The sequence below is a fragment of the Phyllostomus discolor genome, chromosome 5, assembly GCF_004126475.2.
Source record: "Phyllostomus discolor isolate MPI-MPIP mPhyDis1 chromosome 5, mPhyDis1.pri.v3, whole genome shotgun sequence".
Taxonomy (NCBI): Eukaryota; Metazoa; Chordata; class Mammalia; order Chiroptera; family Phyllostomidae; genus Phyllostomus; species Phyllostomus discolor.
Window position 1 is genome coordinate 16,612,680 of NC_040907.2, and position 70,305 is coordinate 16,682,984.

General features: G+C 49.4%; 2 protein-coding genes and 1 long non-coding RNA gene across 4 annotated transcripts; 1 reads left to right on the plus strand and 2 right to left on the minus strand.

The window, feature by feature from the left end:
• The first annotated feature begins 8,420 nt into the window (after positions 1–8,420).
• On the plus strand, positions 8,421–8,913 carry LOC118500542. The gene is made up of 2 exons (XR_004903108.1): positions 8,421–8,463; positions 8,569–8,913. It is a non-coding gene; the product is annotated as an uncharacterized LOC118500542 (long non-coding RNA).
• A 531-nt stretch (positions 8,914–9,444) lies between these two features.
• Positions 9,445–34,213, minus strand: CRYBG2 (crystallin beta-gamma domain containing 2). 2 transcript variants are annotated; one of them, XM_036025562.1, is made up of 20 exons: positions 33,728–34,213; positions 26,118–28,647; positions 25,641–25,688; positions 25,438–25,550; positions 25,131–25,260; positions 23,150–23,289; positions 22,195–22,321; positions 21,919–21,954; positions 21,445–21,581; positions 21,157–21,283; positions 20,729–20,868; positions 20,510–20,636; positions 20,302–20,334; positions 20,068–20,180; positions 15,709–15,838; positions 14,389–14,528; positions 13,881–14,004; positions 12,055–12,213; positions 9,765–9,903; positions 9,445–9,640 (listed from the first exon to the last, which is right to left on the minus strand). In XM_036025562.1, the coding sequence occupies exons 1-20, from the start codon at positions 34,168–34,170 to the stop codon at positions 9,552–9,554; spliced, it is 5,025 nt and encodes a 1,674-aa protein (XP_035881455.1). In that variant the 5' UTR covers positions 34,171–34,213; the 3' UTR covers positions 9,445–9,551. The 2 variants fall into 2 exon arrangements, with proteins under 2 accessions (XP_035881455.1, XP_028369177.2); XM_028513376.2 differs by having other exon boundaries at positions 9,744–9,903; positions 33,728–34,211.
• Positions 34,214–39,714: 5,501 nt separating this feature from the next.
• On the minus strand, positions 39,715–46,429 carry ZNF683 (zinc finger protein 683). The gene is made up of 6 exons (XM_028512609.2): positions 46,278–46,429; positions 45,215–45,339; positions 44,382–44,586; positions 42,326–43,011; positions 41,124–41,252; positions 39,715–40,103 (listed from the first exon to the last, which is right to left on the minus strand). The coding sequence occupies exons 2-6, from the start codon at positions 45,326–45,328 to the stop codon at positions 39,780–39,782; spliced, it is 1,458 nt and encodes a 485-aa protein (XP_028368410.1). The 5' UTR covers positions 45,329–45,339; positions 46,278–46,429; the 3' UTR covers positions 39,715–39,779.
• Positions 46,430–70,305: the final 23,876 nt, after the last annotated feature.

Below are 70,305 nucleotides of genomic sequence, written 5' to 3' on the forward strand. Positions count from 1 at the left end.
GTGAGGATTAAATGAGATAATGCAAAGTACTTGTCTCAACACCCATGCAGAGCAAGTTTTAAGAAGCATTTCTTACTTTGAACTGTCATTATCTTTATCCCTCAGTCTTCAGCTGTGATGGTCTGGGTTTCTGTGATTTCTGATTTCAGGGACCCACTTCTTTTTTTAAAAATATATTTTATTGGTTATGCTATTACAGTTGTCCCATCCCCCCCTTTTTCCCCTCCGCTCTGCACACCCCCTCCCACCTGCATTCCCCCCCTTTAGTTCATGTCCATGGGTTGTACATTTAAGTTCTTTGGCTTGTACATTTCCTATACTATTATTAACCTCCCCCTGTCTATTTTCTACCTACCATTTATGCTACTTATTCTCTGTACCTCTTCCCCCTCTCTCCTCCTCCCACTCCCCTGCTGTAACCCTCCATGTGATCATTTCTGTGATTCTGAGGAGCCCACTTCTTTATGCCTGAGCTTAACCACCAAAAATCTTTCTCTGCATGTCTCAGACTGCACTTCTTAACATTTTCCACTTGACTTTCTAATCTGCATTCAAGGGAGGGCAGATTTGCCATTTATGCATTTACTGTTTGCTTCATATATGTGCCCTAACCAGGTGAACCACAACCTTGGTGTATCTGGAAGACAAACTGAGCATTCTTTGCACACCATTTGGAGGGTGAAGGGAGCTACCAACTAAAGAGTGCCTTCCAAGTGCCTGCTGCCAACATTAGGAAGTTTACAGATGAGAAAACCAAAGCTCAGAGAAGTGAGGTGACTTGCTTAAGACTATGCAGGTAGAAAGCAGTAGAAGTAGATTAAAACCCAGAACTGTCTGTCCCAAGAGTCTCAGCTCTTTCTAGAAGCTCCCACTTTAGCAAAACAGGCAGAGAAAGATGCGCCAAGCTGCAGGTGATACATGCCCACCGACAAGGAAGGGGTTCAGGTGAGAGTGTGACTGGAAGTTGGAGGTAGGAGAGTTCTCTTACTGCTGAGTTGCTCCCAGAAGTTCTCTGAGGCTTCATGTATGAGATGAGAAAGTCTGAGGTCATGCTGGGGGCCAAGTGTTTTTTGGGGGTTGGAGCTATAGTCAGGGGACTAGCAACCTTATGCTGTCACCTTGCCCATGTTCCTTCAGCAAGGACCAACAGTATGGGAGGCAGTGGGCTCTGGCCTCATGAGACCTGCCATGTTCTGTCCACTGCCTCCTGCTTCAGCAAGGCTGGGAAGCATGAATTGGCATTTCCCCAGGCATCAGGACTTGCCACATACCTTCCTCTCACCCAGAGCCCTGCTGATACTCTGCAGCAGGCACTCAACAGGCATCTAATTCATGTGAGGTCGATGGCAGTCCTCTAACCTGGTGGGCCAGTTCATTATTATTTAAATGGCATTTATTGGGAGAAGTCAGAGCCTTATTATAAACATATATGTTTTCATTGTAGAAACTTGGAAAATAATAATAGCTATCATTTACTGAGACTAGATTATGGGTCAGCATCATTTAACAAGTCCGTGAGGCTGGGTGCTGTCACTTGCTGGCTGTTCCTGCTGAAGCTGCTTCACTTACCTGAGCCTCACTTTCTGTATCTGTAAATAGAGATTCTAATAAAAACCTGCCTCACAGGACTGTTGGGTAAATTAAATTTCTCATAACCTTGCCACATTATTTTTTCTAAAAGGTGTTTCCTGAAAACAAAGTTATAAAAACAAGAGTCTAAGCTCATCTATTATTTATTTTTTCTGATCTATATTTCTCTAACCCCCTTTTTAAAAGGGTTCTGAAAACCTTTTCCTAGGTCTCTGTGCTCACATAAGATTTAAGTTTGGGGAGGACATTGGAGGTCAATCTGTCCAGCTTCCAAGTTCACCCAGGATTCCCTCTACCTCTGGACTCTTTTTTGTTTTTTAAGTGATTCCAGAAAGAGGGGAAGGGAGGGAGAAAGAGAAACATTAATTGGTTGCCTCCTGCACATGTCCCAACTAGGGGACCAAACCCACAACCCAGGCAAATGCTCTGACCAGGAATCGAACCCACAACCTTTTTGTCTGCAGGATGATGTCCAACCAACTGAACCACACGAGCCAGGGCATGGTCTCTTCTTGTTCCTGTCCCATGGTGGATGCCCACTGCCTGACAATGGTGGAAAGGCCCTGGATTGGGAGGAGGAAGGTTCTAAACAAGGATCTTTCTAGGCCTGTTTCTCACTTGTAGGAAGGACATCCCAGCCCTGGAGTAAAATGTCTCTGGGAGTTCCTATTCTTGAGAATAGATGTAGTCTACTTTGCTTTTAGGTCATTTCCTGAAAAATCCTTATCGGTTATGACCCTTTGGGACTAAAGAATTGATTAGGACCTAGCAGCCCAGGAGGGAAAAGTAAATAATAAAGGACAGAGAAGTCCTCCAAGTCCATGCATTTCTTCAGAATAGAAACCCCACTCTCCAGCCTCCCTCCTCTTCCCCACTCACATCCCTGCCCGCTTGCATCAAACCCTCACCTAGCATGACATTTCAGGCCTTGATATTATGAGTTCTGCCCTCCGCCCTTCTCAGTGTTCCAGAAACTGTTATGCTCCTTCCTATCTCAGGCTTCCCCTTCCAATGGGGACATCCTTCTTTGCCTTTTCCCCTTGGGAAGATCCCCCTCAATCCTTCAAGAATTACTTCAACTGTCCCCTCCTCCATGAATACTCCCACTCCCCCCAAGCAGAATTACACTCTACATTCTAATAGCCCTGCTGCCATTATAGCACTTCTTATTTAGTTTTGTCATGATTTCAGTATGTGTCTCCCTCCTGGACTATGAACTCCTCAGGGAAAAGACCCTCACTCATTCATCTTGCCAGTAGGTATCAATAAATGGCCTGAAATGGATGAACAGACAGGTGAATGACGATTTACCTTGGAGAGCTCTACGGTGCATTCGGACCACAGCCTTCGTGTGGTGGGAATGAAAAATGAAGGGCAGGTCATCCTGTAATATATGCTGCAACCCCTTTCCTTTCCCTGCATCCTTGCAGTATTCCATTCCATCGCTGAGTTCAAGTACGTATTAAGCACCTGCCCTGTGTGAGACTGTGATGGGCCCTGGGGACAGTCACCAAAGAACACTGTGAAACTGGGACAGGGAGTGTGCTGAGGTGTTTCGCATGCTTAGGTCCCTCTTGTTCTGCAGGTCTCAACGCAAACATTTCCTCTGAGTGGTCTTCCTCTAGTATGTACCTAGAATCTGTCCTCTTCCCACTTTTCTTTTCTCACATTGCCCTCTTGATTTCTTCATAGCATTTACTGAAATCTGAAATTACCATTTTTTATTTGTTTCCCCCATTTGAATGTCAGCTCTGTAAGCACAGGGACTCGGCCTTTTCGTTCTGTCTAGTCAGGTACTGCCTAGAAAAGTACCTGACACGTGGTAGGCACTTAGGACGTATATTACGCTATAATGTTTTCTTAGGATCTGTCTTCCACTTCAGTAATTCTCTCTTCATTTGTGTCCAAGCTGATGTTAAACAAACCACTGAGTTCTTAATTTCTAATATTGCATTTTTAAGTTCTAGAAATTTCATTTGATTCTTTTCTATAATTTACAGTTCTTAAGCTTATCTTATATGTATATACTAAGCATTGTTATTTGAAAGTTTACTTGATAATTTCATTATCTGGATCTTTTATGCAATTGTTTCTATTATCATTTCTGTGAGGGCTGGGCTGTTGTTTCCTTCTTGCTTACTCCTAGGTGTAACCTTTCATGGTCCCAACCCAAAGCCTAGTGGGGGAGTGAGGGAGTTTACGAGTCCCCCTTTCTTAATGGGTCTTGAACTATATAATTTTTCTCTTCCTAGCCTCATAAATTTGTAGAAAGCTCTGCTCAGTTTCTCAGCTGTCCTTTCTGGAAGTGGCAAATACTTTTAGGGAAAAAACAGTCCCAAATGAAGGGCTCACTTCCTTCTTCCCTTAATTTTACCCTGCATTAGTAACTCTCCAATACTTAGTCTGCTGTTGCCTCATAATGTCCATAATATGTCTAACTGACTGAATACAGGCATGCAAGGCTTGGAGGTGGGAGTGGTCACCTTATATTCACACGTTCAGCTCTCCCTAACACACACTCTGCACGACGTTCTGTGCTATGCTGGGCTAAAGAGGTGGGAAGACCTAGTATCTCCTCGAAGGACAAGACCATATTCTAAGTTGACACAATCTTCACAGTAGAGACCAGCAGAAGGGACTCTTGTAATACTGAGGAACTCCCTCTCTTTGAAGGAATTTCCTGGGGGGGGGGGAGTGGAAAGTTCCCCAGGGAAGGGACTTTTCAGCTAAGTCTTAAAGGACAAATAAGAGTTTGCCAGATATAAAGAAAAGAAAAAACTAGAGAAGGGCCTTGCTTGCAGAGAAAACACATGGAGTATAAAAGCACCAGAAGTCCTGGCTGGTGCGGCTAAGCAGATTGAGTGCTGCCCTGTGAACCAAAAGGTCGCCGGTTCAATTCCCAGTCAGGGCACATGCTTGGGTTGTGGGCCAGGTCCCCAGTAAGGGGCATACAGGAGGCAACCACACATTGATGTTTCTTGCCCTCTCTCTCTCTCCCTTCCCCTCTGTCTAAATTAAAAAAAAAAAAAAAAGCGCCTGGAGAAGCTAAGGAGATGCAAGTTGGATGTGTCTGAAGGCTAAGGTGTGTGGGAAGGATGTTATGTAACCCATAACACCAGACTGGGAAGAAAGAGCAGGAACTTTGAACATCACACTAAAGAGGTTGGTCTTGATCTCTGAGCAGAGTTGCAGGGGTTGTGGGCTGAGCTTTCCCACCTTGCTAGTTAAGGTTCAGAACTCAGGTTTGGAGAACGTGCACAGTAGGACACTGAAGTCAAGAGATGACTAGGTTCTGTCTCCAGGTCTGCCATTAATCTGCCCTTCTTTGGCCCTCAGTTTTCCTTCCAATCTGCAAAATGGGAGTTTCGTGACCAAGTTTCTGTCTCTCCAGATGTGGTCAAGACAGAATAAAACTGCTCAGAGGAGAGGGGAGGAGAGGTAATGGTGTGAAGCGCCACTTCTCTCAGGTACTGATGGACTCCAGGCATCCACGCCCCAAGCTCTGATGACCCTGAAAAACCCTTCCATCACAGACAAGGCCCCACCACCAGCAGCTCAGGTTCACACCACAGACGCGTGGAATGTGAAAATGAAATTTCTGGGATGAGAAAAGTTTTACAAAGTATCCTCGTATGCATCTGCAGCATGGAAAAGGGACAGCATGGCTGGCCCCAGGGTTTAGTCTGTCCAGCTGCCTCCTCATAAGAGGAAAGAAGATTGCCCAGTGAGACGGGGCCAACTTTCAGCAGAGCGATCTTGGACGTCAACACAGGTGTCCTGTCTCCGGGGCCAGTGCCCTTCCAGCACACACTGCCTCCCCAACTCTTATGAGCCCCCACAATCACGCACCCCCATCAGTGTACTAAAAAAAAAAGCTAATACTTGAGTCTGGGTCAGAAAGAGACTTCTGGGGAAGAAGCTGACAGGGGTGGGCAGTTGTCGGTAATTGAGAGCTCTTCCCATTTCCCTCCCAGGGTCCTCAAGACTCCTGGCCCTTCCCTCTGCACTTCTTCACTTCCTCTCACTAGTGGACTCTCAGTTCTTTTTAGCCAGGGCTGTAGGTCCCTAGGGCCCACTCAGGTTTTTCTGAGGCTTGCAACAGGAGGCCCAAAACAATTAAAGGGAAGTGAGAGGGAGTTTTCTTTTACTGTCTGGCATGCAAATGAGACACAAAACAGACTACGAAAGGGAGAGTGGGTGAGGCTGGAGCTGGGCTAAGGAGCCAACACCTGGATCCTCCAGGAAGGACAGGGACAGGAAACCAAGACTTCTAGGGCAGCCCCAGAGGTTACATGCATGGCTGTGGTTACCAACAGACCTAGGTTCAAGTTCAAGTGAGACTACCTCCACCATTTGTTACCTTGGACAAGTCAGTTAATATCTAAGCCTCAGTTTCTTCAGCAGGAAAGTGGGAATAGTTGAAAGACCTACTGCAGGGCCCCACTGAAACAATAACGTGAGAAAATACACACAGAATAAAGAGTGGAATGTGGCCCGGGTAGCTTTATGATTCACCTGATCGCCATCCCTTCTGGGGACAGCGGCCCCTCCCCCCAAATCCCTGCCACTGAGGTTTAGTCTCCTGCTTGTCCCTCCACTAGCCCCGCAACCCATCCATCCTAGATTGGCACAAACAACCCATCTGCCATTTTCTTTACCCAAATCACAAAAATGCTAGGACTTACTTAAGAAACTTCAGAAATAATTCACTTTACTCTTCTCAGTTAAAGTGAGAACTAGGAGGCTCAGAGGCAGTGGGCCTACCTGGAGGCCAGGTTCCCAGCGTGCTAAGGCAGCGCCCCTGTGTTTCCACAGAAACCTGCTGTCCCTCCCCCAAACCCAAGCATTAATGTTCTGGACCTGCACAGCCATATGCAACCTTCCTTTGAAACCTAAGTCTATCCCAACTTTTCTCTTTCAGTTCCAAAAACCCCGCCCTAATCTTCTTTGAAAAATTATATATATATATATATATATATATATACACACACACACACACAATTTACTATGTGTTGGCACACTTAAATGGGTTATATTGTGCTTAATTCTCCAGCTGCTCTTTTGTTAAAGGCTCAGAGAGGTACAGTGTCTGGCCCAGGGGTGCAGAATTGCTAGGTAATGAAACCAAAAGTCAATCCCCAGCAGGCATGACTCCAAGCCCAGGTCCCTCTTCACTGCCCTCCAGCTGCCCACCTACTGTCCCTACTTGTCTTGCCCACCTACTATCCCTTGGGGTTGGGATCTTGCTGGCTCCCAACCCAGAACACACCATCAGCCTGGGCCCTAAAACCTAGGAGCCTAGTATCCTAAACCCTGAGATCTGTAAAAAGGAAGCAACTCCCCACCCTACCCCATAGGCCCTCCTTCCTCTCCCATTCACCCCGCCTCCCTCGTTCAAAAACAGCCAAGCCTTAAGGAGCCTGCAGAAAGCCCCGAGCTTATCTCCAAAAGCTGCTACCAAGATCCTTTCAAGATGAAGGGCCTCTTCCTTCTATTCACCACCAGCTTCCTGGTTATGCTTCAGGTAAGATCAACCCCTCAGAGCCCCTGGCGCCACCGCCCAGGTTCCCCAGACCTGGCCAGTATGCAAGGAAGGGAATACAGGCTCCTAGGCACCCCGCCTTCTCCCATGGGAACAGAGGAGGAGAGGCTCCAGCAGGCAAACCAAGAACAAGGAGGGGTCTGGCCCCCAGCTGCCTCACCCTTCCGGCTGGGTTCAGACTGCTTCAGGGTTGCCCCTGAACAGAAGCCGGCACCTGAGGCTAGGGAGTATTTTCAGAGTGCCAGGCACACGGAGGCACCCAAGGGGTACTGTGCAATAATAGTGAATGTAGAGGCCTGGAAAGACAACCCTGAGTGAGGATGGCATCAACCCACCAGGAACCTGGGGAAATGGTCTTACTAGGAGGGGCCAGGAAATGTTCAAGTGGAACCTGATCCTGTTCTGGAGGTGGCAGGGAACCCCCAGTGAGACAAGCCGAGGTGTTGGGGAATGTAGAGAAGGTGGAAATCGCCCACTCCAGAAATAGCTGAAGTCTCAAAACCAACTGCTATTCCAGGAGGCAGCTTCAGCAGCATCCTATGTGCCTGGAGGGCTCTAGTCAGCATAAGAGAGGGAGCCATCAAGGTCTTGATGAAGAACAGCTCGATCAACCAGCAAGAACAGCTTGAGCACCACCAGAAACGGCTTAATCTCCATCAGGGGCAGCTTTAGTTGCAGCTTGATCATGCATTGAGGACAGTTTGATCACCATCTGGCCATGTCCTCAGGGAGAAGATCGTACCCTCCCCATCTATCCATCTACTCACCTACACTTTGCCAGCTGCCTTCTCACCAGCCTTGTCTCATGTGCTCCCCCCCCTCCCCGCACCACCACTGCCAAGAGTGATGTGCTCCTCTCCCCACTCACAATATGAGGAACCTGGGGCTCAGATAGGCTAAGCCCCTAGCCCAACTGGTAAGGTCAGAGGCTGGGGCCGCTCGCTCCCCTATCTTCCACATGCTGGAGAAGCTGGTGGCCTGGAAGTGGCAGGAAAGTTCGATGGGAGGTGGGCCAGGGACTGCCTGTGACCCTGCCTGTGACCCTGCCTGTGTCAAGGCAGGAAGCAGCCAGTTGTCTCCACAGGAACTGGTGGCAGAAGTCATGCTCAGGGGACAGAGAAGTGAGGACTATTGCGTTGGGGAGGGGATCTCTGTCTCTACACAAGCTTGAGATTCAAAAGCTTGCCCCACTTTTCTTATAGATACAAAGAGGAATGTTGGACACCACCGCCTCCGCCACCGCCACCACCCCCGCGCTAACCACCCCCAGCACCACCGTCTCCGCCGGCGCTGCCCCCGGCACCACTGCCCGCACCACCACCCAAGCCGCGGTCCGCACCCCTGCCCGCACCACCGCCCGCGCCACAACCCGCACCACCGCCCGCACCACGGCCCGCGCCACGGCCCAAACCACGACCCAAACCACCCTCATTGAGAACCCCACTACCGCCTTTGCCACCACCAAGAGACAAACAGGTGCGGCCCCAGCACTCAGCAGCCTGGGCGGTGTCAGCATCCTCATCGTCTTGACCAACACCTTCATCCAGCTCTTCCACCTCAGCTGAGGTCATGCCTCAGGCCTAGCCCTGCGTCCTCCATGTTAGCTGCCACCATTACTACTAAGAGAAGCTCCTTACCCCAATCCTTGGAAGGGGTTCATACCAGATGTCACCCGTTGTGGTGACAGGAAGTGCCTTGGGGGCAAAGGCTGACACAGGGAGGTACTGATGGGAAAGGGGTTAGCATCACCCAGCCCAAGTACAATAAAGTTGTTCTGTACTCAGAATAGGGTCCTATGTGTGGTCACTGGACATCATCAGGCCCCCAAAACCAGGCTTGCAGCAGCACCAAGGAGCCTCCCATGCCCCCCCCCCCATCATGCCCCCATCAGCAGGAGTTTGTGCCAGGGAGCTCCCACCCCAGCTTGCCTCCTCTGAAGTCCAAATGGTGAGGCCCTTCCCCTTCTGATCGCCTTGCAGAGACCTACCGACTTCACTATCAGAATCCTCCGCTGGAACCTGTGAGTTTCCCGAGGGCAGGGACCAGGGGGACTGGTTCCTGTGTGTGCTCTCACAGCCCAGAGCCAGGCTAGCTCAGAGCAGGCTCTCAAAACACATCATTTGGGGTGACTCTCCATGAACGACCACACTCAACAGTTTGTCCGGTCCCAGGGCTCCCTCTGATGGTAAAGGGAGGCCTTGCATCTGAGCCCCAGGACAAGCCGGAAGGGAAGAATCAAGACTGAGTGCAGGGGGAAGAAGGCAGGTGAAGGAATCCTCAATCCCACCCCCAAATATCAAGTGCACAGAGAGGAGGACACCCAGGAGGATATTAGAAAACAACTTATGTTACAACAACAAAAAATACTATAAAAACATTTCATCTCAGAGAAAGCCACCGGGACTGGGAGGGTAGGGTGTCAAAGCACGTGTATGGTCCAGATCTGAGAAGCCCTGTCCTTGGCCAGCTCCCACAGCACCACGTGGTCCCGGTCATAGCCCCGGCCACCTAGGGGAGGAGAAAGAGATGGGGAAATAGTCAGAGCAAGCTGGGGACACCATTGCCCCTCGCCGCCTCAGGTGCCTTCTCCCACACATATCCCCCAACTTACCCTTCACATCTAGAATCCGACCTTCAAACATCTGGCTGCAGATGTGGCCCGATTTGTTGATGCTCCACGTCTGACGGGGCAGGCGGCTCTCAGCCCACAGCACCACCTTTGAGCCTGTGCTGGGGGGCCCAATCACCTGCAGGCTCATGGTGGGGGCCACCTGCGCCCCCAAGAGGTTGTCAGGCACCGTTTGTTCCTCTTCACAGGGATTCCACCAAAGACACCCTTGACATACCCAACTTTGAATCCTTCTGGACTATGACCCTGGGCAAATCTCTTAATCCTCCTGAGCTTTGGTTTCCTTGGAGATGGAAACCCCTTGAGTGCTCACTGTTGTGAGGGTTCAACAGTGAGAAGTCATATGAGGGCTGAAAAAATATTAGTTCCTCCAGGAAATCTTCTATGATTTACTCCCGAAACACAGGTTTCAGCATCAGACAAGCCATGACACACTTATTGGTTGTGTGACTTTTAGTCATGTACTTAACTTCTCTGCGCTCTGCTTTCCTAACCTGTAAAAGGGAGAGCAAAATAGAATCTGCCCTCGTGTTCCCTATGGATTATAGGAGGTATTCGTGTGAAGGGCTTAACACAGCACCCTGAGTACATAGCCAGTGTTTCCTTTTATTCTCATTGAAAGACAACCCCCTTTTAACAGCCTACAAAGACCTACACCCCCATAATCTTTCTGATATCATCTCCTGCTCCTTCCTTTACTCGCTGCAATCCAGCCATGCAGGTGGTCTTGCTAGTCCTGGAAAATGCCAGGCATGTTCCTACCTCAGGGCCTTTGCACCTGCTGTTCCCTCTATCTGGAACACTTTCATCAGACATCTGCTTGGCTGCGTCCTTCAAACGGCACCTTCTCTGAAAGGGGTCCCCTTGTCAGAGCTACTGATACTTCCTGTTTCTTTGATTCATTTATTTTTTTTCTCTGTTGCTGCAATCTTCAATCAGTGTGCCACAGGATTTTTTAAAACTATTTTATTTATTTATTTATTTATTTTTAGAGAGGGAAGGGAGGGAGATAGAGAGAGAGAGAGAGAGAAACATCAATGTGCAGTTGCTGGGGGTCATGGCCTGCAACCCAGGCATGTACCCTGACTGGGAATCGAACCTGCGACACTTTGGTTCACAGCCTGCACTCAATCCACTGAGCTACACGAGCCAGGAATAATTTTTAAAACATGCAATACTTGACTATGTAGGCAGAGGCATTGATATTTTTTTCCTTAGATTGTCAAATAAAAAAATGATGACAGGCCCTGGCTGGCGTGGCTCTGTTGGTGGGACATCATCTCACAAAATGAAAGGTCACCAGTTGGATTCCCAGTTGGGGCACATGCCTGGCTTCCAGGTTCAGTCCCCAGTCATGGCACATGCTACAGGTAACCAAGCGATCAATATTTGTTTCTCTCTCACATTTATGTTTCTCTCCTTCTCTCCCACCTTTCCCCTCTAAAAATAAATAAATAAATAAAATTTTTTAAACTACAAAAGCCAACACAACAATAGTCATCCAGTGTGGATGCCGTCTGGAACCATAAATGTATAGGTCATATAATAGAGTTGCACCTTATTGGTCACGTCGCTAAGGTTGCATCTGATTGGTTAATTCTTGTGGTGCCAGAAATCCTTATATACAACTATAGGCACCTGGTTTTTTAGAAAGTCACTCTGGAGTAAAAAGGGTAGGTAATTACTTATTATTATTTATAAATCAATCAAAATTATACCTATTTTTGGTCAGATCAGCAAAAAATATATTTTTTGGTGTGCCGCAGAATTTTAGTCATTAATTTATACGTGCCATGAGATGACAAAGGTTGAAAATTGTTGCTCTATTGTACTTTCCATCATCTAAGGTACTCAGATATTTTTACTCATTTAAATTGTTTCTGCCACTCCTCACGAGGATGTAAGCTTCAGGAGGGCAAGAGTCATTTCTGCCTTCTCACTGCTGTACTCCCGGCACCCAGAGCAGCGTCCAGCACAGAGTCGGTGCCTGGGAAATGTCTGTGCAGTGGACCCATCAGTGTTACCAGGACCCAGGTTCTGTCACAGGATATCACAGCTGGGAAGCCCCTTAGAAGCATCTGGATCAAAGCTCTTGTTTTGCACATGGGGGACTGAGCCTGAATGCCCAGGGGGTGCACAGCCTGCATTCTCCACCTCCCCAGGGTCTTAGTATATGTATGTATGTGTCTCTGACCCAAGGGGGGGTCCTGTTACTGACTGCACTGGGACTCCCAAGGTAAGCCTGTGTATGCCTGGGGTCCTGGGGTCCCTGTCCCAGCGACTAAACCAGTACCTGGTTCTTCAGCAGCCCATCTTCATAGTACCAGATGCAACTACCTCCAGCTGCAGGCTCAGAGACCACCACACGGCCTGCCTTCATGTCTTCCACGTGGTCCGGCACGGCCAGGAATCCCCCCAGTGCCGCATTCCAGAGGCGGAAATAAGCCCGGCGCTGTTGAGTGGAGGGAGCTGAGAGTCAGGGCTCCCTGGTCAGAGATGCTCCCAGCTGGGGCCCCAACACCCATACCTCTGGACCCTCCAGTATCCCAAGCTCCCAAGCCCTCCTTCCTGCCCCTACACCTTCCTTGGCCCTTCTTTAAGTCATCCCTTGTTTCCCACACAGATACCAAGGGCACATCTAAAGCATACGTCCACACCCACACAGTTCCATGTCCATACATACCCATGGATGTGTGCAGAGGGACACGCTAGCAGATAAACCCAAGGTCCACGCAGCTGCACAGAAGTTTGCAACAGACACATGGATACTCACAGCCATGCAAACTCACACATCCTAACCAAGTGGTCCCTCCCACTTACTCCACACCAGGCGCTTCGGTTTGCTACAGGTATGTGTAGGAATACGGATGCGCGCGCACACGCCCATGCTAAAGCGCTGCCTTGGCAGGGCAGACGCGGCACTGTCAGCCCTCAGATCAGCCTCTGCCGCCAATCAGCTGGGGACCTCAGGTACCAGTGATGGCAGTCACAGTCATAAGCATCACGGTGGACGTTTGTTAAGTGCTTATCCGCGCAAGCACTGTTCTAAGGACTTTATATACATTCTCTGCAGTCCTCAAACCAATTCCATCATATGTGTTACCCTCATTTTAAAGGTGAGGAAGCTCAGGTCCATGGAGGTGCTGTACTTGCCCAAGATGGCAGAGCAAGTCCTTGTCCACTTCTGGGGGCCTTTATTCCCCCATCCGTAAAGTGTGGGAGTTGGAGATAATCTCCGAGGTTTCTTCTAGCACTGATGTTACAAGAGTCTGTGGCTTTACGGACCACAACAGTGTCACAGGCACATGTCCTCGTGAACGTGCTCTCACAGATGCGTACGCACACAAACCACAAGTCACCTACGCAGACCCGTGGTCACGAATGACTTCACAGACACAGAAAAGACCCTCAGACACAGAAAAGACCCTCAAACAGGCGCACACGAACCCACGCAGACCCCAGGGCCAGGCGTCCACATTAATGCACATGCAAGAAATAAGACACACGTCCAGACATGCGGACACAAGGTTTCTCAAAGTGGCATGAGCTCACTACTGCTGAGTAGTACATGAGATAATCTTCAGTCTTCCATGGATAAACTTATTGTTAAAATTTTAATGGTAATGTATTTACTATATTGTCTATTAAGGAAAAATCACACATCCACATCAAACCCATGATTTTATGAATATTATTCCTTAAGATAAGGATACAGTAGGAAAAAAGGTGAGTTGATTTAGAGAAAAATATTAAGTAGGTAATGGTTCAAGAAGAATGACAAGCACTGGCTGGTGTGGCTCAGTGGATTGAGCACTGGCCTGCGAACCAAGATGTCACTGGTTCGATTCCCAGTCAGGGCACATGCCTGGGTTGCAGGCCAGGTCCCCAGTAGGAGGTGTGCAAGAAGCAACCACACATTGGTGTTTCTCTCTCCCTCCCTTTCCCTCTCTAAAAATAAATAAATAAATAAAACCTTTAAACAGAAAGGAAGAAGAATGACGACATGGTAAAATTGTGATAAAAGCACACAAATGCTGAGTTTGGGAAACATGGGAAATACACAGACACACACACCCAGACAAGACATCATGGACACACTCAGCCTGACACGCTACCCACCTGCTTGATGGGGTAGAGGGAGCCCACCCTCTGGGTCCCACTGTAGGTCAGCCAGTTGGTGATCTCGCAGCTGCCCACCAGCCACTGGCGGCCCCGGAAGTCACTGTGTTCACACAGCACCCAGCTGGGCCCAGCACGTGCCAGAGACACAGAGGAGAAGACAGACAGAGGGGTGGAGAAGGCAAGAATGTCAGAACATTCCCCACCTCCTCTTCTCTCCTGCTGGGACTCTTCTGTCTGGAGTTGGGGTCTCAAGCGGGGAGAGAGAGGCTAGGAAGTGGATTGGAAGTGGATTTGGGGTTTGCAGGGCCGAGGAGGGTCCTGAAGAGCCCCTTCCTCCCTGGGCTGGGGTCCAAGCCCTGGGAATCAATGCTGCTCCTCAGTCCACTTCTACCTCCCTCCTGGGTGGGAGGAGACAGGAATAGAAGTGCGGGAGGGAAGAAGCCAGGGGCCCAGCCCACACTTACAAGCAGCCCCCATACCCTGTGCCTCCCCACAATCCACTCACGTGCCCCCCTGGATCCGCACGGACAGCACGTGGTTGCTGAAGCCCTCGGCCTGCAGGCTCCGCACCTCTCCACTGAGCTCAATCTCCTTCCCCTCGAAGCACTCCAGTCCATACAGGAAAATGGAGGGCTCTGAAAAGTGCTGGGGGTCCGGGGGTGTGGAAAAGGGGTGAACCCAAGAAAGTCCTGGCCCCACATTCAGCCCCCCAACTCTCAGATGGGTATTTCAGGCTCTCTTCCCTCCTGAGATCCACCCCACAGGACTCCTGACTCCCGGGCACTGGCAGCTGGATGTCCCCCAAAGCCTCAGATATAGCAAGTGGCAGACGGGGCCCCCATTGCCCCTCAAACCTTCTTTCCAATAAATGGCACTTCTAAGAACAGTATACTAACAATACTGTTAATCATATAGTTTCACATATTTGGGGCTTACTATATGCCAGATTCAGTGCTAAGCACTTTACCTGATCTCATTATAACTTCTCAACAACCCTATAAGTTAGGTGCCGTTATTATCTTTGCTTAGCAGAGGGGAAACTGAGGCTGGAGAAGATTAAACCCCTAAAGATGGGCTTCAGGACCAGGTCTATCTGCCTCCAGAGCCCAGGGTGTAGTTGTAAAGAGCTCGGCCTCAGGAGCTGGGCTGCCTCGGGGAGAACCTGGCTCTGCCTGCCAGCAGCTGCCCAGTGTTGTGGGAAGGATTAAAAGCCTTTATTAAAGGGCCGGGAGCATGGTGTGTGTTCAGTAAATGTTGGCTGTTCTGCTTGTGCTGCCACCGCTGGCCCACCCAGTGCTGGTCACCAAGTGCTACAGACGTTAGCTCTTTAATACAGCCCATGTCTCTCTCTCCACCTCTTCCCTGGTCCAGGCCATGATGACTTACTCTGGCTCACTGTGGAAACAACCTCATTGCCTGGCCCCCACCCACTCACTCTCCACACGACAGCAGAGCCGTCTTTCCGTGTCACGCCTCTCCTCACAGACCACGGCCTCAGCAATCTGGCCCTGCCCCCCAGCCCACCCAAGTGCCAGTTCCTCCTGTCCTTGTACCACTTCTGTATCTGAACACACCACTGAGCACAGCAATCTCTATGTCAATGTGACTGGGTTCCTCGAAGGCAGGACTGTGTCTGATTTATTTCATCGTCCCCAGGACTCATCTTGGCAGACGCTGGATAAATCTCTAGTAAGTTGAACTGGCTTTGAAGCCCTGGGGTCAGAGGGACCCGAGCTGGTTCTGAGGAAGACTGGACTCAAGCTCCACCAGCCCCCACAGCAGTGGGAAGAGGCTCAGGACGTCCCAGCAGCACAGGGGCACTCACCAGGGGTACTTTCTGGAGGGAGCCCAGGACTGTGGAGGCTGGACAGCCCATGGCCGTGAGAGTGGGGAACTCGCCCTCGGAGAGAATGTGCTGGTCACCCTCAAAGTTCTTCTCATCAAACAGGATCCAGCTGGGAAAGGGAAAAGGTGGGGGGACATGAGTGGATGGGTATTTGAGCCTGCCCTGTCTTCAGCCTGCCCAGGCCCCCTGAGACACAGCAGAGTAGATGCAGACTTGATCACGACCCCCAATCCAGGAGAGGTCAAGGATGAACAGGCACTGCAGCAGCCTTAAGAGGTCAGACTTAAGAAAGGACTGATTGAGCCCTGACCGGGTAGCTCAGTGGGTTAGAGCATTGTCCTGATATGCTAAGATTGCAAGTGCATGGGTGAAGCAACTAATGACTGCATAAATAAGTGGAACAACAAATCAATGTTTCTCTCTAAAATCAGTTTTGTTTTGTTTTGTTTTGTTTAAAAAGAGGTGAGGGGAAGGCTCTAAGCTGGTGTGGCTTAGCAGATCCAGTGCTGGCCCACAAACCAAAAGGTCGTCAGTTGGATTCCCAGTCAGGGCACATGCCTGGGTTGAGGGCCAGGTCCCCACTTGGGGTGTGCGGGAGGCAACCGATTGATGTATTTCTCTCACACATCGATGTTTCTCTCCCTCTCTTTCTCCCTCTCTTCCCCTCTCTCTGAAAATAAATAAAATCTTTTTTTAAAAAGCCCCTAAGGAGAGAAATTTGGCCATATCAAGCAATTATTCAGCAATCCTATTTCTTGGAATCTATCCCAAGGACCCCTCCAAAAACATAAAATAACACAAGCACATGTGACCATTCATTACAGCACGGTTTGCAATGGCAAAGAGTGGAGGCGGCCCAAATGTCCATTAGTGAGGGACTGGCTGAGCACATTAAGGATGTGGAGTATAATATAGCAGTAGAAAGGAATAAAAATTACTTCTTAAGGAGATATAGTTATCTCCAAATTGTTAAGTAAAAAAAAAAAAGTATATTACTGTAATTTATAGTATGCTTCTTTTTTTAAAGGATTTTATTTATTTTTAGACAGACAGGAAGGGAGAAAGAAAGAGAGTGAGAGAAACATCAATGTGTGGTTGCCTCTCACACACCCCTCACTGAGGAACCCGGCCCACAACCCAGGCATGTGCCCAGACTGGGAATCGAACCCACAACCCTTTGCTTCGTAGGGTGGTGCTCAGTCCACTGAGCTACACCAGCCAGGGCAGTATGCTTCTTTTTAAAAAACTGAAATGTAATTTGCATACCATAAAATTCACTCTTTTCAAGTACACAATTTGGTGGTCTTTAGTAAATTCACCAAGTTGCAGTATACGTCTTTCTGTGTAAGAAAATGAGGAAGGAGGGAAGCAAAATATATTTGATTTCTATAGTTATATGTAAATTTATATGAATATATATTTAGTTATATTTTCAAAAAGAAACAATGAGTGAATAAACTAAACACTAAAAAAAAATTATCTGTAGAGGAGGGAGCGGAAAATGTAGCAGGGACAGAGACAGAAGCTAATGCTTTTAAGTCTTAACTTTGGAACTGCATGGACTGAATGTTTGTGACTCCCCTCAAAATTCATAGTTGAAGGCCCCAACCTCCAATAACGGACTGTGGGAGGAGGTAAATAGGGTTAAAAGCGGTCCTGAGGGTAGAGCCCCGGAGATGGGGTTAGTGTCCTTGTAAGAAGAGGAAGAGGCAGGAGCTTTGTTTCCACCGTGGGGGGTGGGGTGCATGTGGTAGCTGGAAGGCAGGAAGAGGGCCCTCACCAGGAAGCTGAATCCGCCAGCACTTCCCAGCCTCCAGAACTGAGAGAAAATAAATAAGTTGTTGTTTAAGCTACCCAGGGTATGCTGTTTTGTTATAGCAGCCCAAGCTGACTAGAACAGGAACACTGTAAATATTTTATATAATTAAAAAACAGAATTAAGCCTTGGCTGGTGTGGCTCAGTGGACTGAGTGCCGGCCTGTGAACCAAGGGGTCACGGGTTTGATTCTGTCAGGACACATGCCTGGGTTTGCAGGCCAGGTCCCCAGTTGGGGGCACATGAGAGTTAACCACACATTGACGTTTCTCTCCCTCTCTTTCTCCCTCCCTTTCCCTCTCTCTAAAAATAAATAAATAAAATCTTTTTTTTTTAGATTTTATTTATTTATTTATTTTAGAGAGGGAAGGGAGGGGGGAGAGAGAGAGAGAGAGAGAGAGAGACATCAATGTGCAATTGCTGGGGGCTGTGGCCTGCAACCCAGGCATGTGCCCTGACTGGGAATCGAACCTGCGACCCTTTGGTTCACAGCCCGCGCTCAATCCACTGAGCTACGCCAGCCAGGAAATAAGTAAAATCTTTTAAAAAACAGAATTAAATAAAAATGAAGGCTACGCCTAAAAATTAAAATAAATTAAATTAAATCATTTTAATTTATAACTTTACCTCAGGTTGGTAGCATACCCACAAAGAAAAACCACACATTATTTCAAATGTCTTAAAAACACAATATTTTGAACAATATAAATATGTCCAGTGGTATGTAGGTGAATGTCCTGAGGACATAAAGAACTCAGAGAAAACTCAAATAGCAGTCACTGGTTTTTACCGTGAGTAGTAATATCACTATTATAATTTTAAAAACCTAGCATGCAGATTTTGGTCTCTGAATAGTTATGTCCCACTAAAAGGAGCCAGAGCTCCTTGGGGAATGGCTGATTCCAAATGTTTGTGTGGGTTTGGCAGGGGTGGGGGGGGTGCAAAATTATCCTGGAGCATCTTATTGTACCAGGAAAAACAAGGAAGTTATTTTTTTAAAAAAAGAACTATTGGGGTCATGTCAAAAGGACCCAAGAGGCAATTTGAAGAGGCTCCCATTGGCCAGAGATGGAACAATTTGAGCACACAAAAGAATAGTGACTCCAATGGATTGAAGCATTTCAAATACATAAAACTCTGAGTTCATAACAGTACTTTTTAAAAAAATCTTTAATGGTCACCTTTGGAAGTCACTAGAGCACCCAATTGAGAAATTATTCTGAAAATTGATCAAGAGAAAGAGGTAGATGAAACACTGATTCCTGGGAAAAGTCAAACTGCCTTTTTTCTTTTTGTATAGGTAAACAAATAGTTAAAAAGGAAAACCCTCAGCATTCCAGCTAGTACATGTAGAAAGCATCACAAAAATTAGAAAATCATTATTTTGTAGCCCTGGCTGGCATAGCTCAGTGGATTGAGCGCGGGCTGCGAACCAAAGTGTTGCAGGTTCGATTCCCAGTCAGGGTCCATGCCTGGGTTGCAGGCCATGGCCCCCAGCAACCACACATTGATGTTTCTCTCTCTCTCTCTTTCTCCCTCCCTTCCCTCTCTGAAAATAAATAAAATCTTTAAAAAAAAAGAAAATCATTATTTTGCAACTTCTAAAGAAGTCATGGATCTAGGCAATTATCAATAGATACTAACACCATTAGGTGAAAGGTAAGTGGGAAATCTTACGATGCAGGCATCTTAATGTCATTGAAAGTGGGACAAGCAGACACAGGCCTCCTGGTGTTAGGCAGTGGAAGTCCACAGAACCATGTATATAGTATTGCCAACAAAATAAAACAAAACACCTTTAATTTCATCAGTCCTCCAGATCTAACTACCAGTTTATAGAAAATATGGTGCAGAGAAGAACAAGTTAAAAGACAAGACTAGGAAGCAATCAGCCAAATATAGGAGAAGGGAAACTCACAGGGGCAAGTTATTGGGTTTCCTCAAACAAATAAATGGTGTAAAACAAAGTGAAAAGGGGGGAGGGGCTTGTTATACACTGGAGACCAAACTGACCAATTGCAATGTGTGGACCTTGTTTGGATCCTGAGAAAAACAAACCAATTTAAAAAGGCATTTTTTGAAACAACAGGAGAAATTGGACATGGCCTGGGTATTAGGTATTATTAATTATTGTTAATTTTATTAGATGTTATAACTTGTGACTATGTGTGGGGGGGTCTTTTCTTATTAGATATACATGCTTAAGTATTTACCTGTGAAATTTTATGTTGGGCCGGGAATTTTAAATACTCCACTAAAAAAACAGCTGAGGGACAGACAAAACAAGATTGGGGTTCTTTATACTATATTACCTACAAGTTTTACATTTCCATTGAAATTTTATTTTGCTTTGCTTTTTAAAAGATTTAACGCTTCAGGACAGAATAGCTCATTTCAATGAAACCAGAGTAAGGAAATCGTTTGAAATAAAGACCCTCTTTCTGCAGCTCCAATTTCCAAAGTGAGTTAAAGGTTTCAGGGCAGGTCCACCTGCCCCGAGCTTCCCTCCCCCACATCCTCACCTGCCGCCGTGGACAAGGCAGGACTGGGGCTGGAAAGAAGGGGGCAGAGAGGCCTGGTCATCCTCGAAGGAGATGTGGTCTCCCAGGAAGTCGGGACCCGAGAAAAGCTGAATCTGGGGGCGGAGACGGGAACAGATCAGAGTGAAGGAGGACAATGGAGTGAGCCGGAGAAAATGGGGAAGAGGGAGAGATCTCAAATGAGGGAAGAGACATGGGCCTCCGCCAGCTCCTTACCTTTGAGACAAAGTGCAGATTGTGCTCCTCCGCCTGAAAGGAGAGATCAAATATTCAAAACATAAGGAGGGAACCAGCCCCTCGCCTTAGCTCCTCGGGCTTCAAAATCCCCGACCTTAGCTAGCTGAGGCTCTCCAGTCTCCTGTCAATGGCCCCGCCGCCGGCTCCGAGTCCCACCCCTCCCAGAGGCCCCGCCTTCAGACCGCACCTGCAGGACCGGCTGAAGCGAGGCGAGGGCGCTGTTGCCTGCGCCCCAGTCATCGCAGTTGCGGTACACTCCTTTCTCCAGCACAAACTGTTCCCCCGAGAAGCCCACCTCCTGATAGGCCACCCACCTACAGAAAGGGAGAGGCACGGATCAGCGGGGCGGAGCCAGCACCTCTGCAGGAACCGCCCCGGCCCGCCCTGCTGTCACGCTGTCACTCACACGCCGCTGAGCACGTGGATAGACTGCGTGTGAGTGCGATGTCCCGCCAGCTCCACGTCCGGCAGTGCCTCGCTCACCTCTACGTGGTGCCCCTCGAAGTCCATGGCCTCAAACAGCACCACGGCCGGATCCGAGAAGTCCTGGGCCCCAGGGACAGTCAGGTCTCTCCCGCCCACCCACCGAAACCCCTGGGAGTAACCAGACCCCAGGGAGGCAGACCAGCAGGGGACTTTGGGGTGTGGTGATCAGTGTGGCCTGGAGAAAAGGAGCAGGAGGGAGAGAGGCTAGACCTCAGGGAACACTTCAGATGATCTGGAGAAGAGGGAGATGGGACACAAATTCTTCCCTCAACTAATTATACTGGGGGGCGGGGAGGGGAGTATGGCTGTGACCAGAGGCAGAGGGATGGCCCAATTGATGTTGCTTACCGTCCTGATGACCCGTAGGGAGATCAGCGCCTCATCATAGCCTCCCCAGTGTGACCAATCAGGGTATTCCCCCTCCTCCAGCAGATACTGGTGGCCCCTGAAGCCTTCCTTCTCATAGCCCACCCAGCTGGGGAGGGTGGAGGCAGACAGACAGACTCAGTCAGAAAAGGCCCCTGGGTGTGTAAGACAGTTGCCCCCACCCACAGACAACCCGGATGATCATTTCCCATTCCCAGGGTAGAGACCAGTGGGGTGAATAAGGTAGAAGGAAGGGTCCTGAGTCCTTACCAGCCTCCAAGAATTCGCAGGGACCCCACGGAGGCCAGGTGGGGGCTGTGACTGTCCTCTGGCTGCTGAAGGTTGTAGATGTCTCGGCTCACTTCCCAGCTTTGGCCCTGAAAGCCTGGGGCCTCATACACCACAGCCTGGGGTAAGGGGTAGTCGGGTTGGTAGGGAGTGATCCGGACCCAAACATACCCAGCCAGTCCAGGATGACTCTGCCCAGCATCAGCTCATATAGCTAAGCCCTCCCACTCACTCACTCGGCCCTAGGCCCTAACTCTAGTCTCTTCTCTGACCTCTGGCCTGGTCCTTACACATAACAGCCAGTTCCCAGTGAGCCCATCAGGTTCCACCTTCCAAGACCCAGCTGCTGGCTCCCAGGACCTTCCTCTCCTATCTTCCAGTCCAGGCTGTGATAGCCACACACACGCACAAAACCCGCCCAAACGTCCTTTTTGGCCCGAAAGCCCAGACTCTTACCTTGGGTTCCCCTGGCTTCTCCACTCTTGGGCAGCCCTGCAGAGGAGACAGAGCTGAGACACCAGCCCAGAGGTGGGGGAAGGCAGATGGGGCTGGTGACCTAGGATTTACTTGATCCTGACACCCCTAAAAATGGCCAACCCCACGTTCTCCCTATCCCCCACCTCTTGGGTAATCCCACCTCTCCTCCGGTCCCATTCCCTGTGGGAACTCCCAGGCCCTGCCCCTTCCCCCAGACTGTAGGACAAGGCTACTTGGAACCACCTATATCCTTACCAATTTCATGGGCTTCAGGGAGCCCACACTGGGGTCTGATGTACCCCAGGCCTCAGAGTTGGGGTACTCTCCAGGTTCCAGGATGCAGGGAGTGCCTTCAAACAAGGGTTTGGGGTACAGCAGCCACCTGGGGGAGGCAGAGAGGTAGCTTCACCCCAAACACCTGGGGACACAGATTGGTGGATGGGAGGGAAGGCTTAGAGAGGAGAAGGAGGTCTTGGGGGAGAGGCCTCTGTCAAGGGGACTCTGGAGGACATGTCAGGCCCCCATAATCTCGGGCAGTAGCCACTCCATCAGTGTCCCTTCCTCTGACCTGTCCCTCTCTCATTTCACACAGCAGCTGGAGAGTTCTTTCCAGTGCACAGACCTGCTGAAACATCCCCTGTAATTTCCTGTTAGCCTGACACTACAGTCCAGCTGCACAAAGCCCTTCGGTCTGGCCCCCTGCCTTCCTCCCAGGCCTCGCATCTCCCCATTTGATGCTCTCTCTGAACAGACTGGGTTTTCAAAGCTTAGATCTCATACCTCTGGACCTTTGCAGGTGCTGTTCCCTTTGCTGGATATACTCTTTCCCCCATTCATTCAATTAACAAATATTTAGGGGCATCTACCCCATGCCAGGCCCTGCTTTAAGTAGCAGGGATACAGTAGTGAACAAAGCCTACACAATCCCTGTCCTCAGGGAGCTTAGATTCTCCCGGGGCCAACTCCTCCCAGCTGAGGCATCTCCTCCTCCTGGCAGGCCTCTGTGACCTCTGGCTGGTTTGCTGCTTTTCTGTACTCCCACAGCTCTGTGCTCCCCCTTCCTGGAACCCTAGATTGCTACCATCTGCTTACTTCCCTCTCCCCACCAGTAGACTGAGCACTTCTTGAGGACAAGACTGTATCCTGTCGCCCATGTGTCCCCAGCACAGTGACTGTTAGATGAAGGGATTCCAGAACAGCCCAGACTCACAGTCCTGCAGAGACAGTGGCAGATGCCACCTGCATGGGCCTCTTCAGGCTCTGGGGGTCCTCCAAGGGCTCGGTTAGCTTCACTTGCTCCCCCTGGAGGCCCTTCTCAGAGTACAGGCTGATCTCTGGGGTAACATAGTCCTGAAGGAGAAGGGCGGAAAAATGAAGTGTAAAGCAGCACCCCTCAGAGACTACCACATCCGCACCTGCTTCCCCAAGTCTGCCCAACTGGGGCTCCAGGAGGCTTCAGGGAAACCTTTGTGACAGTCTCCCCAGAAGCCAGGAGGGTGACTGGGGTGTACTCTTAAGGTCAGCGAGACAATCCCAACACCAAAGTCCTTGCTGGTCCCGCCCTGTTCCATTAGGACCTGAGACCAAAGTTCTCAGCAGTCGCCTGCCAAGTGCCATGCCCTTTGCCTTGTCTCTGGGTAGCCGGGCTTCCAGCCTGCTGGAGGGACAGGTGGGATGGACAGCTGCTCCCTGAGGTCTAACTTCAACTATTCCTTTAAATATAATTTCGGCCTCTGTCCAGACTGGTTCCACTTGCACCTCATCCCAGGAAGCAGCAGGTCCTCTCCGCATTCTGGGCATTTCTTCCTCATCAGAACCATTTTCATTGACTCCCTCCTTCACCCCATGTTTAAGAAGCATCCACAGATTGCAAGGCACTTTGCTAAGGGCATCTTACCCCGTCTCACTTGGTTCTGTCAATGGGAGTTATCACTCCGTTCTCAGACTAGGAAAAAGGCTCAGTGAAGTTAAGCAGCCTGCCCAAGGGCACACGGCCTGTAAGTAGCTGGGCCAAGAACAGAGCACCCCCCCCCCCCCCGGTGCCTGGAACATATTAAGTGTCTGATCCGCACTGAATTAATCAGATGAATCCAGGTCCACCTGACCTCAAAGCCCTTTTCTCTTGTACCTTGTTAGCTTCCACACCACGATGAGAAGATCGCAATAAATTGTCTACAAACGTTTGTGTTTCAGGAGAGGCTTTGAAACTGTCCCCCCTTTGCATGGTTGGGCCACTGCCCTGGTTAAGAGTCATCAGCTCTCGTCCTCTCTTACTAGGAGAACTGCGACAGCTCTGGACTCAGAGTGATTCCTCCACTCGTTAAAAACAAAAACATGAAACAAAACAAAAAAACCGCCTGACTGGCCCTGCTTTCTCTTCTGGTTCTCCCTAGTGGCCAAGATGGTTTTGCCAAGTTTAATTTTGGTAGTTTGTAAACTGGTGTTATAAAAACAATGTTTTTTTTCCTGCTTTACTGATATGAAACTATAATATTGACTATGCCTTTTCCAACCACACATCCCACCCCCAAAATCCAGGAGTGTTCCTGAGCTGGACATCACAGTCTTTCCTGGGCTTCCTGCCTCTGGGGTCCCATCTAGTTTCTTCTCCTCCTGGCAGCCAGGGGTGTTTATAAATCTCTAATCCTATTGTATGGCATTTCTGTTTCCAACCCCATCCCGAGACCTTAGCCTCACCCTGAGTTCAGCAGGGCAGAGAGCAGGTCTCCCCAGCCCCATTGCCTGGCATGGGAACTGGCACACAGCAAACATTATCAAGCGTCCTTGAGCCAATGAAAGAATAAATGTCCAAGGCACCCGGGGTCTAAGTGCGGGCCTAAGAGCCTGGGCCCTGGGGACGGGGAAGCGCCCATATCCACCCCCACCTGTTTCTGTGATTCTAATGAACTCTTTCTCCAGAGCCAGCTCAAACCTCCCCAGGCTGCTTTCCCAAGCTGGGGATTGGCCTCTGCCTGGCCCCGCCCCCTCAAACCAAGCTGAGCACTCTCCAGTTGGCTCCAAGGTCAGGAATCTACAGGTGAGTCCCTAATAACCGTAACCCTTCTGTCCCCTACTCAATGTGATCTATCCCAGAGATTCCAACTCTAGGCACCTGAGGCTTTCTTCCTCCTCAGGGCCTGGGGCCCAGGATAGACAGGGCAACATCCAACCCCCAACTCCAGACCACTCACCCGGACAACCCTCCTCAGGGACCCGATGCTTTTGAGACTCCACGCTGTCCCCGAGGCCCGAAGTTCCACATCTCCTTCAGGCAGGACCAGCTTCTGGCCCTGGAACTCTGGCTCTTCGTATAGCACCCAGCTGTGGGCACAGAGAACCAGCGTCACTGGGTGGGAGAGGACGTGCCCACAAGGCAGGGATTCCAGGTAGCTGAGGGGGTTTCTGCCGGGTTGGCCCGAGCACTTGTCACTGCACTTGCTGCCCCCACTGCCCCAGGTTCACGGGCAGGCCCTGGCTCCTCAGGCACTCTGCACTCACCAGCCTCGAAGCACCCTTATGGAGGCCACCTGGGCCCAGCCGGAGGCATCAGCAATGTCTTCCCAAACCTCCCTGCTGCTGCCTTGGCAGCCGGGCTCTGAGAAGAGGATCACCTGGAGAAGACACAGAAGGGGTCCTCAGGCTCTGCTGAAGATTCCACCTCCCGTGGCCTCCTCCCACACACTTGCCCCCCACCCACCTACCTTTCCTGGCCTGGTGTTCAGTTTGCCCTGCGTCTTCGGTGCTGAGCTCTGGAATGGAGGCAGTGAGTGGTAAGAAGTCTAATGGGGTTGTCTTCTTACTGCCCCCCACAGCCTGCTATTCCAAGCATCCCACATCCTCCGTATCAGTCTCTACCCCCACAGAGCATCCTCACTTGTCCTCAACCCACTCTGTCCCAGGAGCTGTGTCCCTATTACTCCCCTTCCCCAGCTTCCAAGAGATTGGAGCCACTAAGCCCTTGGGAATCCACAATGCAAACCTCTTCCTGTTTGAACAAGAAGATTGAGGCCCAGAGAGATGTAGCTTGCACAGGGTCACACTGAGCCATACCTCAGGCCCAAACACAAGGCCCAAACCTCTGCCTCTGAAGATTCTGCCTCCTAGTACCACGGTCCTCATACCATCCAAACCCTGGAGAGGCCAGGCACCCTCCCTTGCCCAACCAAGGCCTCACTCACCCAGCCCTCAGCGGGCCCAGCACATTCAGGCTTCTCTGTCGGCAACTTTTCACTGCAGAGCAGGGGCAGCTGTCCTGGCACCTTTCTGAGCCCTGGTGCCTCATGGGGAGGCAGAGCAGAGAGTTTTGTGCCCAGTGATCCGAAGGTGAGGACCTCCTTGGTGGCAGGCACCAGACCACCAAAGAAAAGACTGCCACCAAGGCGGGAAGTAGGCCTCGTGCCCATCTGCCACTCTGACCCTGGCTCTGAGTGGGAGCGCTTGGCATCTGTGACATGCTTCTTCATCATCTCCAGAGGAGAAGAAGAGGTCTGGTGGGGCCTGGTAGGGCCGGAGTCCCAGAGGCCCCAGGCTTTCTCCTGCCTGCGCTGGAGCTTCTCATCATCACTCAAGTAGGGGTTCTCTGGTTCCTCCTCTTCTTCCTCCTCTTTTTCCTTTTCTTCCAGTGCAGGCACCTCCTGGGGGCTGGGTCCCAGCGCCCCTGGCCTGGGCTGGTCCTCCTCGATAGGGGGTAGCGTGGCGTACGTGGCCAAGTAGGAGGAGCGGGGCGCTCGTGGCAGCCGGTGAGTGCGGAGGATCTCAGGGGACTCCATGCTCCGCAGGGTGTCCAGGAAAGTCTCCAGGTCGGCATCCAGGGCCACCTCCTCCTCCTCCTCCCTCAGTGACTGCAGGAGCGTCTTGTCTTCAGTGGAGTCAGGGACAAGCCGGGACTCGGGGCTGGCCCCTGTTCCCATTGACTCTGGGGCCTGGGGCCCTGCTGGGCTGGGGGGCACCTTGCCCACTGAGGAGGAGGGAGCAGGGAGAACAGCAGGGCCCTGGACAACCTCCTTTTGGGTTTGGGTGGGAGATGAGATGGGGCTCCCTTCAGAGCCCTGGACAACCTCATCCTTGTGGGAGGATGGGATTGCAGGAGCAATCAGGCCTTGAACAGACTCTTCCTTGGTGAGGGAAGAGCCACAGCTGCTCTCAATACCCTGGATGACTTTTGGGGGGGTGCTAGGCCTGCCTTCTGGGTCCTGGACAACCTCAGTTGGTTTGGGGGAGGAAGCAGCAGGAGTACCGGGACCCTCCACAACCCCTTTGTGGGTGGGGGCTGTGTCAGCAGGAATATCAGGGACCTCCACTGTCTCTTTCTGGGTAAACGGGAAGATAGGGCCATTTTCAGAGTCCTGAACAACCTTATTCCTTGGGGAAGAGGGAGCAGACAGATTTCCTGGGCTGGGGATACACTCCCTTCTTGGAGAGGATGGAGGTTGTCCAGGAACAGTAGCAGCCTCACTTATTCCCATGGGCATGATGGTGGCAGCAGGGGGACCTGTGATCCCCTCATTTTTTACAGAGGGCAAGGCCTGGGGTCCCTGGGGGTCAAGGATGAGCTGGACTTTGGGGTGAGAGGGCACCACAGGCTGCTCGGGAACGTGGTCTAGGACTGGGGAAGGGGTATGGGTCTGGAGTCTGGGAGGAGAGGGTACTGGTGCGTGGCCCTGAGAGGTGTGGAGGGAGAGCTGGGTGGGGGGGTTAGAGGCTCCCTGCACCCTTGAGACCTCATGGTCTGTAGTGTCCCAAGCTCGGACCTGGTCTTGTTCTGGGCAGGCTGCAGGGACCTCTTGGTTCTGAGGTGAGTGAGCACCCTCTGGGATACCTACAGGGTCTGGGGCAGATCTGTCTTTTGGCTCCGGTTTCTCCATCTCGGGGAGCTGTCCCAGGGCTGTGTCCACTGTGCTGCTCGGACCTGCACTCCTTGGCACCGGAGCCACGGGCCGGGGAAGCCTGCTGGCAGGTGGCTTTTGCCCAGCAGGCACAATACTACTTAGCAGCTCCAGGGCCTGACTGCGGCTGGGCAAGCCCTCAACCCTGGAGCTCACCACCGTCGCCCGTACAACACTGCGGCCCCTTGGCAGCACTGGCTCCAAGGTCACAGAGCTTCTCACTCGCTGGTCTACATGCCCTCCTACTACCACAGTGGTCCGCACAGTGCGTGTCACCCGCCGTTTCTCAAGGCTCATGCCTGGGTGGGGGCTTGGCTCACGGGGCCCAGGCAGGGGCACCAAGAGCTCAGTCCTTGCTATGGCTCCCAGGCTTGGTGGCTCAGTCCTAGGGTCTTGGGAGCTGCCATCACCCTGGTCCACAGCCTCTTTCAGCCTCCCCACCAGCCTCTTCTCCCTGGGAGGTAGTGTGTACTTTTTGGAAAAGATGGGCCCATGGCTCTGGAAGCTCTTGGAGTCATCCCCAACTTGGGGGCCTCGGTGATTCACAGTCTCTTCTCCCCCTGCAGCAAAACCATTGACTCCCTCTCCACGGTGACTGTAGTCAAACATCTCCTTCCGAGGGGCTTCCACGTGGGCCTCCGATACCAAGGACACCTTGTGAAAACGATGTCTGCTCTCTTCCTGGGCAGGGGGCCGCTGCTGCCATGCCAGTCTGGCACTCACCACTCGGGCCTCTGTCCGAGCTGGGGACCTGCCTGCCTCCTCCATGCTGGGCTCCAGCAGCCCGTCCTGAAGAGCACTTGGTTCGGTCTGGCCCAGCTCCCTGCAGAGGCACCAGAAAACAGAGAGACAGGGTCAGGAGTGGTGATGGTGGCTCTCTGTAGTGCAGAATAACTACTTCTGCCAAAGTCAGGTGGATAACTCCAGGCAAGTCCTTTGGTCTTTGGGGCCTTTGTTTCTTTACCTGTAGAATGGGCATGATACTCCCAGCCCTCTCCCCATGTTCCGGTGGTCCCCTATGCCAGGGACCTTCAAGGGGTAAAGCAGTGTCCTAAGCCTGGAAGGAGAGGGAAGGGATAGAGCAAAAAAGGACATACAATCTGACCCACTGGTCTATGGGTGGGGCTGGGACTCTGCCCGAGGAGCCCTCCAAGGAGCCCCAAAACTGGAAAACCAGCTGAAAACTAGGCAACTGTTCAGACCCCATTCTGCCATTATAAGAGAAGGGAGGGAAAGGCTGGCCTTGGCTTCATGCAGAGCTGGGTTCCCCCTGGCCCTGCCACTCACGAGCTAGATAACCTTGAGCAGGCTACTTGCCCCCTCAAGTTTCAGGGCTCCAAGCCATGCTAAAAACCGTAATAATAAGAGTGCGTGCTCCATAGGGTTATTGTCAGGATGCAATAAGAGAGAAAGAACAAAAACTCGCCTTATAAACTAAAACGCGGACTCATAAACTCTGCTTTGTCACCTTGGAGAATTGTGACTGAATACTAGCAGGTGGGGACACCTGTGTGCTAGCTTCGGCCTGCAGTGTGACTGTTGGCACTCGTCTGGGTGCATCTGTGGGTCTTCATGAAGCTTCTCAGGACCCAGCTCTTTGGACTTAAAGGCACTTTCCCTCAATTCTCTCCTCTCTGATCATGTCCCCTATTGTACACGTGAAGAAGCCCAGGGTCGGAGAAGAGGAGTGGCTGGCTCAGGGTGATGCACCTGCCAAGTTTGAAGGTGGGGATTGAAGTCATATCTGAATCCACATCCAGGCATCTTCCCTTCTGCTTCCGAGATAAAGGCTCGGATCACATCTAGATATTCCAGTGGTCCTCTCCAGCAGAGCACATCTTACCTTCACTGTTTTAAGGGGCGGGGCAAGGGTCTTATTGCTTTTCTGACCCTCTTTGATCTCTCTGGGTCTCCGTTACCTCCTTTATTAAATGGCGGTAATAGTAACAAATGTCTTAGGAGATCTCTAAGTTCCCTAGAAACTCTCTGGTGAATCTGTTTTAATAGTAACAACAACAGCCATTTGTTGAGGGCTGACTCTGTGCCAAACACCTTGCTTTACGTTGTCCTTTATGTTCACGGTCCTACGGGATCCTCAAAAGAATCCTATGCATTTGATATCTTGTACAGAATAAATTATTAGTAATTTATGAACAAATATTCCCATTTTGCAGATGAGGGGGAAAAGGGCTCAGAGAAGTTAAGAAATTTGCCCAGAGTCACACAGTATCAGGGACAGTACTTGAATCCCAACCCTAAGTGCTTAACCACCATAGCAAACTCCTCAATTACCTGGTAACTGAGACTCAATGGTTTGGAGGTTTGCTTACATTATTTTATTTCATATTTTATTTTATTGCATTTTTAGAGAGGGGGAAGGATGGGAGGAAGAGAGGGAAAGAAACATTGATGTGAGAGAGAAACATCAATCAGTTGGTTGCCTCATGCACACACCTCAACCAGAGTCTCGCCCATGACCCAGGCATGTGCCCTGCCTGACCAGGAGTCAAACCAGCGACCCTTTGCTTTGCCAACAAAGCCCAACCAACTGAACCAAGCCAGTCAAGGCATGAAGGTTTGCTTTTAAAGGGGGTCACAGCAGTCCTGGAGGGGCCACGCAGCCCCCATTCTGACTTCCAAGTCACACTGACCAGGGCAACCCTACTGGTTGGCCCCAAGGACCCATGAAGTCCACCCGTTCATCCCCAGACTCAAGCCTGTCTTCAGGTCTGCCCTGCCGCCTTTCTATGAGGCAGACCCTAGACCACTCTGAAGGAAGTTAAGACCAGAAATGGACCCAGTACCCCAACTTCCCTCCCCCATCTCTGTTTTCCTCTCTCCTAAGCTGGTAAAACCCAGAACTTTGACCCTGCTTGTAGCCCAGCAGTGACTCAGGTTTTATGAGGGGCAGAGATGAAAGGGACTGAGGCTTAGGGAAGCCTGACCCGACTCGGAGACCACTGGTGACTGTAACAGCACATGACCTGGCCCGGGGCAGGGTTTGAGTGCCCCCAGAAAAGTCTTGTGTATCCAGAAGGTGGCAGGCTAAGAAGGAGCCCCAATCCTTTTCCAAAGCCAGAAGTCCTGAGAGCAGGACACCATCAGACACCTGAAGCCCTGGACACATAGCCCTTCACTAAGCATCTGACCCTCTCCCACCCCATTCTCACTAAGGAGCCCCCTTTCTTCCAACAGAACCCCTGTCCTCTTTGTTGGGATTTCACCTACATAAGCTTTACCCCCTTGCTGAGCCCCCTGAGTCTCCTGTTCATTTCTGAATAACAACAATAACAACCACCATTTGCTGAGATTCCCTGTCCCTAATGGCATTAATATTAAGGGACAGAACAATGATTAAAATAAAATTTAAAAAAATATTAAGGGACAAAGCCTGGGTTCTAAGTCATTCATTCATTCAATGTTAATTATGTTAGGTGATGCTCTACTTTCTGGTTAGGTTCATCCAAAGCCAACTTTCCCATGAAGGTGGTATCCTAGGAGTCCAGGGGTCAAAAAATTAGACATAAAGACAGAAACAGTATTTAGAAGGCCCCATAGGCTTTGGCAAAGTGACAGGGAAGCAGCTTCAGGGAAGCCATTGATAATCAAATTAGCCATTGTCAGAATGCAATGCCTCTCTCAGCCCAACCCAACTCCTGGACAACACCCCTGACAGTCATTCATTCCTCAAGCATTTGGTCATTGGCCTCTGCTTGCATACCTCTAGGGACAGGGAGGTCATCATTTGACAGTTGACCTGACCGATCCCTGGACAGTCATGACTGCTAGAATGTTCTTCAGACTATCCTGGAACCCGGCTATTGATAGCTCCCCCTTTTTGTCCTTGCTCTGAAGATATTCCCTGATGACACAGGATGCCTTTCATAGGCCAGGAAAAGTCCCCATTCCCAGAGCCCTGCCAGGGCCCCATATCAGAAGTGGATTTGTTGGCAGGGTAACCTGTAACCTCCAAACAAGGTGTGTGGAAGGGAGAGGCTGAGGAAGGGGCGGGGGGAGTGTGGGAAAGAGCCTTTCTAACCCAACAAGTCCTGGATTCTCCTCGCTTACCTGTGAGTCACCCACAGACTAAGCCAAACCAGTCTACAGGTCCACATGCCCACAAACGCATGCTATGTCACACTGGCACGCACTGACACACAGACAGACACCAGCATAAACCCACAGATTAGCACATGCACGAAAACACACACAGGCCATTATGCTGACTTACACAGTCAGACCCACCAACACACAGAGTCAGAGCTACAGAGACACAGCAACACACAAGTCACAGACACACAGAAATACACAGACCCAATGACACAAGCACACATTCATGATACATGCACATAGTCAATTCATAGCCCCAAGCCCTCCTCTTCTTGAAATTCACCCCTACTCGAACACGGACACACCCCCTTGAATGAATCCACATTCCCACTTACGGACCCAACTGTGTCACACACCTCCGCCCCCCATTATTTACCAATGCTGGCCTGGGAACCCTGGGGACATAGAAGGATGCTGTCCCTGGAGGTCCACTTCCTCCTCTCTAAGTGAGCCCAAGCCTCCCGCCAGAGTCTGTCATTTACCTGGGCCCAAAATAGCCAGGGAGTGGCAGGTACAGACCCAGTCCCCCCAGACAGACCTGCTACTTCTTCTGCCCTCTCTCCAGGCCTGCTTCCTCCACCACCTTCCCTGTCTGCAGCCCTTCTCTTCCAGCTGCGGCACCAGAGCAGATCTCCAAGCCAGCCGAGGTCCCACATCCCCCTCTTCCCTGCCACAGGACCAGGCACCCTGACTCCTGCCCAGTGGCCTGGGCACCCTGATGCTGCTTCTGCTAGCACAGTGCCACCAAACCCACCTCCACAGGGTCAGAGAAAACCCTGGAGTTTGCAGGACAACCGCACTCAACCCTCCACTGCGTGCCTAGAGCCTCTACGAGAGGCAGAAGAGAGAAGTGGTTAGAGCCCAGGCACGCATGTTCAAACTCTGGTCTCTCCACTTTCTGGTTGACTTTGGGTAAGGGGTGTAACCTCTCTGAGCCTTAGTTTCTCTACTATAATTGGGGCCTGGGGTGTGGAGCAGGATTTGTCCTACTCCATGGGGCTGTTGTGAGGATAAAATAGGATTATGTTTAGAAAACCATAAATGACCCAGCTACAACCATCATCACTGGGAACTTTTCAGAGCCCTATTTGAGGCCCAGTGCCCCTTCCTGGTGGTCCTAGAGAGATGCCGTGTTCACCCCTTTCCAGATGAGTCTTAGGGAACCCACCCTTTCATCTCTGAGCCCGCCCAGCAGAGTTGGGAGAGTTATTTCAATACAAATAAAAATCAAGAAAGATTGGGAATCTCAGTGTCTGCTCCTCTTTGGTCACCGACACAGAGCCAGGTGGGTAATTATTGCTGCACCTGAGGTGTTATTAATAAGCATCTCTGCTATTTTGGCAGCACAACTCTCTGGAGTTCAAAGCATAATCCTGTAACCACCTCATCTCCTGTTACCAAATCTGTTTGACAGCTCTAGGGCCAGATTGGTTAAGCAACTTGCCCCAGGACACCCAGCAGCTTGACTATTCCCAGGTGGGGTCTGTGGTCTCCTGAACAGAAGCAGAGAGTGGTGGTGTCGCAGAGGAGGTGACCCCTCCCCCATCCTCTCTCTCTCCTCAGGTGGACAGGGGAGGGGAACAGCAGTGGGTTCCAGGACCAGGAACGTGGGTGTGGGTGAGGGGAGGGAGAGGAAGGCAAGTTGGGGGGCGAGAAGGTAGAGTCAGTTCATGCCCAGGGAGCTGAATGAATGGGCCTGGAATTGAGAAAGTCTAGAGATGAGGCATAGACCCCCAGAAAGGGCCAGTTTCTCCTCCCACCACCACCCCACGTGGGGACCAACCTGTACTCACCGTCTGTGTGGGGACCCAGGTGTCCAGGGGGCCCGGAGCTCCTGCTGCTGGGCTGAGCTTTCCTGATGCCGTGAAGCTCTTAACCGGGACTCCTGGGGTGGGTCAGTTGGGCACCCCGTGATGGGGCGGAGCCCCTGGGGAGGATTTTGCCAGCCCCTGAATTCCTCAGGGCAGAAGGGGTGGAGAGCTTGTTGGGCCGGTTTGGGCTCCTCACCCTCTTCCCCAGCAGTCTGCCCACGCCCCTGCAGGATGACAGTGATGTGGTAGCGGGTCCTCCTGGCAGAAGGACGCTCAGGCTGGATCTGGGCTGTTTCTGGCAGCTCTGGCTCTGGGGTGGCAGGCTTGCCCTTTGTCCCCTCTGCCTTGAGGAGGGATGCTGGGTGGGGCAGCATGTCTTTCACGTTGCCAGGTGGCTCAGGATTCAGAGGGACCTCTGGGGCCATGTATGGGGGTTGTGAGCAAGGGCAGTCTGGGGTTCCCTCTTCCAAATGTCCAGGAGCTGGCACCGGGCACCTTGCACTAGCAGGGTCTGCTGCCAGCGCTGGGCTCTCCAGGCCCATGGAGGCATAGTTGGCCATGTCAGAGGCGCTGCCCACAGCTGGCCTCTGTAGGCGGCCCAGGGGCTGAGCAGGCCCCCCTGAGCTGTGTCTTCGCTTCCAAAGCCAGGGACCACGGCTCCCATCCTGAAGGTCCCACTCTGAGCGGCTCTTGGCTTGGGTCTGAGGGAAAACAGAGGCAGGGCCTGGTGACAGCATCTTCCCCCTGCCCTCCAGGCACCCCTAATCATCCTTGACTGCCCTCCTTGGCACAGGAGAAGCAGAGCTCCCCTGAGGAGATGCTGCCAGGACCATGAGCTGGATGAAGGAGCAGGGCTCTGGGAAAGCCCCTCAGCATTTAACTCACCCCCTCCCATTTTACATATGAGAAAAGGGAGACCCAGAGAGGACACCGACAGGAGTAATGTCACAAGTGAGGGCCCAACTCTCAGGCCAGCTGCTGCTTTCCCGAGATCCACCGGTCTCTGCTCCTTCGGAATCAGCTGCGCAGGGGATGAGGGGCTTCGTGGGCATGTCTTCCACAAGTGCCCATGGCCTCTGCCCACTCCAGGTTTCCAGAGAGCCTGCAGCCACCTCCCCAGTACCCTCCCACTTGAGATTTCCAGGCACAGGCACACCTGGGCAGAGTGATGTACCTGGGACGTGAGCGAGTCAGGGAAGGGGGTTTCCCTGAAATTGGGACAAGCCAACCTGTGTCTGTTGTCTGCCACCAGGGCCCAGTCTGGCTGTGGAGCTGAGGCGGTGGGGCCCAGGACACCAGACCCATACGGACACTGCCCTCCCTCCCGCCAAACCACCAGTTTTCGAGGACGGGTTTATGCTCTTGGCAACAGAGCAGCCAAGTCTGAGGTCAAAATTCCTTCTAGCAGGGACCCTTGATCCCAGATGCCTCAATTTACTCATCTGTGAATAGATGCAGCCTCTCCTTCAGCAGTGGCTGAGCACCTTAAGAGCCAGGAGGGGAGAGTGGTTCATGTGGGGCCGGGAGGTGGCGACCTGGGCTTGAATCCTAGCTTTGCTACTCTCTAGCTGCGATACCTCTCGCAGCTAGATTCTCCATGTATAAAATTGGCATGATAATAACAGTACCTGCTTTCAGGGAGTGTTGTAAAGATTTCATGAGATAATCCATGCAGAGCACCAGCAAATAACAAGTACTCAGTTAAGCACTAGTAATTACGAATGGTACTCAGGACCACAGAGAGACACATAGCTGCTTGAGCCAACTCTAAGGGGATGACACTCAGTACTGCCCAATCCATGGCCCAGATGGGAAAACTGTGGCCAGAAGATGAAGCGTCCAGGAGAGATGGACCCCTGGCCCAGCATCACCCCCAGGGTCCATGCTAAGAAGTGAGGAAAAGGGACCAAAGATGGGGGGAGGCCAAGGCAAAGCAGGAAGTGTGGAGAAGGGGGTCCTGGGAACAGGTGCAGACCCTACGTGCCTCCCCAGGGGCCAGGTGTTAGGAAGCTCATATTTCCTGAGCATCTAAACCCAAACTGGATGTCCTATATCCATTACCTCATTTCTCACAGCTGCTCTGAGAGGCATTATTGTCTCCATTTTGCAAAAGGAGAAACGGAGGTTCTCAGAGATGAGGAGTGATGAGGAGTGATCTGCCCAGAGTTGCCATTGGCTGAGGTAGGGCTAGAGAGCTCCAGTTGTCTGAATCATGAGTCAGGGTTCTCAGGGTCTGCCCCTCCCAGAGCTCCTGCCCATTCCTTGCCTCCCCTTTGCACTCTCTCCTACCTTGAGGCTGACATTGTTGGTGTTGCTCTGGCCTTGGGCCAGGTCGGGGCAGCTCTGGCCACCCCAGGGCCTGGAAAGGAAGCACAAGGGGAAGGGAGTGAGGTAGTCCCCTCCCCTCCCACCCAAAGACTGGACCCAGTGGTCCTCCCCCAACTTCTCTCAGAGCCCACAGGCCAGATGAGCTCCCGAAACTTGGAGAAGGTGGGGAGTCTGCAGCAGCCTCCTTTCTGCTCCCTCCCCTAACTGTCCACTCTGCTCTCAGGGACAGAGAAAGAGACAGGATGGGCTTGGGAGAACAGTGAGACTAGGCCTGTATCAGGGCCGGAACACAGAAAAAGTACAGAGCCCCAATCATTCAAAAGCTCACCAGTTGCTATGCCAGGCTTAGCACTAGGCATTGCACCTGCATGATCTTCTTTAAGCCTCACAATAAGCCTAAAAGGTGGATATTATTGCCCCATTTTTTAGTTAAGGAAATTGAAGCTCAGAGAGGCGAAGTAGTTTGCCTAGAGTCACACAGCTAATGAGCCTTGGAATTAAGACACTGGGACCATCCTGATTCAAAGGCTGGCTGGATATTGCCACACTAATGGGGGGCAAGATGAGGATGTGCCTTGGCTACCTCCCCTGTGCTGCTGCCCTTCAGGCGGGGAAATCAGCAGGAATCAGAGGCCTGTGCCTCTGTGCTCAGGCTGGTGAGAACTGAGTCCAAGTGCAGACATGGGATGTGTCATCATGCCAGTGCAGAGGCCTACGCAGTCCCTCCCCTTCCCTCCATACCTCTGAATCACCTGCACCCCAACCCCACCTCCTCTCAAGTGGGGAAAGGGAGAGGCAGTGCCACCTGGGCCTATAGGGCAGGTTCCTGCCAGACAGGGTAAAGGGAGAGGGTGTGTCTTCCAGCAGGGGAGGGCAAGGCACTGGCAGGGTGTGGGCACCCCCCCAGGCCCCCCGGGCTTCCCAGCATAGGGTGGCTAGGCCCTTTCCTCCCCTCTCTCTGGGGTGAGAGAGCAGTACAAACCTTTCCTCTCACTCTGCCCCCACCAAACCCCCAAGGCTCCCAGGGTGAGCTGAAGACTTGTGTGTCACAATAAGATCAGGACAAATGGCTGAATAACTGCATAGACACACAAATACTCACCCTGCTTTTGAATACAGGGCCCAGGAGCTACTGGGGTCCTCTTCCCTGTTGCCCCTCCCAGCCATCTGACCCAGCCACCCACAAAGCCTTTTTCCTTCTCCTCAAACATCAGCGGCCAGTGAATGGGCTCGGAGAGATAAAGCAATTTGTTCAAGGCCACACGGCCAGAGGCACCGAGGGTTAGGATTAGGACGGTGCTCTGGCTCGCAGTCCTGTGGTCTCTCTATCAGGCAACAGAGTGGCCCAGGGCTCCAGATGCGAGCTCTGGAATCAGACTGTTGAAGCTGGTATCCAGCTCCACCACTCCCCAGTGGTGATGTTGGACGGGCGACTTCACGTCTCTGAACCTCCATTTCCATGTCTGAATCACACAGAACACCTGTCTCACAGAGCTGCTGGAAGGATTAAATGAGATCATTCAAGTAAGGCACTAAGCAAGTGGCAAATAAAAGTTGATTGTTATTACAATCTGGGATGACAGGACAAACCTCTATGGGATCTAAGGGCAAATGCAGTGCAGCCTAAGACAATTCGGGAACTTGTCACATTCCTGACGAAAGGGCAGGAAGACCAGAGGGAAGCTGTCCTGCGATGTGAGAATCAAAGTCCACAGGGGTGGAAGGAGCTACTGCATTTGCCTTTAAAACTGTCTCCCCGGGAGAAGAAATCATGGTCTGCAGGCCGCTAGCCTGGCTTAGGAAATCACAAAAGTTGTTTTAAAGTTTTCAAAGAGCACAGGAACTTTATAAAGACCATTTTCACATTCACATATTCAAAATCGACACATTTGTATGCTCTGAGACACTCACAGACGTTTATTTGAATATCCACTACACTCTAAGACACACACACACACACACACACACACACACACACACACACACTCACCCTGGGGCCCAGTGGCACCCCACAAGGCCCTCCCTCCATCCCCTCACCTATCCCGGGCTCTGGCTTCCTCTGGGGTCTGCTTCCCCCTGCGCTCCCTGCGGATCCCTAACCCAGCCAGGCGGCGGGCCAGGCGGACCCCCCAGCTCTCGCGCCGCTCGGCCATGACAAGAGGAAGTCCCGAGCTTGGGGCACTGGGCACCTGACCGCTCCGGCCTGGCCTGCCGGGCCCACCCGGATCCGCTCATTTGCGGAGAACCGCCTACTAAGAAGGCCCATCCCGCTGAACAAACAGCTGCCCCGCCCGTGTGCAGGCGGGGCACCGATCCAGATATGGCCTATACCTGGGGGCAGCGGATGCGCTCTGCAGGGGCCACCGCAGCCCCTGGGTGGCTGCGCTCGAGCCCCCTCTCCCGGAAGCCTTGCCCTCGCTACTTGAGGTCTCCTCCGGGCGGGGCCAACTGATAAAGGTATCGCCTAGGTCCGGTCTAAACTAGGTGGACCGGAAAAAAGGACTGGGATGCGCTGAAGCCGGAAGGCAGGCTGAGCAAAGGGTCTCCCCACCACCACCACCACCACCACGAAGGAGGGGCTATAACACAAGGGCGGAGCCGTGCGCGGGAATGAGCGATGTCCGGTCGACTGGGAGGGCCTAGCCCCGCGGTTGGCATCTGGCTTGGGGCCAAAGGGGTGACTGGGTGGGCTTGGAATCCGAACTTTGATTACCGGTTGGGACTGAAGCCCACCCTGCCATTGCCCGGCCGTGGTGCGCTCCTTATGAGAGTTCTCTGTCCTGGAGACCTGCACGGGGTTGGCTGCACTGGAAACGGCTGTGAAACCCACATGGGTGGGAATGGCGCCTCATACTAGCTGTCCAGCTATTATTATTGAATAATAGCTACTGTTTATGGTAATAAAAACTGGGCCTTCTGCCTCCCAGGTAGTGCTCTTTCCCACCTGATGCTGCCCTCTGTAACCCTCCAGCGGGGGCAGGAAACACCTTGCACAATTGAGGGGATCCTCTGGGACGCAAGAAAGGCCGTCAGGAGGGTCCTAGTTCCGCGGGCTCTCTTTGCCAGTCCTCCCCTGCCTGTAAGTCTTTGCAGGGCCTCTACCCCCTCCCTGAGCCAACCACCTCCTTAGCCCTTTGCCCTCTGTGGTGACTGGTCCTGGCGCACAGGACATCATGCTTCTGGATCATGATGGACACTGACATCCTCCTGTGTTCCTGCCCCTCTGCTCACACAGGGGGCTCAACCCTGACATGTACAGGCCATGCATGACAGGGAGTAACCAGTTAAAGGGGCACTATGGCCTCCTAAGAACTAAGACCAGAAGGTGGTGGGAAGCAGCAGACAGACACCTGCACAGGTCAGAGGGCAATGTGTCTCCTGCTTGGCAGCACAGCCTGTGCCTTGCAGAGTCCTAAGAGGCAGGACCGTCCATCTGTGAGCTGAGATGAAGGGTCTGGTCCTAAGAGGGAGCAGAACCCAAACCCGAGCCAGAGGCAGAATGGCTGCAGGCATTCATCCCAGGTGTGGCAGCACAGGCTCTTCCTGCCTGTCTCTTGACTTGCTCCAAGGTGAGATGTGAAGTCTGGCAAATACACGGTGGCTTCCCCCTCCACTGTTGAAGCTCAGGAGGCCTCAATGGGTTGTAGAGAAAATCCTTTAATTGCTCTGCCCCGAGCCCTCCTCAGGGCAGTCCAGGCACCACAACTTAGGCTGACTGCCCTTCCTTTCCCTGAGATGCTGAGGGCACCTTGATCTTGTCTGAATCCCAGCCCCTCTGCCCCTGTGATGGCACTGTCACAAGATCTAGTGCCCCCTGGTGCCACCGGGCAAGGCAAGTGAGAGATGCCAGAGGCAGGTGGGTGTGAGCTAGGCTACAGGGCAGTGGATCGTGCAGCCGACGGTGCAGCTTCAGGTGAATGTGCTGGGAGAAGCGACTGGGGCAGACACTGCACTGAAACGGCCGGGCACCCGAGTGCAGGCGCAGGTGGGTCTTGAGGTTGCTGGAGCTGCTGAAGCACTTGTGGCATATCTGATGGGAATGGGCATTGGCATCAGTTCTGCCCACACAGCTGGCTCAGGATCTCTGCTCCCCCTTCCCCACCCCTCCCTGTAATTCAGGCTTGGAAGCCCCCTGCCCCACCCAGGATTCCACCCTGGACCCACAGTGTCTGGCACATTGGAGCCAGGCGGACCTGGGTTAGTATCCTCATTCTATTACACCCTGCATGACCTTGTATAGGTGACTTCCCCTCTCTGAGCCTTGCTCTCCTTATAGGTTACATGTGGCTACTGATAGTTAACCTCATCGGTATAATGGGCTGAACGAGATAATCACATGGAAACTTTATGAGTGGAGCTGCAGCTTCAGTGGGCGTAATTAACAGTTACTGGGAACAGCCACATGCCAGGAGTTGGTCTCATGTAGTCTTCCCCAGGACCCTGGAGAAGCATGACTAAGTGCTAGTACAACTCCTATATGCCAGTGAGAAAGCAGAGGCTCAGAGGAGTGAAGCCACTAGTCAAAGATCACACAGCAAGTTGAAGGCAGAGCAAGGATTTGAACCCACATAGCCCAGACTCATGACCACGATGCTGCTTTCATTTCTGCCTCTGTAAAATAGGGCAAGAGTTCCTGCCCTTCCATGCTCCCAAGGGATGTGGTGAGGCTCAAAGAGGAAGGGAGCTAACACTGAGCTGATGTTATAGGCAGTGTCCTCCAGCAATGCTGGGAAGAAGGTAATGGGTACCCATTCCCCAGGAACCCCCCCCCCCCACCACCAATTTTATTATCCTCCTCCTACAGACTTGCAACTCTATTCCGCCCTCCAAATCCCAGGAGTGACCTCCAATATCACATCCTGGCCCTTCCAGGCTAAGAGGGGTCATTTTCACTGTCTTCCACATCCCTCTCCTCCCCCACCCTCACTTCTTGTCCTCTCTACTTGCTCAGGAGAATTGGGAATGGAGCCTCAGGTGCCACCCCCCACCCTACCAAGGGATCTGGAACTCCTTCCTGCAGGAGTGCAGGGGACGGGGAGCAGGGTCTCACCGGGCACTTGTGGGGCCGCTCCCCAGTATGCACCAGGTGGTGCTTCTGCAGGTGGGCGAACTGGGTGAAGCTCTTCTGGCACAGGGCACACTGGAACGGGCGCTCCCCACTGTGCACACGCAGATGGACCTGAGCCAGGTGTGGGAGAAAGGCTGCCGACTGCCCGGGGTACCCCAGCAGGGCCTGGGACCCTCTCTGGATCTCTACCCACACCTCCACAGGACCTTGTTTTGACCTGAAGGCCTCTCAACCCCCTTGCCCCTCTGTCACCCTCCTTAGGGTCTCTCTCCCATTCCTCAGGATACCCTCTCTTTCTGTTGCTCTGAGGGAATGGGGATGGCAGTGGTCAGAAGGCCAGGTGACGGTAACATATGTCCTGAGCAATGCCTCTCAAAGTGTGGTCCACAGACCAGCAACATCTATGTTAAAACTACAGATCCTTAGGCTCCACCATGACCAGCTGAATTAGAATCTCTAGGGCTGGGGCCTAGGAATCTGCATGTTTACTAGCTCTCTTGATAGTTTGAGGCTCAGTAAAGTTTAACAACTCATGTCCTAGAGGATCAAGAAAGGATCTTCCCCCCAAATCTTAACCTTTCCTCAACTTCAGCAGGGCCAATTTCTGCACAGCTGCCCATATTTGCTGATACACAGAGTTGTACCCATGGTCGCCCCCTGCTGGACGTCAGGGGCACCAGCGCTGATTTGTGGCATCCCACTTTAAAAAGACATCAGTTGTGCCGTCTGGACTCACTAAAAGCTACACGTTCCCCACTCAATATCAGACAAATAAACCTGAGAAGGCTTAACTGTGAATCCAGAAGGGATGGTTGCTCAGGAAAGCGCTTTGCAGTAGATGCTGAGAGACTGAGATCAAGGCCTAATCGCACCATTAAATCAAAGTGACCTTGGGCAAACTCTTCCCATTAGGAATCTCAGTTTCCCCATTTTTACTTAAATTAGATGATCTCATAGACAGTCTTTTAGGGTGAAGAGGACTTTGGTAGCCATCTTATCTTACATCTTCTCTCTACAGATGTGAAACTGAGGGACCAAATGAGCCATCCAAGGTCACAGCCTAGATGCTGTCTGGGAGTTCCTTCTGGCTTTAAGGTCCTTGATTCTAGAAGCAGGATGGGAGCGGGTTGGGGGGGTCATTAAAGGGTGGTGAGGAGGGGCAGCAGAGCCCAGGAGGACAATACCTTGAGGTTGGAGAGCTGCCCGAAGCTCTTGCTGCACACATTGCATTCATACAGGATTTTGCCATTCTCTTTCTTCAGCGGATAAGGCAGGGCTGCCCGGGAGCCCAGTGGAGTCCGCTTGGCTGGAACTACGTTGCCAACATGCTCTGGCCCTTGGGAGTAGGTCCTGGTGGCTCCAGGGCCTGGAATCCATGCCTGAGGGAGTTGGGTTTGGCCAGAGGCTTGGAAGGCCCCTGGGTAAGGATGCAGGATCTCACCCCAGGAGCTGTGGTGCCCAGGCTCACTGACACTCATCAGCACGCTGGGCACGGCCCTGATGGGGTAGGAGGTGTCTTGTGGCAACATGAAGAGGGGGTGACATTGGACAGAAGGTGGGGCCCCATAGGCAAACAGGTAAGGTGGGGGCAGGAGAAATGGATACTCAGGACAGAGGGGATGAAGGTGAAATGGGAGTTCTTTGGAGATGAAAGCAGGCGAGGGGCAGGGGCAGAAAGCCAAGGGGTTGGGGTTCTTTCTATTCTGCCAGGGGGTTGAGGAAGAGCTATTGTAAGGAGAGAAGGATGCGCGGGGGACCCCCTCGTCAGCTCTTTCTTCCTGGTTTCCCATCTCGTCCCTGCTCAGAGGATACTTGGCTGTTAGTTTCTCGTCGTTGGGGGAGCCAGCATGTGGCCCTGGTGGCTGGTGCTCTGAGAAGGAAAGGGAAGCCAGTCAGGGCCCCACAGGCTGGGGTGAAGTTCTGCCCCCCATCTAACCTGCCTCACTCCGGGTTGGGAGAGAGCTCTAGCCTGCAAGCCTGTTGGTTGACTGGGACAAGGCATTTCCCCTCCCTGGACTTTCCTGGTCTGCAATTGCACTTGCCAAGAAAAGCAGCTAGTATCTGTGCAGTGCCGAACAATTTTAGGGAGAGAAAACGATTCAAGAAGCCTGTTAGATAGCTACGTGGAGCAGTCAAGTGTGCAGTTGGATGAACTGGTTTGGAGTTTCAAAGAGAGGTCTGAGCTGGAGTATAAATTTGAGCTCCAGGGGCCCAGACGATACCACATGGGGACGGCACTAGATCTGCTGTGTCCAAAATGGACACCTGACACAAGTCTACATTGAAATTAATGAAAACAAATCCAACAGAAAATTCAGCTCCTCGATGACACCAGCCATATTGAAAAATCTCAATAGGTATGGTATTGGACAGCCAGGTATAGAACATTTCCATTATTGCAGGAAGTTCTGCCACACAGCGCTACTGTAAATACAGAGAACAGGAGAGCCGAGGAGGGAAAGAAGTGGTGGGGGGGGGGGGGAGAAGAGAAGGGTTGGGGGAGGGAGAGAGGAAGAACAGGTGAATATTTAGGAGGTAGGTAGAGAAGAGCTTAGCAGGGAAGACTGAGATGCAACAGCCAGTGAGGTAGGAGCTGACCAGGAGTGATATAAAGTAAAATACTAAAAAGAAAAAATATTAAAAAGTAGATTGTCTGCTTAGATTGTCATTCATTTACTCAAGCAACTTTTTGCTCTGTGCTCTGGCAGGGTGGATAGCAGTGATAAATGGCACAGCAGTGCAGTCCCTGCCCTCCAGGAGGTCACAGTGGCCTAAGGAGATGATAGCGTATTATAATGCAACAGCCTAGAACACGGGGACAGTGAGAGCTTATTTTATGGAAGGGGAAATTGGCCTCCGTGATGTGTTCAAGGTCTTTGGGCTAAAGAGGCAGCACCAGGACTCCACCCCAACTCCCTGAGTCCCAGTCAGGGCTCCTTTCCCATAATAAAGACTCTCCCAGCTAAACAGGTACACAAGCACCATCCTCAACCCACCTGCACCCGATCCCACCCCCATGCCTGAGAAAGCCATCGCCTACCTCCTCTGGCTCAGGTGTCACCAGCTTGAAAGACCCCTGCACCCCTAGGTCTGAGCTCCAGGCCAAGGTGTGCTAGTTTACTGTGCCTGATGCTCCATCCTTACCAGTGATACTCGATCCCCTCCGCTTCCCGTCCCAAAACCTAACAGTGCCCCCACCCCCAGCCTCCACCAAGGTGCAGCTGCATGGCCTGGGCTTACTTGTGCTCAAAGAGTCCTCTCTGAGACCCTGTGGGGCTGTGCTTGGGGGTGCCAGCTGCGGGGTGCAAAGGTAGAGGTCCGGGCCCTGGGAGCAGGCCAGCAGGGCAGACCTGGCTGGTACCAGTGGAGAGGGGCACAGCCAGCTGGCACAGGGTGGGCCATGGATGTCCACTGTGTCTGGAATCGGCCTACAGACTGGAGAGACCTGGAGGGTAAGGGGCAAGGGGCTGGGGGCTGTGACTCTTGGGTCCCTGAGAGGAGCCTATCTGTACCTTGGTTTCCAAAGGGAGAGGAGAAGCTAAGAACCACTCACCCTCACCATATGTGTCGCTCAAATGGCTTCCCTTTCTCTCATCCAAAGATTTCTTTCCCCAGAGGCTTTCATGCCTACCCCAGAATTACCTTTCCTCTGTTCCTAGAACCCCTTATCTAGCATTTTCCCTCCCACTTCTCTTCCTGACTGCCCTGATCCTACTGTGTCTCAGGCTGTCTACTATGTTTTGAGTGGAGTCAAGGCGAACTTGGAGAAAACCCTCATAAAGAATGTAAACTCTACAAGATGATCCCTAAGGCCAAGGCCAGGATCAAACAACCAAGCCTCCTGCATGGCCCTGTCCCTTTCTTATGGTCCACAGGACAGTCTGGCTCCTAGGGCACGGGAGAGGGTCTCCAGCACCTCAAGGGCCCACCCCCATGATGTGCTGGGGTAGGGGTGCCCAGGACCAGTGGATGGTAGGAATCTAGGTCCCTTCAGATTTTCCCCCACTTCCTTCTAACATCCCCTCCCTCCACAGCAGACTGACCTCAAAGTTAGGGCTGGGATTCCACCTTACCTGGTCACCTTTGCAAGCCTGGAAGTCCAGGATGGGGGACAGAGTGCTCCCTGTTCTGCTCAGGGGTTTGGTCTTGTGGCAACAACCCAATTCTGGAGCAGGTTCCCCCTTCATGCCCCTGCTACCTGCTGGGAAGACAAATCAGTGACAGGTGAGCAGTAAATTTGGAGCAGGTCCTCCAAATAGCATGGCTCCAAGGGCAGATTCTCCATCAAACCACTGTGTGACCTCAAGCCATTCATTGACCCCCTGGCCTTAGTTTCCCTATCTGCGAAATGGAAGAGTTGGACTGGCTGATGTGTGAGGACTCTCTCAGTGCTGACATTTTAAAGTCAATGATCTGTTCCTGGTAGGTACAGGAAGAGGATCGAGTGGAGACCAACCATTCAAAGGTGAGGAGCAGAGCTGGCCTGATTCCCTTCTCTGGGGAAGAGAGGAGAGACAAAGGTCTTCATGAAGGTTATTACCAAGTGCGCTCAGAGATCTGAGGGAATATTCCAGACTCCTTGGGGCCACAGGTAATTAAGAAGCCACTCTCCTCCGTGATGGGAGGGACCCATGACTCTCTTGATGACTCTACCAACCACAGGTGCCCCACCAAGGGCAGCTTTCCACCAAGGAGAACTCCTGCATTCTAGCTCACCCACATAGCTTTTCTGGGCAGCTAAGGAAGCCCCAGTGTCCTGCCGCCCAGGCTGCCCCGGCTCAGCTCTGTCACCATGGTCAGCGTACGAGAGCGGGCCAAGAGTCCTTCAGGTCCGCTGACTGGCCTGCTGGGAAGATGCCCTGAGTGCTCAGCTGTCTGTTCAGCTAGCACCTCGCTTCTCTGCCATCTTTCACCGAAGGCCACAAAGCACACAAATCACCTCAGCTCAGCCAACACCCCAAGGCCCTTCCCCTTTCCCTCAGTAACTGCATTCCCTCTTTACCCCAAGTGTCCCTGGGGATGCCAGCACCCTCCAAAACCCAGACTCCTTTCCTTTTCCCCAGTTCCTCCCAATCCTGTCCTAGGTCTCAAAACAAACACCCCAAAAGGAGGGGCCTCCTGCTTGAGGCTCTTCACCTGGCTCCGCAGAAGTCCTCCTGGCCGGAGAAGGAAGGAGGTGGGCAGGCGGGTAGCTGCTGTCTGTGGCTGAGGCCCCAGTGTGTGCAGAGAGATGACAGGAAGGTGTTATGTTTGATGTTGCCACAAATAGGAAGAAGAGGGCAGGCTGGAGGCCCTGTGAGACCTGACAAAGGGAGCCGCCCTCCAGCCTTTACCTACCTGTGGCAACTCTATAGGACAACATGCTGGTATGGTGGGTGGGGGGAAGTTTCTGGAAACACTTTACAGATTATTGAGCATCCCTTCCTCTTTTCACATCATGTTTCAGCTCTAATCCAGTGTTTCCCAATTGGTGGCTGAATAACCCCTCAGGGACACCAAGTTACTGCAAGAGGTCAGAGATGCTTCATGCTCATCAAACACTTTCTGTGAACTGAATAATAAAATGACTGGCATGGAGATGTACTCCGTCTAAATGTATGTGTGTGTCGTTAATTGAACGTGCTGGCTTTTGAACCACCGTGAACTGGCAGGCCACTGGAATTTTAGTATGTGGGGGTGAGAAGGAGAGAAGAAAAGCTGCATCTGGAGTGGGGACAAGAGCTGGAGGCATAGACAGGGGTCCTCAGGCTCCTGGGTTATAGTATATTTAATTAATTATTAAATAAGTAATGTAATTAATAATTACAAAATAACACATAATAGTGGTAAACATGTCAAACAACGTAGAATGTAGAGACAAAAAGGTGGAAGCTCCCCTCCTTCACAATTTTCCAGGAGTCATTGTGAATTGTTTGATGTTTATCCTTCTAGATATGTTTGTATGTATGTATGTATGTATGTATTTTAAATATTTTAATTATTTCTTTTTAGAGGGAGGGTAAGGGAAGGAGAAAGAAAAGGAGAGAAATGCTGATTGGTTCCTTCTCCAGGGACTGGACCTACAACCCTGGCATGTGCCTTGACTGGGAGTTGAACCAGCGACCTTTCTCTTTGTGGGACAATGCCCAACCAACTGAGCCACATGGTCAGGGCTATCCTTCCAGACCTTTATCTACAAACCCACAAACAGGTGGATAGAATTTTTTAAATATTTTATTTATTTATTTTTAGAGAGGGAAGGGAGGGAGAAAGAGAGAGAGAGAGAGAAACATCAATGTGTGGTTGCTGGGGGCTGTGGCCTGCAACCTAGGTATGCGGCCTGACTGGGAATCAAACCTACGACACTTTGGTTCGCAGCCCGCGCTCAATCCACTGAGCTACGCCAGCCAGGGAGGTAGATAGAATTGTTAATTTTGTTTTACATTCAAGTGGATTATATGATGCATACTGTTCTTTAGCTTTTTCTATTCAACAGTCTTCTGTGGTCACGATTTCATGTCAGAACATACACATCTGCCTCCTGCTTTTTCCTGACTGTGTAGTATTCTATTGCAGGCATGGACATAATACTCAGCATTCCTCTATTGGCAGACTCCAATTTTGCCCTGTTCCACGTAATACTGAAAAGAACCTCCATTCAGAGGTTAAGAATATTAGCTCTGCTGGATTGAATCCTAGCTTTGTGACCTTATGGCAAGTCATTTATCTTTTTTTTCTCATCTGTCAAATGGAGATAATAATAGTTTTTGCCTCACAGGATTTTTCTTTGAAGATTCCGCAAGGTAATTCACATAAAGCTCTGGCCCTAAGCAAGCACTTGACAATGTTAATGGGTTACAGTTAATATTGTACACTAATCTTTGCCTAGGTAGGCAAGTATCTGCCAGTCAGCTTCCTAAAAGGGTTAAAAGTGTGATAGGTGTTTCTGTCTCACTTTGAAAGACCAGAATGTGGGCAGCACGCATGGGGAGATGAACTACATTCAGCTTTATTGCCTTGTTTATGAAACCCTGGTTGGAGACCACTGCTCTCATCCAATGTAGCCTTCCCCGATCTACACACTGCAACAGTACTTGCTCTAGGCGTTCAACCCTCGCCATGTGCCAGGAACCCTGCAAAGCATTTCAACATGCTTTGTTTAACTCCATCAGCACAATGACTCTGCAAGATGGATGTAATTATTCCTGTTTTACAGGCAAGAAAACTGACACTCAGAGAAGGAAAGTGACCAATTCAAGGTCACATCACCCAGGTTGGGGTTGTGACATCTCCAGAGGGGAAGGGAAGCTCACAGAAGAGTTGCTGCAGGGGCACCTAGGAAGAAGTAAAAGGGACCACAAACGTGGTATAGTAGAGTCTGGATTCCCTTCAAGAGCCAAAGAGCCTCCAGAAAAATCAAAAGTGACAGAGGCTCAAGTTAAGGACTGGGGAAATGAGCTGTGGTATTAGCACCTAGCACTCTACAAGAACCTTTCATTGATTCATTCACTTATTCATTCATATATGTCTTGATTGCCTGCTATGTAATCAGGCATTCGGCTAGTTGCTTGGAACACAGCCCATAGGAACATAACTCAGACCTTGGAATTTACAATCCACTTATCAGAAGGCTTGTGGGATGTTGCTGAAATAGAAAACAGTGTGTGACCATCAGGGCTTATTATTGTAGGGTGGGGGCTCAGGAAGCAAGGTAGAGCCAAGGGTGTCAGGTTGGCTTGTGCAGTAACAAAGAGAAGAAATGGGACTACAGGCAGAAGCCCTACTTCCTCTTTGAAAACCTCAGAGACTCTCTAATCCATAACCACTGCCACCTCCAACCTTGAGGCCAGCCAGCTGAGCTCCCGGCTAGCTCAGTGCATGGGACCTGGAGCTCTGCTGCATGGACACTTTTGAAGGACATCAAGGAAGGAGTCCAGGAGGGGGTCTGGGTCCATCACTGGTCCAGAGGGTTAAGCAGCTGTGTGTGGAATGTGACTCTGAGGACAGGGTTGAGGGTGGGGAGCTCAGCCCAGTGCACAGTGCTCTCGTTTCACTTTGCTCTGTGGTTGACACCTGCCTCCCTCTGCCTGACACCCACTTATCTCATCTCACCGGACAGCCCAGCTGTCAGTCTGTCAGATGCAATGAGTTGGACTTTGGCTTCACACCCTGGGGTGGAGAGATCTTGAGATAGGGCATGCCTGCTTTCACATTTGCAGAAGGAACCTCAAGACTCTTGCATCTTCCCCTACACCCACTCGTGACTTTCCAGTCCTTCTGTGGGAAAATTTGCAGATATGCCTTCAAATTAATTCTGAGGTCATCTCACCAATCCTCTCATCTCTTCCATCCTAGAGAATAGGAGATAAAAAAGAGGTCACATCGCTGGGTTTCAAACCCACTGAAGCTGATATACTGTTAACCACCATGCAATGCTGCACACCATACCATGGATGCCCTTTCCACCCTCGTGTGAAATGGAAAAATTCAAGTCCACCTATTTGTCCACCATTAGAAGAATGCTACATATTATGTATGGCCATGCAACAGAATACCATGCAGCCAGGAAAAAGCAAAGAGTAAATTTATTGAGTGTATCCAATATGCCAAATCTCTTCACAATTTTATCTTGTCTAATCTTCCTCAAAATCTTCCAAGGTAAGAATTATTAATGTCTCTGTTTTATAGATGAGAAAACACTCAGTAAAGGTACCAGGTAGTATCAAATCACATACTTACAGTGGCCATGTCATAATGTTAACATAATGTTATCCAGCAATGAATATGATACAGACAGTACCTGACACTTAGCTTTGGTGTCAGGACTAACAGGCAACGATGGGAACTGAGACAAACCAGAGAATCAGGGGCTGTTTGCCATGACTCAGCATAATTAGGTACCAGTGTGGCCAGATTCAGACTTTTCTAGAGATTTTAAAATCAGGATTTTTTTTTAAATGTCTTTCTTTTTTTTAAGATTTTATTTATTTATTTTTTTAGAGAGGGAAGGGAGGGAGATAGAGAGAGAGAGAGAGAGAGAGAGAGAGAGAGAAACATCAATGTGCGGTTGCTGGGAGTTCTGGCCTGCAACCCAGGAATATACCCTGGCTGGGAATCGAACCTGGGACACTTTGGTTCCCAGCCCATGCTCAATCCAGTAAGCTACACCAGCCAGGGCTAAAATCAGGATTTTAATGTAAAATCCCTACTACATTTTTTCCAAAGTTGGTTCAAATGTTTTAAAGTAATAGGCTCGTCAATCAGGAGGGATCTGCATGCCAGATTCAGCTGCCTCTGCCCAAGGTCCCAGAAGCCCAGGGCTTTCTATGTTTCCACTTGTCTCCAAAAGATACAATCCAAATGGAGTCTACCACACATTCAAAGAATTAATGTCAATTATTTACAGAGTTTTCCAAAAAATAGAAGAGGGAACAATTCCCGATTCATTTTATAAGGCCAGTATTACCCTGATATCAAAACCAAAGATGTCACAAGAAAACAAAACTAATATCCCTTAAGAATATATTGAATAGGTGAAAATACACAACAAAATATGAGCAAACAGGATCCAAGACCACAAAAGAGGGACTATACATCATGACCAAATGGGATTTATACCAGAAGTGGTTTAACATCCAAAAATCAATTAATGTAACGTACTATGTGAATAGAATAAAGGACCAAAACCACATGATCATCTCAATAGATGCAGAAAATGTACTTGACAAAATTTAAGACCATTTCATAACAAAGAGCATTTACCCAGCTACAGATAGAAAAGTTCCTCCTTGTGACAAGGGCATCTACAAAAAATACACCACCAACATTGTACTTAATGGTGAAAACATTGTTGCTTTCACTCTCAGATCAGACACAAGACTAGGATATCCACTCCCACCACTTCTTTTTTTAAATTATATTTTATTGATTATGCTGTTACAGTTGTCCTGATTTTTCTTTCCCCTTTTGCCCCTCCCCCACTCAGCAACCCCCACTCCCTCAGGCAATCCCTTCACCATTGTTCATGTCCTTGGGTCATACATATAAGTTCTTTGGCTACTCCATTTCCTATACTGTACTTTACATCCCTGTGGCTATTCTGTACCTATTTGTACTTCTTAATCCCCTCACCTCTTCACCTATTCCCTCCCACATCCCTCCCACCAGGCAACCACCAAAACACTCTCTGTATCGATGATCCTGTTTTTCTATTTTTAATATTTTATTTATTTATTTTTAAAGAGAGGGGAAGGGAAGGAGAGGGAGAGAAACATCAATGTGTGGTTGCCTCATGCATGCACCCTACTGGGGACCTGGCCTTGAAACCCAGACATGTGCCCTGACTGGGAATTGAACCAGCAACCCTTTGGTTCACAGGCTGGCACTCAATCCGCTGAACTGTACCAACCAGGCCTATTATTGTTTGTCTTGTTTCCTTAATTTGTTTTTTAGATTCAACTGTTGATAGATAGGCATTTTTTTGCCATTTTATTGTTCATAGTTTTGGTCTTGTTCTTTTTCTTAAATAAGACCTTTACCATTCCACATAATAATAGTTTGGTGATGATGAACTCCTTTAGATTTTTTCTTGTCTGGGAAGCTCTTTATCTGCCCCTCAATTTGAAATGATAGATTTGCTGGATAGAGCAATCTTGGCTGCAGGTCCCTTCTTTTCATGACTTTGAATATTTCTTGCCAAACCCTTCTAGCCTTAAAAATTTATTTTGAGGAATCAGCTGACAGTCTTATGGGGATGTCCCTGTAGGTAACTAACTTCTTTTCTCTTGCTGTTTTTAAGATTCTGTATCTTTAATCTTTGGCATTTTAATTATGATGTACCATGGAGTGCACCTCTTTGCATCCATCTTGTTTGGAATTCTCTGTGCTTTCTGGACTTGCATGTCTATTTCCTTCATCAAATTAGGGAAGTTTTTTCCATTATTTTTTTCAAATAGATTTCCAATTTCTTGCTCTTTCTCTTCTCCTTCTGGCACCCCTGTGATGCGAATGTTGGACCTGCTGAAGTTGTCCCATAGACTGCTTATACTATCCTCATTTTTTTTTTTTTATCTTTTTTCTTCTTGTTGTTCTGACTGGTTGTTTTTTGCTTCCTTATGTTCCAAATCATTGATTTGATTCTTGCCTTCATACACTCTACTGTTGTTTCCCTGTAAATTGTTCTTTATTTCAATTAGTGTATCCTTCACTTCCGACTGGATCTTTTTTATGCTCTTGAGGTCCTCACTAAGTTCCTTGAGCATCCTGATAACCAGTGTTTTGAACTCTGCATCTGATAGATAGCTTATCTCCATTTCATCTAACTCTAGTTCTAGAGTTTTGATCTGTTCTTTCATTTGGACCATGTTTCTTTGCTTCCTCCTTTCGGCAGCCTCCCTGTGTTTGTTTCTATGTATTAGGTAGGGCTACTTTGACTTCATGTCCTTGTAGTATGACCTAATGTAGTAGGTGTCTGGTAGGGTCCAGTGGCACAGCCTTCCCTATCACTCAATTGAGTACTCCAGGTGCACGCTTTGTGTGGGTTGAGCATACCCTCCTCTTGTAGTTGAGCTTTGGTTGCTGTTAGTAAATCAATGGGAAGGATTTACCCAGGCCAGACAGCTGTAAGGACTGGCTGTGACCACTGACCACCAACCTCCGCCCTCTGTGGAGTATCAGCTGTGCAGGGGCAGGGTGGTGGTGTTCCAACATTGTCTGTAGTTGTTCACTGGGTGCACTAGCCCTAGGGTTTCCCAGGTGGTGCAGGTCAAAGTCAGCCCCCACCAGTGTTTTGCCTGGGGCTGCCTGAGCTATAATCTGAGATGGCTGCTACTCATGCTAGACCTGGAGATTCCCAGGTGAAGCCAAGCTAGGCTGGCTGCTGCTACTGCCTGGCCTGGGGCTCACTGAGCCCAGCTGTTGCTTATTTGAGAGGATTTAGGAAGTTGTGAAGCTGGAGCCAAGACCAGCCATTCACATGGAAAAGAAGGTTGGGTGGGGCCATATATTGGGTAGGGATCTCCAAGGAGGATCAAACAGTGTTATCCAGGTTCATGGAGTTTCAGTTATGGCTACAGCTTACCAACTCTGTGGAGGGAGAGTTTAGAAAAGGGACAATGGCCTCTGCTCACCTTGATTCCAGATACTTCAGTTCCTCCCTTTATGCCACTGGTGCCTTTCAAGCTGCTACACCTGTGCTGGAGCTCAGAGGGAGTGAGTCTGAGTAAGTGAGTCCATGTGTGGGTTCTTTAAGAGAAACTAGTTGGGGTTCCAGAAGTTTCTTCCACTGACTCAATCCCTGCTGTTTATTTTGCAGCCAAAGGTTGTGGGGATGTATCTTTCTGACACTGGAACTGTGGACTGGGGGACCTGGTGTGGGGCTGGGACTCCTCACTCCTGAGATATCCCTCCCAAATTTTTATCCACCACACATGGGTGAGGGACCAGCCTGTTCCACCTGTACATCCCTCCTACCAGTCTGGATGGATGTGGTTTCTTTAATTCTGTAGTTGTTGACTTCCATTCAACTCAGTTTCTGATGATTCTGAGTGATGGTTGTAATTTTGGTAAAATTTTAGCTGTAACTTTGATGTGGTTGTGTGAAGAGGTGAGCCATGTCTGCCTATGCCATCATCTTGACTGAAAGACCCCCACTCCCACTACTTCTGTTCAATATTGCCTGGATTTTCTATCCAGGGCAATTAGACAAGAAAAATAAATGAAATGCATGCAGATTAGAAAAGATATGGAAATATTTTGGAACGAGATACAGGTAGTAGTTTCACAATGTTATGAATATCTTAAATGCCAGTGAAGTGTTCACTTTAAATGGTTGGTTTTATGTTGTGTGAATTTCACTTCAATAAATTTCTTTTCTAAGAAAAATGAAAAGACCCACAAAATGGAATACAATATTTTTAAATCATATAACTCCCAAAGGACTTGTATCCAGAATATATAAACAACTCTTATAACTCAGTAATAAAGGACAAATAACCCAATTTAAAAACAAGCAAAGTAGCCCTGGCTGGGCTGGTGTGGCTCAGCGGGTTGAGTGCTGGCCTATGAACTGAAAGGTCGCCGGTTTGATTCTCAGTCAGGGCACATGCCTGTGTTGCTGGTGTGGCCTTTGGTTGGGGTGAATGCGAGAAGCAGCTGATGGATAGTTTTCTCCCTCTCTCTCTCCTTCCCTTCCCCTCCCCTCTATCTAAAAATAAGTAAAATCCACCCTGGTTGGTGTGGCTTAGTGGATTGAGTGCCAGCCTGTGAACCAAGGGGTCACCAGTTCAATTCCCAGTTGGGGCACATGCCTGGGTTGTGGGCCAAATCCCCAGTGGGGGTGCATGAGAGGCAACCACACATTGATGTTTCTCTCCCTCTCTCTCTTTCTACCCCCCCTTCCCCTCTGTCTAAAAATAAATATTTTTTAAAAGAAAACATATGTTAAGAAGTCAGTCACAAAAGTGATATATTATACAATTTCATATAAAATGGTCAGCATAAGTATATCTATGGAGACAGAAAACAGATCAGTGCTTGCCTAGGGTTTGGGGTTCTGGTGGGAAATGGGGAGTATCTGCTCTAGTGTGATGAAGATGTTCTAAGGCCATGGTGGTTGCACAATTCTGTGAATATATTTTGAACTGCTGAATTGTACAATTTAAATAGTTGAATTGTATAGTATGAGTGTTATATCTTAAAGCTGTTAAAAAGAAAGAGAGATATGAGGATATTCTTGATTTCCTCACACTGGAATGCATTCTTAGAGTTTCCCATTAATGCTTCTGCTAGAAAGGAAACTCCAAGAAAGGATATTCAAGGGAAGTCTCCATTAAAACCTGTATGTCAGCATCCCCTTACTACAAACTTACAGGTATGGGAGCAAGAGCAGTCCCAAGTAGAGAAATTCAATGCACGGGCAGACATGGTGGTGGAAATGGTGGCTTGGCATTCAACATCTTTTGCTCCCTCCCAGTAGGCCTTCCTGCCTTGCACAGGTAGAAAGTGAGAAAATTACAGTTCCCAGACTCCCTTGCAGCTAGAACTGTGCAGGTGAATATGGTTCTGCTAATCTATATACATTTGGGTGAGATTTGGAAGGTAAAATGAAGAGGTCAATGTCTCTAGGTCAGCCATTTTTGCAACAGTGTCAGCAGAGGGCCAGGGCCAGGGCCAGGGTTTGGGGCATCTTTTTCTTTTCTTTCCTGATATGACTCTAGCATAGGTCTGGAGCCAACATTACAGATTCTCTACCCTTCTGAGTGTAGCAAAGGGAGCAGCTTCCCTGGCTGGTCAGTTCCGTGGATTTCTTCTAGAGTTATTCCTGGAGACATAGTCTAGAACCAGCTCTCTGTCCCTTCCACTTATTTTGGAAGTGCTTAATGCCCAATATTACATCTCTTTCCACTCTGCAATAGCAGTTTTTGTTATCTGCAGGTGCATCCTGATGAATACACCTGCTTCGCCCAAATGGTATTTCATGAAGATGTAATCACTCTGACCCTTTGTTTTTTCATCCCTACAATGGAAGCAAGAATACCTTACTGAGGATTAAATATGAAGTATTTTAAGTACCTAGTATACTATTTGACAATAGGTGAATGAACTGAAGCTATTTTTTGGTTATTTTATCAGGAGTCATTAAAGCTTGTATGCCTGTGGGGCACCAAAAAACTCAGTCAGCATCCTCCTTCTCCCAGAAGTCTGCCCTGATCTTCCCTATCTCTGAGTCCTTAAAACTCAGAGACAAGTAATATAGAATTAATTATGTCAGCTGTGAGAGAGAGGGGCAAGGGAATGACCACCAGACTTGGACAGTCTAAGTACCAGTAGATCTCTTTTACAGACAGAAGACTGAGGCTTAGAGAAGATAAGGACTTGGCTTAAGATCAGCAAGTCATGAAGGCAGAGAGTGGATGTGAAGTTATTTGTGTCTGAGTCCAGAGTGTGAACCTTTTTATCAGTATTCTGGACACAGATCTGTTACTTTTAGCACACGATCCAGATCCCATTCACCTTGGAGAAAGGAGTTGGCATCATTTCAATGAGAAATTATCTCAATAAGCAGCCTGTTGGAATTCTCAGTGGGCAGGGACACCACCTCAGAAAACTAGAGCACATTGGATATCACAAAGAGAATTCGGAAGACAACAGGTCCTTTGCTAGGATCTGGATCAGATTACAACCCTGATTGCTCATCCAAGTAACCAGGAAAGATCTATTCATTTGGCTTACATTGACCAAGAACAAACAGTGGACTTGGTGCCTTGTAGAAGGGAGATGGGCCCAGAGCCTTCTTGAAGGAGTGTGTGCTCTAGCAAGGAGCCCACATTACTCCACCCTCTCCTGACCATCAGCCATCCTCAGAGCTTTCCAAGGACACCCTCCCCAGGGCTTCTGAACTTTCACACCCTCAGAGAGGCCCCTAGTCCCCATCCCACCAACCACCCCACCTTTAAGTTACAGTGGGCAACTTCCTCCTCCTAAAAACCTCTTAAGACCAGACTCTAGTTCAGCAAACTCTCCCACCTCTGAGGGTCAGCAGCCCTTAGTTCAGACCGACAGCTCTTCAGGTGCACAGCATGTCCTGCCTTGTGACATGATTATAGTGGGGAAAGTAGGAGATCCGAACTAATCTCAAACCTACATCAGTCACGGCTGGTGTGACTTTGGCATGTGATGCAGCCTCTATGAACCTCTTTCTTCACCTGTTAAACAGCATTACTGATACTTACCTTGCTGGAGAGATATAGAAGTAACCCTTATAAGGGATTTACTCAGAGCCTGATTCCTGTTCAATAGATAGTTGTTTCCTCTCCTGGCCCCTCTCCTGGCCCCTCTCCTGCCATTTCCTTTCAGGTTATAGTGTCCTTCAGGGCAGAGACAGAACTTTATTTTTGTCAACATCCACACCCATCCACACCCCCACATACCCTCACACACGTAGATGCTGCCTGTCAAAACCTGTTAGAACAAATGAGTCAACAACTGGAAGCCTATGGTCTAAATCACTCATTTCATTTCATTCATTCACTTGTTGAACAAATGTGTCTTGAGTCTCAAACAGGTTTCAGGCCCTGTGCTTAGTGCCAATGATACAAAGGTGGAGATAACATCCTTGCCTCTGAGAGGCCCACGGGCTGTGATGAAACAGATAAGTTCAATATTACAGACCAGTGTGCTCACTGGGCTACAGGAGCCAGAGGGGGGTGTCTAACTTGGGGAGAGAGAGTGGGGGTAAAGGTCATGGAAAGTTTTCTGGGGGTGGGGGTGCCTGGTATGATTCATTGACATATAGTTATTTTAGTGTCTTTGTCACATACACCATTAGGATGGAAATACCATGAAGGCAGAGATTTTTGTTTTGCTCACTGCTGTATTCTCAGCACCTAAAAGCCAACCTGGTACATAGTAGGTGTGGAGTGAATGAATGAATGAATGAATGAAGCAGGCAAAGAAGAAGAAGAGTTCTAGTCAGAGGTGTGGAGGCAGGAGACAGCTTGGCTCCTCTGGGTTCCTACATTTCTTGCTCTTCCTTCAAGAGACACAATAACCCCTTATAGGGCTTGACCCCTTACGAAGACTTTCATATCCTCGTGGTCTGTTTATCTCCCAACAGCAAGGCAGTTGATGAGCAAGACAGATATAACTCTCCCTGCTGACCAATGGGGAAAGGGATCTTTAGAGAGTGAAAGTGATTCACCCATGGTCCCCTGGCAAATTGGTGGCTTTGCTGGGAAGAGAACTCAGGTGCCTGGCTCTGAGGCCTGACCCCAACCAGCCTCCCTGCTGCAGAACCGGAAGGCAGCTCTACCCTCCAGAACAGACAGTGCAGTCTGCAGGGGCTTAACTGAGCTGGGTGTCTCAATCTTCATATCCAGGGAGGGGACCCAGAATCTCCCTCAGCAGCCTGTAGAAGCCATGAGATTGAGAAGGCATACAAAATAATAGTGATAATAATGAGGAGGAGGAGAAGAATTGGAACTTTTCTATTATTAAAGATTTCTGCAAGTTAAGTGCCAGACATCTATTCCCTCATTTATTCCTCACCACAACCCTAGAAAGTGAATGTTCTTCCTCCGGTTTTACAGATAAGAAATGGAATACAGAAAGACTAATTAACTTGTAGGAGGCCACACAGCCATAAGTGGCAGAGCTGAATCATAAGCCAAGTCTGTTGAGCTTATTACCACCTTTGCTCATCTACAAAGGAGCAAAGGATACAGGAACACAGCTGTGATGCTGTGATGCTAAGATGCTATGATGCTAAGATGCTGTGTTCATGTTGGGGCCAGGAGGATCTCAGAACCCTGGCCAGAAGGCACTTCCAAGACCAGAATCAAGGGTCTTGGGTACCAGAAAGATCCCCAGTTCTGACTCAGAACTTCTCCTGCTGCCATAACTCTGTCACACAACAGACAATTCCAGATACCAGGTAGGTGCCTAGCACAGACAAGGTGCAAATGTATTCTAAACACCCAACTTCACCAGGCTTGCGAATAGATGAGGGTATATTGATAGAAATGACTTAAATTTCACTCCATCCAAGCCTTGAGATCTCCTAGCTATTTCTCCTATGGTAGTTGACTGTTTTGGTTAATAGCCCAAGGACCTAAAGTCAAACATATTGAGTTCCATTCCCATCTCTGCCACTCGCTTGCACCTTGAGCCAGTCCTGTAACGTGCCTTAGTTTCAGTTTCCTAATCTACCAAATAGGAATAGTAATAGATCCAGGTCTTGGGTTCTTATGACGGTTGTAGCACTCTGCACATACAAAGTGCTTAACTCAGCACCTCATCCAGAGTAAGGGCTGGATGAATGGGTGCTCTTAAAAGGATTATTTCTGGGAGGTGCTGGTGATGGCATTTCAGGCTCCCAAACATGCTACCTGAGTAATGCCCCCATCTACCTCCATGGGAAGCCAAGCTTTGTGCTTCCTGGGGCTCCCCAAGCACTGAACCAGTAAGTCACACCCACCAAACCAAAACCATGTTCTGCTCTCAGTGACAGGAAGATTATCCACTCATCCCCCGGGTCCCACTTTGTCAGCAGAGGGAGCAGAAATGGCACGACTTGCTCTGGCAAGGTGGCTCAGTTGGTTGAGGTGTCATCCCATACACCAAAAGGTTGCACAGGTTTGATCCCCAGGTTGAGGGTTCGATCCCCATTTTGATGGGTATGGGTGGCAACTGATCAATGTTTCTCTCTCATATCAATGTTTCTCTTACTCTCTCTCCTTTCCTTTCTCTCTAAAAACCAATAAACATACTCTCAGATGAGGATTTTTAAAAAAAGAAAGCGGTATGTCTTACCCTCCCATATATCAGAGCCCTTCATGGTAATCGCTCCTTTGACTCTGATAAGTAGACTTGCTGACCAACCAGACCTAGTGGCTCTGGCTCAGCATCACTGCCACTTCATCTTCCTGGGGGCTCTTCCGTCCTCACACACACAGGCTCCTGGGACCCATGCCAACCTATAGAGTCTGAACCTCAGTCAACTCCACACCTGCTCTGGCCACCCAAAATCTCCCAATCTGAGTAGAAAAGATCCCAATAAGATATAATAATAAAGAGCTTTGAGACACAAAGTGTTGAAGGAGCACAGAACAGGAGGGCTTCTTCTCTCTGGACCATGGCAGGGAAGGTAATTTCACCATGTCACTAAGCACTCAAAATACTTCAGACCCCCTGGCTTAGCCTCTGAGGCATTGTCTGATGCAGCCTCTGCCCAGCTCACCACTAAAATGCACGTGACCTCAATGCATCCTTCCAGAGGAGGTAGCATCTCTACTTTACAGAAAAGGAAATAAGGCTCAGAGATTTTAAATTATTTGCCCTAGGTCACATAACAAGGTAGAATTTAAGCCCAGGCCTAACTCCAGAGCCTGTGCTTTAAGAATCCCAGAGTCATTTTGAGAACCAAACAAGCAACTTGTGAAAACACCTTGGAAAGTGTATGAGAGAAATTTGAACCACCATTCGTAGTAAAAATCTTTTGTGTTAACATGAAAATATTTTCATCCTGATCAAAACCCTCAAGTCATGCAATAATATCATCACATCAAAGGATGCCAAAGGGGTCAACATGAAGTGGCTTGCAAAACTGAAGGTCCTCCTCTCTGGTCAGGATGGGCAGATGCCAATTCTGGAAGACTCGCTCCTTGTGGATTCTGGCAATACCAAACTCTGTTCTGCCCTCAACCAAAAGGAGCTGCCTAAAGCCTATTGCCTTGAGCAGCATCAGGAGCTGAGAAGGTATGCATGTTTGAGATGGATTCAGGCCAGCCCTTTTCAAACTCATTTCCCATGGAACACTTATAAAGTAAGAATATATTAGCAGAATGCTACCAGATCATGACCTCTAGATTAGACAGCCTAGCTTCTCACAAAACAACAGAGGTGTCACAGATGAACTGCTACAAGAAATGTTCAAAACCTGAGTATTTTGAATAGACAATAAACACTGAGTATCACATGCTGAAGTTATAAGACCAGTTGCAAAACATAGTAAAATTTCCAAATATCTTGAATGCAGCTCCATATATGATTGGTAAATGCAATAATAGGAAACTGACAAAATAGCTGTTGAAATAAAACAATGCATTTATACATTGAAGAATAGTTCGTGAACCTTGTAGGAATTCTTAATGTGTTAGTTCAGGTCCTCTGAGAAGCAAAAGTCCAGAGGAGATTAGATGTGGGAGGGATTTATTGGGGAAAATACCTGTGAGGGAAAATGGGCATGGACCCAGAAGAAGCTAGGAATGCTGGCAGATCATGGTGTAGGTGGGACCCCATGGAGGACAGAGGAGGGAATGTAGGTTGAGCAGGGAATGTCTTAGACTCTGCAATCCTAAGAAAGCTTCAGCAGAGCCAATGGGAAGTCCTCCCTCCAAAACTGCCCATCAGAGGACTCCCTCACCTCCTGGGATGGCCCTGTGTTCCTGTCCTTGCCTGCTCAGTCACTGCCTGGGAGTAACCCATGGAAAGTGTGGCCTCAGAGAGAATATGGTGATGGATTTCAGCCATTAGAGTTGGGGCATGCACAACACTTGAGCATGGCATACCATTTATTAAAGATAATAAACATATTTCACAATAAGACCAATCTTAGAAATGTATTTTTTATTATACATGTATTTTCTAATACATTTTATTAAAAATTGTGTTTCTAGAATATTTCATGAAGTCTCAGGAAACATTTTAGAAAATTATGGATTCCATGGATTCCTGGGCAAGGGAAAATTGGGATTATGGGAAGACATAGGGCAGAGCTGGGAGACCAGGATTCTAGCCCAACTCTGTCAACTAACTTGCTCTGGGAGCTTCTTCAAGTCACTTCCTTGGTTTTCATACCTTAAAATAGGTGCAAGAAAGAAGGGCTGTCATGTGTCTCTGGAAACTGCCATTCAGTGCCGCGCCCCCCTCCCCCCTGCCAGTATATCTCTGCCTAGAGACAAACTCTTAGGCAGAGGATTCTAGGGCAATGTGGCATCAAAGCCTGCTGATCCTGAACCCTCTACATTGTGCCCAGTTGGGTGTGCCAAGCAGGGGCCTTGTTCCCCACCACTTTCCACTGCTGGCTTCTCCTGAGCAAACTGGCTCAACTTCTGGTCTTGTGGTTTCCCCCTATAGGCTGTCAACAGTGGTGGGTGTCAGGAGGTGGGGGGGAGGCTTTTGGAGGGGGTTGTGGTAAGTAGGGGGAAGGTATCACCTTCCAAAATAACCTCTGAGGGGAGCCTGGTGGCCACTCTCACCACCACCCTGTTTCCAGGAAACCCCCAGAAGCTGAGTGAAGGAGGGCGGCTTTTATGAAATGTAGCCCAGTGCAAGATCATGAGGCTCCCTGGACACATGGGGGACAAGCCAAGGGTCTGAAGGTCCATCCAGATTTGGAGGGGGATCAGGGAGTAGAATAAGGAGGAGGGGGCAAGGTTAGTGGAGAGAAGGTCAGGGTATGAGATTTCTAAGAGCGGCTACTGTGATTTCCTATTTGAATAAGGCTTCCTCAACTGTTGTGTCCTGGTCTCCCCTTGAATGAGGAGGCCCCGCAGGGTGGGCTCTGTGTCTTGCATTAGATTGGCAGTGTCATGCAGGGTCTCCGAAATGCAGCCTCGTCCACTTACCTTCCCAGGTCTGGCACAAAGCTTCTTCCCATCTCCCAGAAGTCTGCCCTATCAGTGCCCCATGCCTATTATCTACCCCGCACCCTGCCCCACAGCCCTGCTTCCGCTGGCTGATTTCTTCAGAAGGCTGGCTGATTTCTTCCACTGGCTGATTTCTTCAGAAGGCTGCAACTTCCTCCGGACTTTACTGCCTGTCTTTGGCCTCCTTTGCAGTATACTTAGGCCAGTTTTTTGTGTTTGTTCAATCGGAACCCTTCCCTCCTCTAAAAAGGGCAGAGGCCTCTAACTCGCCTATCACCAGCACACTCCTAACAATTACCTCTAACTCTGAGCATATACCAACAGTCCACAAAACAGACCACGTCCGGTAAATAATAGTGGCCACCCTTCGCTGCCAATTGACGGTGTGCCAGGCACAATGCTAATGCTTTACATCTGTCATCCCAGGTCATTTCTTCCTTCAAGGCTGTCATGAACACTCTACAATACACTGGCCTTCACTAGATGCTGGAGATACTGCAGGCAGAAGTGGACAATGATTCTTGCCCTCCTGGCATTTCCATCCTCACATCAACTTGGGGGAGGGGTGGGGATAGGCGCTGTTGCTCCCACTTTTTAATACCTAAGGTCACAAAGCCAGGGAGCAGACTGCTGGTTCAAGCTCAGCTCTTTCTGAGTCCAAAGGCTTTTTAAGAAACAAGATACTAGCCCTGGCTGGCGTAGCTCAGTGGATTGAGCGCAGGCTGGGAACCAAAGTGTCCCAGGTTCGATTCCCAGCCAGGGTACATGCCTGGGTTGCAGGCCATAACCCCCAGCAACCGCACATTGAAGTTTCTCTCTCTCTCTCTCTATCTCCCTCCCTTCCCTCTCTAAAAATAAATAAATAAAATCTTTAAAAAAAAAGAAACAAGATACTGCACTCTACACATTTGAAGCTCAACACTAAGGAACACTGGCTCCTGCAGATCCCTTTCAGTTTATACAACACTTAACTCCTTGAAGAGATGCAGACCTCAGTGTTGGGCTGGGAGAGTATAGGGGAGTCTGGAAGAGTTTGAGGTACCAGAAAGCAAGAAAGTGCTCAAAGAAAGTGGAGGACTCAAGGACCCAGGAACCAGTTTGAAGGGCTTCCCACCAGTACAACCGGGGATGGTTTAAACATCAAAATAATTGATAGTAATTGGTTATGGCCCATAGAAAAATGAGGACTCCATGAGTTTATTCCTATATAAGTGAATAAATGGACAGAGGAAAGCTCTTCTGTAGGGAGATAATGTAATTAGAAAATTACTAATTGATAGCCAAAATAATAATTGATTTAGGCAAGGATTAATCAGTAGATGCTAAAACTACTGGGTGAAAGCTTGTGAGAAACAGGATTTTTATGTCATCTCAGTGTATGCACCTACAAGATACTTATTAGTTACAAAGGAAAACAATAAGTTTACAGTGAAAAAATATGACACCTCAACCAAGTGCTTCATGTTAAACATGTAATGGGACAAATTAATATCATGTACCTCCTGATAGGAAGGACTGAGAAAGTTGTGTCACTTCTGTGGTGTTCTTGCCAAAAATGCAAAATTTGAATGTAATTTTGAGGAAACATCAGAGAGACCCAAATTGAAGGCCAGTTGACAAAATAACTGGCCTGTTATTTTTTTAAAATGTCAGGTCATGAAAGAAAAGACAAGAAGCTATTTCATATTAAAGAGGTAGAGTTTAGAGAATTTAATATAATGAGTGAATCTGGAAAAATTCTGGACAATAAATGACATTATTAGAACCTTAGCAGGACAATTGAAAAAAACTCAAGTATGGTTTACAGGTAGTATTATAGCATCCTGACTTTGATCATTGTCATTTGTGATTGTATATGAGAATGTCTCTGTAATTTTCAGGAAACATATTCTCAGGAATTTAGGGATAAATGGGCATAATGTCAGCAATTTACTCCGAAATAGTTGAGTATATGTATATAGAGGGAGAGAGAATGATAACAAATGAGGTAAAATGGTAACATTTGGGGAATGTGGGTAAGGGGACACAGGAATTCTTACAACTTATTGCAAAATAAAAAATTAAAAGACAACATTTACCATCAATTATCTCATTGACTCTACGTAGCATTTGGAGGAGAAGGTCCATCACATCTTTATTTTATAAATGTGGTAGCAGGGTTTCGAGAACTGAGGATACTTGCTCAGGCTGTGAAATTAGTGATGAAGCAGGATTCAAACTCAGATATCCAAGCTTCAGATCCAAGGCTCTTTCATGTGGATCAGTGTTACCCAGTGCCTGACAGGGATGCGTCCCTCTGTCAGGCTTGATCTATCCTAAGAAATTACATCATTCAAATCAGTCTCGTATACCGCCACCAACCTCCATCTCAAAATACCTGAGCAAATCAGGTGCAGCCTCTCCCCTTGTGTGCAGCACTGCCTAGGAATGGGTCTGTGGAGATGCTTCTGACTCAGGACTAACACACACTAGTGAAGTAAACATCTAAGTCACCAAAGCCCTTTAGAGCTGCTGATGGGTCAACATGGTGTGACAATGAGCTAACGACAGCAGCACCCACACAGCCTCTTGTTTCAGCCTAATACCCTCGATAGTTCCAGGAGGCTACTCTTCTGGGGACCAGCTAAGGAGCTGGGGACAGACGGCTCCAACTTTCTGTAGCCCTCAACATGCCTCTCCACAGGAACCACAGGGCCCCTCCATCCACTTGGCATCTCCGCTACCCATGAGCCACCCACCCAGGGCAGAAGAGACTGATCAAAGTCGGAGGAAAGGTCCATGAGCAGGTTAAGGTCTGGAGACAGTGGACAGGGCTCTGGAATCCCACTGGGGCAGACCCAGGTCTTATTGGGCTGGAAGCTTTCACAGTTTAGGAGACTCTCTTTAAGAAAAGAAATACAAGATCATAAATATAAAATGTATACCCCAAATGAGTGTTTATTTAGAATGAGAAAAGACATCATGATAAATCACAAGTTTTAAAAGCTGAAAAATACCATAAGCATAAAACATATTTGTATTAGTTAGTTGTCTGGCATACCTCTATGCTACTTTTTAACAGACTAGCTGCTGGTATTTTATATTTAAAATTTCCAACTGTGATTATCTCATTTTTGCACATAAAAATGTGTGAGCACAGGCCTTGGCTCCCCACACATCCTTGGGTGCGGCCCTAGAGTTTAAACTAAATCTGCTTCAGTACCACTCCTGGATAAAAAAATTTGCATTTAGGAAGGGGATGAACAGGAATTCTCCCTCCCAAGTTTGGTTTACTCTAGAAAGGACCCAGAGATCTGCTGGCTCTCCTTCCCTTCTCTGAAAAATTGCAATTATCAAGAAAATTGAGCCCTGGCCAGTGTGGCTCAGTTGGTTAGAGCATTGTCCCATGGACCAGGAGGTTGATGGTTCAATTCCTGGTCAGGGCACATACCTGGGTTGCAGGTTTGACCCCCCAGTTGTTCAGGAGGCAGCCAGTGATGTTTCTCTCTCACATTAACGTTTTCCCACCCCCTCCCCACTCCCTCCCTTCCTCTCTCTTTAAAAATCAATGAAAAAATGTCCATGGCAGGGGAGGGAGGGGATTAAAAAGAAAGAAAGAAAATGGAGCCCCGATAATTGAGGGTTCCAGCGGTGTGTGCCCCGCAACAGAAAGGGTTAAATCTCTGGCCAAAGCTGAATCAGATATAGGCAGGCTCCTTTCCTTCCCTCTGCAGGGGCCCTGATCTTTCCTGCCTGTTTCTGCACTTTGTTCCCTCTGCCTACATAACCCCTACATGCCCCATCCTCACCTCTTTTCTGCCTTGTCACCTGATCAAGATTTAAGCATCTGTTAATTCTCAATATAAAAGTCAGTTTTTTCAGGAAGACTTTGTCTGATCCCTTTCCCTTGAATTAAACCACTATAATTATTTACTATTCATTGTAATCCTACTTAGCAAGTACGACGAAGTCTGGGGCCTTGTTTGTCTGTCTGTCTCTCTCATCCATACCTGCCTTTTTGCAGTCTGTGGCATAGTGTTTGGTGCACAGTGCCTAGCATGCAGTGGTACTCAATATTTTCCAGTGAATGAACAAAGAAAGAAACTTGGGTCTGGTGGGTGAAGGAAGAGGAAATGTGGGAACAGAGCACCCCCTGCTGGACACTGGGAGTACTAGGGACCCAGCACTCCTCTCTGAAGCCGGAACAAAGGGTGGTAAATTTCTCACCTGTGGGATAGTGAGACCAAAACCCAATGCCAAACTCCTGATGTGTGCCTTCTCACTTCTATCAGCCCCACCACCACTCTCCTCCCAACCTTCAGATTCCCTGCACCCGTCCTCCCGCACACTACAGACCACCTCACCCCCAACTCCATAGTGACCATCGCCTGATCCTCCCAAAATTAATATCCCCCCCCCCACATTTAGCTTTGAATAAGAATAGGCCCAGATTCTTTCATTGATCCTCTTTCCTCCTGCTCCCTAATCAATCAATCAGAAGTGATTGGCTGGGGCGTTGGGGTGGATGTGGGGAAGGAATGGCGGACAGGGAGCCTGGAAAGTTGGTGAGATGGGGTTGGGGTGGGGGGCGAGTGTGTTTCTGAAACAGGATCTTGCTAACGATGGATTTGTTCTTGGGGGGACAGGGAGAAGGGGGATCATGGGGGATGAGAAATCACTTGGAATGAGTCATACAGAAAATGGTGAACGGATCCTGGCTAGTATGGCTCAGTGGACCGAGTGCTGGCCTGTGAACCAAAAGGCTCCCAGTCAGAGCACATGCCTGGGTTGTGGGCCAGGTCCCCAGTCAGGGGCATGTGAGAGCCGATCAATGTTTCTCTTATATAATGTTGTTTCTCTCCCTTCTTTCTCTCTAAAAATAAATAAATAAAGTCTTTTAAAAAAGAAAGAAAGAAAATGGTGAATGAGGAATCCCCATCCACTGCCTTGACTGAGAAATGTGTAAAATATCCCGATTATACAGCACAGTGATGGGATGGGATGGGAGGCGGTGTCACAACGGAGACTGGGCTAAGATAAATACAGGTTTTCAGTGAGGGAGGCATGGGGCGCAGCAAACACAATGGAGGCTCAGAGAGGAGGTTGGGGACTCAGTGGGGGGAGTTGGGGCTCGGTGCTAAGGATGAGGGAGGGGACAGAACGGCGAGAGGAAATCTTGAGTGAGAAGAGAAAGGAAGGTCAAGGAGACAGAAAGGTAGATCCTCCTCAGGTGGGGCGGGGGAGAATGGACCACACCTGTGTGCCTGCAGCGTGGTTTCCATCCCTGGCCCCTCCCCCAACAGTGCCCCAAGAGGGGCTGAGGAAGAGTGACAGTTACTTAATGACCCTGAGTCCTGCTAGCTCTTCTGAGCAGCCTGTAGTCACCGGAGGGCTCAAGGGGGCTGAAGTCAAAGTACAGGTTATTGATCTCTGACCCCAAAGGTCAGCTTCAGGGGCAGAGGGAGTGGTGTTGCCACAGTGGGAGCCTCAAGGGACCCCACAACAGTGGGGCTGTACTGCACAGCCTGTTTTCATGTCTGTATCTCCCCCTACCAGGCTGGCACCTGAAACTTCTGCCTGGGAGATGTCTTAGGATAGATTCTTGGTGTCTGGACTTATGCATGTGAGAGAGCATGAAAGTGGGGACTTAGGTGAAATTATTGGTTACTGCTTCACTCTGGGAGTCCGTGAGCTTATAGGTGAACTCAGGGGGAAAGCACCCATCTAGCAGTCAGAAAGGATTGCCACAGTTTGCTGTATGGCCTTGGGCAAACCACTTAACCTCTATGGATTTTAGTTTTTTATCTATAAAATGAAGTAAGATGAGCTGGTTGAATCAGATGAGCCCTAACATTCCTTCCAGGTACACAATCTAAAATTCTAGGGAATTAAGTACTGATAGTACCATTAGGGGTAGGAATTAGCTTAGGTCCAGAAGGTTGTAAAAAGAATTCTTGGACTTAGAAATAAAACCCAGATTCTAATTTTGGCCATCATTAACCATGGAATACTGGGCAAGTCATTCATTTATTCATTTAACAAAAATTTAATAAGCTATTACTATACTCCAAGCTTTGTGCTAGGCAAATAATGAACAAGACAGAGACATAGTCCCTGGCCTCATGGAGATTATAGTCTAGCAGCCAGGGATAGAGAATATCAAAGAAACAAATATAATAAAGTTGAGCAAATACTCTGTTATAGAAGTGCAGGGTGTATAAGAACATGAGAGAGTGTTGGGTAAATGAGTGGGTGGAGGCAGAGATCCCTAAACAAAGTGACATCTATGTTGGAGCCTAAAGAATGGATAGTGATCAGCAAAGTAAGGGAAATGTTGCTTTTGGTAGAGGAGTAAGCAAGGGAAAACCCCAGAAATAAAGAAAGAACAAGGCATATGGAGGCCCTGGAAAGCTAATGGTGACAGGAGTAAGGGGTGTTAAGCTGGGAAGTGAGTATGGTTTTGGGACCAGAAACCTGCCTTACCTGCTAAACTGAGATAACCACAGGCCATCTTGCCTCCCTCCTTTTCCAGCAGCCCCATCTTCCAGGGCCTGGTGATATAATACATGGAAAAATGCTGTGTGGTTGGAAAAACACTGTGTGAAATAAAGCCCAGACAACGGAAAGAGGTTGTAGAACACTGAGGATCAAGCTGGGTAAATATGGCCTTAGGTAACTTCCACAGGAACAGTGGGAAATTGATTAGAATCGAGGCATTGAGCCTCTAACAAAGTTGTCCAAGGCCACACAACTAAGGAAGGTGGGACTAGAGTTTAAACAGAAAGCTTGACCCTGGAGTCTTTGCAGCAGAGAGAGGGAGGGAACTTGTTCTAAAGACCCCAGTGAGTAAAGGCTGTAGAGATCAATTTCAATTCAATTGCGGGGGGGGGGGGGGGGGGTAGAGAACTTTTCTAACAGTCGCATCTATCAAGGTATGGGTAAGGCTTCAGAAGCAATAAACTCCCAGTTGCTAGAGATTTGTAGGCTGAGCCTAGAAAATGATTGACATAATGCCTGGGGTCTGGGAGGGAATTAGCTGATCTGCAAGATCTCTTTGCTTCGCAGGCCCATGCTCAATCCGCTGAGCTATACCAATCAGGGCTGCAAGATCTCTTTTGGCTCTTATAGTCTTGGAATCCAAGATCCCAGGTCTCCCTTTTCCTCATTCTATAATCCCTCCTTTAAAAGAATAGCAGTGGAGGCATCTCTTCTCAGAAGCTCAAAGTGCTGCTTGCTTTTAGGAGAGGCTGAAGGGGAAAAGGGACAGCTTCTATGCCTCTGTCCTGTCATTCTTCATCCACCATGGCCAAACCACAGGGCCCCAGTGGTGAGGAAAAGAAAGGGGCGGTCCCCTGTCTTCTGGAGTGGCTTATATGGAGTTTGGTGCTGTCTAGGAAGGCATCACAGAGATGCAGTGTAGCTTAGTAGTTAGGAGCACAGACTACAGCGTCAGACATTTCCTGTGTCCTCGTCTTAAAAATGGAATAAGAGTTCCCACATAATAAAGGAACATGAGCTAATTTAGGGGCTTGGCAATGTGTCTGGCATACAGTAAATGTGCATATGTGTTTTTGTTTTTGTTGTTGTTACTTGCTGGGAGAATTTGAGGATGTTATTCCAACAGTCTGTGCTGTAGTTTACTCTTCTGTTAAATGGGGAGAAAACACCTCCCTCATAGAATGGTTGGAGGAGATCATGTCCAGCACATAGAAGAAGTAACAAATGTTATTTCCCTCCTTACTCTAACAGAGGGGAGTCAAGGATAACTCAACACCTTTTGTTTTATTCTCTCTCTGCAATTTTCACAAAGGCATCAAGCAGGAGGAGATCTGAGAGGTCATAAATCTACTCTCCCACTTGATAGATGGGGAAACTGAGGCCCAGAGAACAGATTTGCTCAAGGTCACACGGTGATAGATCTAGGACTAGAACTGAGAACTAACTTACTTACTTATTTGTTTGTTTGTTTGTTTGTTTGTTTTTAGAGACAAGGGAAGGAAGGGAGAAAAAGAGGGAGAGAAACATCAGTTGGCTCCCTCTTGCCTACCCCCAACTGAGAA

Excerpts from the sequence above, each read along its gene's own strand:
- ZNF683 (XM_028512609.2), bottom strand. The coding sequence starts at position 45,328 with ATGAAGGGGGAACCTGCTCCAGAATTGGGTTGTTGCCACAAGACCAAA. Across the intron at positions 41,253-42,325 it reads GGCAGCTCTCCAACCTCAAG|GTCCATCTGCGTGTGCACAG; the intron begins GTATTGTCCTCC and ends CACCTGGCTCAG. Across the intron at positions 40,104-41,123 it reads AGCGGCCCCACAAGTGCCCG|ATATGCCACAAGTGCTTCAG; the intron begins GTGAGACCCTGC and ends CATTCCCATCAG.
- CRYBG2 (XM_028513376.2), bottom strand. The coding sequence starts at position 34,170 with ATGGCCCCAGAGGTCCCTCTGAATCCTGAGCCACCTGGCAACGTGAAA. Across the intron at positions 23,290-25,130 it reads CCCTGAGGAGGGTTGTCCGG|GACTATGTTACCCCAGAGAT; the intron begins GTGAGTGGTCTG and ends CTTCTCCTTCAG. Across the intron at positions 9,641-9,743 it reads TCGGATTCTAGATGTGAAGG|GTGGCCGGGGCTATGACCGG; the intron begins GTAAGTTGGGGG and ends CTCCTCCCCTAG.